Source organism: Bubalus bubalis, chromosome 3, assembly GCF_019923935.1.
Source record: "Bubalus bubalis isolate 160015118507 breed Murrah chromosome 3, NDDB_SH_1, whole genome shotgun sequence".
Classification (NCBI taxonomy): domain Eukaryota; kingdom Metazoa; phylum Chordata; class Mammalia; order Artiodactyla; family Bovidae; genus Bubalus; species Bubalus bubalis.
Window position 1 is genome coordinate 30,849,096 of NC_059159.1, and position 71,409 is coordinate 30,920,504.

General features: G+C 49.0%; 1 protein-coding gene and 1 long non-coding RNA gene across 3 annotated transcripts; one reads left to right on the top strand and one right to left on the bottom strand.

The window, feature by feature from the left end:
* Nucleotides 1-6,143: 6,143 nt before the first annotated feature.
* Nucleotides 6,144-49,251, bottom strand: HS3ST3B1 (heparan sulfate-glucosamine 3-sulfotransferase 3B1). Its single transcript, XM_006068249.3, has 2 exons — nucleotides 48,704-49,251; nucleotides 6,144-9,970 (listed from the first exon to the last, which is right to left on the bottom strand). The coding sequence occupies exons 1-2, from the start codon at nucleotides 49,249-49,251 to the stop codon at nucleotides 9,352-9,354; spliced, it is 1,167 nt and encodes a 388-aa protein (XP_006068311.2). The 3' UTR covers nucleotides 6,144-9,351.
* Nucleotides 46,970-48,435, top strand: LOC123332637. Of its 2 annotated transcripts, XR_006549558.1 has the most exons (3): nucleotides 46,970-47,299; nucleotides 47,636-47,835; nucleotides 47,995-48,435. It is a non-coding gene; the product is annotated as an uncharacterized LOC123332637 (long non-coding RNA). The 2 variants fall into 2 exon arrangements; XR_006549557.2 differs by lacking the exon at nucleotides 46,970-47,299 and having other exon boundaries at nucleotides 47,469-47,835.
* Nucleotides 49,252-71,409: the final 22,158 nt, after the last annotated feature.

Consider the following 71,409-nt stretch of genomic DNA (forward strand, 5'->3'; position numbering starts at 1 on the left):
TTTGGCTGAGAGACATGTGGGATCTTAGTTCCCTGACCAGGGATCCAACCTGCACCCCCTGAATGCGAAGTTCAGAATGGCAACCCACTCCTGTATTCTTGCCTAGGAAATCCCACAGAGAGAGGACCCTGGTAGGCTACAGTCCATGGGGTCTTGAAAGAGTCAGACATGACTTAGCAAATAAACAAAAAACTTTAATGATATATTGCATTAAACCAAGTCATCAATCAGCAATTTGAAACACTTGATGCCTCATGCAATAGATTGTTTATGTATGTGTATGTGTGTGCTGAGTCGTGGCCAACTCTTTGCAACCCCATGGACTGTAACCCACCAGGCTCCTCTTGTCTATGGAATTTCCCAGGCAAGAAGACCGGAGTGGGTTGCCATTTCCTGCTCCAGGGGATCTTCCCGACCCAGGGATCAAATCTGCATCTCTTGCATCTACTGCATTGGCAGGCAGATTCTTTCACACTAGCACCACCTGGAAAGCCCCAATAGATTGTATGATGCTATGCAAATGCCTGGATCCCCAAGAGGCCAAGAAGCCTTGAAGAACAAACATTCAAGATGAGACTATTCCACAGCTATTGACCAAGTTATTATTGGACATTTGGTTCCATTCATGGATCATTGAGGAAAAAGAGTTCAATAGTATCAGAACAAAACCCTTTAAAAAAGAAACAATTATTATTTTAAAACTCAGTGGAATAATACCATTTTTCCCCAGAGTCCCCAGTCTGACTAAGATCTTCTCTGATTTCCAACAGTTCAACCTGTCCTTCCAGGCTCTCAGATACTTAAAGAGCTCATTCGAACTGGTGGTGCCCATAATGTAACATCTGGGGAAGCAGGTCCCCTGGAAAGGCAGGGGTTGGTCAGCAAGCCAGAATCTGCCACAGCCACCACCCCAACCAGGCCCTGATTCTGATGCCCCCCTATCACTATGGCAACAGGTGCGGCCTTCTTCTCTTCCCATCTGCACCCGGGTTTCGTTCTATTGGTTAAAGCAGTCACATCAGCAAGTCAGCATGATACCCAAGTATGTGAGTGTCAGGAGGTGTGGCTCACAGGGGTCACCATCCACCACAGGCCGTTAGAAGAGACCCTCCCTGAGGAATTCAAGCAGATGGGGGCTGAGATCTGAAAGGTGAGTGTCTGGTTAACAGGGCAAGGAGTTAGGAGAATAGTATCCACAGAGAGAAAGAAAACTACTGCAGCTGGAGCGCGGGGACCAAGAAGGGATGTCCAAGACAAATGAGGGAGCCCGGGTTTAACTGAAAAGTAATGGGAGGCTGTTTAAGTGCTTTTAGCCAGAGGAGTGCACTGTCCAATCTGAGTTGTGTTAAAAGATGCTGCCAACTTCTGTGAGCAGAAGAGCTTGCAGGGAGCAACAGGAAACTCGTGGGCGGCCAGGTGCAGGGCGACTGCAGGAGTGCACGGATGCAATGGCAGCTTGTACCAGGTGTCAGAGGAGAGGAAGGAGTGGATGGATATGGGAGACTTCTGGAAGTCGTCTTGACAGGACTCGTGATGGATTGGACGCGAGGAATGTGCAGGAAAGAGATGCCAAGAAAGCCTCCAAGTTTTCTAGTTTGAGTGCTACAAGCAGGCGAGACAAGGGGAGAAGATTTAGGAAGGAGAACCTATTGAATGGATTTCAACTGGGGGCATGCTTTTATTGGAGATGCTCAGGGAGACGTCCAAATAGGTGGGGGGTGGGGGGGGCGCAACTGGCTGGAGGAGTTTGCAGCTCAAAAATAGTTGGACTGCAGTGAGCTTGCTTGCTTGAACTTGCCTGTGATACCATCTTCTGTTGGCCCCTTTAGAACCCTCTTGCCCCTCCCCCAAGGGGCACGTCCCCATGGATCCGCCTACAGTTTCCAATTGGCTGGATTCCTGCACATCTACATTCTTGCAAGGATTGATTCTCTTCCTCTGCCTCCTGACCACCGTCCAGCCAATCACCTGGTGGCATCCTACCAGTCCGGAGGGTTTGGCCCTTCCCTTCCCCCAGCCCACATCTGGCTGGACCCCCGCTGTCCTGGCTTCCCACAGTACCTCCTCACGGCCCCTTATCACACTGAGTTGCATCTTTGCTTCCCCCAAGAATTCCTCGAGGCAGGAAATATGTCTTGTTTAGGTTGTGTCTGGAGCAGCCATAAGCACTCAGTAAATATTTACTGAATGAATGAACTCATCTCTGGCCCCAGCCTCTTCCTGCTCCAAGTCATAGGGAACAGCGCACCCCAAACAGGCATCTCTGAACTTCCCTCCCATTAGACGACTCCCCTTCCTGAGGACTTCCGGAGCCTTCTGTCGTTGACGCTTCCGATGGAGATGTGGTGGCTTCTGGTGCTCCTTCTGCTAAAGATATCGAAAGAGAAAGCATGCAAGTTTTGAGGTCAAGATCTGTGGAGAATGGTTACAGCTTCATCTTTATAAAGATGAAAAAGAGCCTCTGACACCTGCACAGATATGTAGGCAGGAGGGACAAGCATCAGTGTGTTCTACTTACCTTTCTCAGGACTCTATACCCTGGGGTCCTTAAGCCCCTTTTAGTTCCCATAAGACAGATGATCCCAGGCACTCAACTGGAGAAGAGGCAGGCTTGAGCCCACAGATGTATGACTACAGCAAGTCTTGGGCAGTATCATGAGCACTTGATCAACTTTAACCCCCAGTATAATAAACATGAGTGGGAATGAAAAAAATAAAAACTAGATGCTAGTGATGGGCACTGTCTGTTCAGATAAGCTTCTTATAATTGAGAAGGTGACCCTGAGGGAATCTTCCACTTTTAATGGCCCATCCCTGAGGAAGTCCACTGTGTATTCAGTTGTGAAGGATAAGGAGAAATAACAGTAGATTCCATACAAAGTGCCAGAAATATATTGGTGAAGACTGAATCGAGACAGGAAGATGACATTAGGGATTTCAAGGATTTGAGCTCTCGTTTTAAAATCCCTGATGATAAATCTGTCATCCCACTTTTGCGCAGTTTCAGGGACAGGTCAGTCTTTCCGGATGGCACTAGTAATAAAGAATCCACCTGCCAATGCAGGAGACCTAAGAGACCAGGGTTCCATCCCTGGGTCGGGAAGATCCCCTGGAGGATGGCACAGCAACCACACTGGTATTCTTACCTGGAGAATCCCGTGGACTGAGGAGCCTGGAGGGCTACAGTGCATGGGGTCACAAAGTTGGACACAACTGAGCGCTTGTTAGCAGCAGCAGGAACAGGTTAGTGATGATAGCTTGAGGGCTGCCACATCAAAGAGGACCCAGTGGAGTGAGGGACACCAGGTGGTGATGACCACTCTTTGAAATGCTGCCAGATGGACTTTCCCTTTGAGAAGACCCGGAGTCCCAAGGGGTGACTGCTTAGTGCTGTTCTCGGTAAAGAACACGGGGCAGAGGAAAAGGTACCTGAAGAAGAATCCAAGCTCTCCAGTGTTAAACTGAAGTGAAGTCTAGGCTCTCACACGCTGGTTTTCAGACTTTAGCAGGAATCAGAATCATCTGGAAAGCTCGTGAAACCTAGAGCTTCTGACTCAGTAGGTCTGATACCAGGCCCGAGGATTTGTGTGTCTATCAAGTTCCCAGGGAATGCTGATGTGGTCCAAGAAACACACACAGAGAACCAAGGCTCTCAGCCTCGGATCCATATTAGAGAGTCAGTTGGGGAGATTTTCATATTATAAAAATTTTTTCAGGTTTACTGAGATATAACTGACACATAACATTGTGTAAGTTGAAAGGGTATGTCTTGATTGAATATGTTTATAATTGCAACTTAGGGAATTCCCTGGTGGTTCAGTGATTAGGACTCTGCGCTTTCACTGCAGGGGCATGGGTTTGATCCCTGGTCAGGGAACTAAGATCCCACCTGCTAGGTTATGCAGTGTGGCCAAATCAATAAATTAATTAATTAAATTGCAATTTGATGACCACCACTGTATCAGCTGGGCTTCCTTAGTGGCTCAGAAGGTAAAGAATCCGCCTGCCATGTAGGAGACCTGGGTTAGGTCCCTGGGTAGGGAAGATGCCCTGGAGGAGGAAATGGCAACCCACTCCAGTATTCTTGCCTGGAAAACCCCATGGACAGAGGAGCCTGACTGGCTACAGTCTACGACCTCCTCTGTTCTGTCCCATAACTGCCATTTCTTTTTTTGTTTTGTGGAAAGAACCTTTAAGATCTGCTTTCTTAGCAACTTTCAGGTACAGAATACCGTATTATAAGCTATAATCACCATGCTATATGTTAAATACTCACGCTTTTATAACTGGAATGTTGTACCCTTTGACCAATATCTCCCCATTTCCTCCAGTCCCAGCCCCTGGTAACCACCATTCTGCTCTGTTTCCCCAAGTTTGCTGTTTTTAGATTCCATACATAAGTGAGATGACACAGTATTTGTCTTTCTCTGTCTGACTTTTTTCACTAAGCATAATGCCCTCCAAGTCCAAGCTCGGGGAGCTTTTAAAATGTACCAGTGTCGGGGCCTTGTCCCCTAGAGAGTCTAACGTAATTGTTCTGAGGTGTGTTAGAGCGTCAGTAATTTTTAAGACCTCTCTAGGTCATCCGAGTATTTGCCCAAGCTTGAGAAATACTGCTCTAAACTGTGCCATCAGGTTAATGAGTAGATTTTAGGTCCCTTTTATTACCTTTCTGTAGAAAAAGCAAGAAATTGATGGGCTGGGGTGCAAGGTCAGGTCAGCACTCAAGACCCACAAATATATCAACCAGTGGCATACTCCTGGGTTTGAAGGAGCGAGCTCTATAAAATGCAGGCTTTTCAACACCAAATGTTAACCGGAGACCTGTTTCTTAGCTGAGCAGCAGGCATCCCCCCATTTGGAGGGGTGCTCTTCTCACTGCCTTTCCAAAATGGTAAGCTGGACTCAACCCCAAAAAGCAAATTGTTCCCTCTTCAATTCTCTTCCCTCCTTCATGGCAAGAATGCACATCTCAGGTTAAGTGCGAGCCTTCAACAGGAGTGGCCTTTGCCAGGAGCAGAGGTTAACTTATGGCAAACATGGTTCGAGTTATACATAACTAGGAATTATTAGCATCAATTAGTTTTTGTTCTATTAATATTTATGCTTTTAATTACGATCGCTTCTTTATGGCAAGAGAGAATGGCTATTCACCTGAAACTGTTAAGGTGTTTCCTTTTTAAATTGAATAAAATTTCAGTTACACAAAATGAATTAAATCCAAGACACCTAATATACACCATAGTGCCTACAGTTAACAATACTATACTGAATTCTTAAGAGTTTGCTAAGAGGGCGGGTCTTGTGTAAAATGTTCTTACCACAAAAATATAAATAAAAATAGTGGGTGGGGGGCACTTTGGAGGTGATGGCTATGTTTATGGCGTTGGTTTCACGGGTGTGTACTTACAAGAAACTCATCCAGTGGTATACGTTAAACATGCACACTTTTTGTATACCAATCTCGCCTCAATAAAGAGGCTTATAAAACAAACAAAAGAAAAAGAGGTGAGGATTCTTGAGGCTTAATTTATTAACTTAGTGTTGGCTACTTTAAAATGCAACCAGAGGGACTTCCCTGGTGGTTCAGTGGCTAAGACTCCATCTCCCAATGTAGGGGGCCAGGTTTGATACTTGGTCAGGAAACCAGATCCCACATGCTAAAACTAAAGATCCCACATGCTGCAACTAAGACCAAATAAGACCACAGCCAAAGAAATAAATATTTTTAGAAAATAACAATAAAATAAAATGCCACCAGAAAGTAAATCTCAATTGAAAATTTTAAAATATCAAGTAGAATGAATCGAATGTTTAAAGTAGTAAATAATAATCCATATAACCATGGAGATGGTATGCTTTGTTAAAAGAAAACAGGTTGTTTGCTAAAGATATGGACCCTGATGCTGGGAAAGACTGAAGGAAAAAGGAAGAAGGTGCCAGAGGGTGAGATGGTTAGAAAGCATCGTGGACTCAACAGATGTGAATTTGAGCAAACTCCAGGAGAAAGTGGAGGACAGGGGAGCCTGGTGGGCAACAGTCTATGGGGTCACAAAGATCTGGACACAACTTAGTGACTGAACAACCACCACCACCTCCCTGCCCATCCACAACACATAATAAAACACAGAAGTACACACGAGTTGGTAAAATATATTTTATTTGTTCATACAAAGAAATAGTATGAATTACCAGAATTTCATTTTCCTAGAAACATCTTTCTCTGTGTAAAATTAATTTGTGTTATACATAGGACAAAATACTTGATTTAATTTTTTTTTCCTTTTTGTACATATTGGCTATTCTAACATCCAGGTTATAGAGGAAACAGCTAGGATTTGCACAGTATTTCATATTATTGGGTTGAATGAAACTCAGCCATAAATTAATGTTATGAAAGTGAAAAAAAAAATCTAACCACACCTTGAAGTTTTATTGACCATCTTTCTTGATCAACTGAAAAGAAAAAGACATCGACTTCCACCTTGGCCTTTTCGACACTGAGTGTTTCTAGTTGAATGGACTCTTACATTTTTCCTTTCTTATGAAAATATCCTGGCAGGATCTGACACTCTGTTTCTCCAATGTCTATAATGTACCTGTCACTCAGAGTGACTTCCTAGGAGGAAGGAGACAATTTCTCCTCCTTCATCTTCCAACTAGATGTTCATCATGCAGTCTGTGTACTTAAACACCTTTCTAGGTCCCACGTACCAAGTTCACGGACTCTTGGACAAACACCTCAAAGACAGCGTGGGCTAGATAGGAACAACAGAAACCTCCAATTTTTTTCTCAGCATTTTTGTTTGTTTTTAAACATACTGAGTGGAGTAAAGAGTACCTCATGAATATCAGAGCTTTTCCTATAACCTGGAAGAAACCCAAAACGTGCGTTAGGACAAAATTTGCCAAGAGGTGATATGGTGTTTGCCTTCTAGCAGCAAAAAAGTTAAGTTGGTGGTCTTGCAGATGGCTGGAACAGGAAGAAAGTTAAGGCCTGATTTTATGTGTTGCCTGACTTCTCCAGGAGGAAGGCATGTGGGCCCTGTAATAAGTATCACGCGATGGAGTGTAACCTTGGGAGCCGTCGGGAGCAGTCAGAAACCGCAAGCCCTCAGACCCCTCGGAAGAGATGCACAGGAAATCTGATTTATTTGTCTTCCACGGAAAAACTCATTCTAGTCCTTCAATGCTAATTATCAACATCTGTTTGGATTCAAGGATTTGACCTAGAATGGAACCTTGACTCACTTCAGTGTTCATGACTAAATGACCCTCCTTCAAGCTGAGGATTTCCTGTTTCAGTTTTAAGGCAGAGAATAAACAACTTAATCAAAAATGGTCCAGCTTGAAAAGACAAGCAGGGACCCGGAGGGGAAGGAGAAGCTTGTGTGCATTTCCCCCCCGGCTTTGTGGCAAGCCCTTCTCTGAACTACTCTGCAACTGGGCATCACGTGCCACAGCAGGGCACCAGAGCAGCCAGAAAGCCGACGGTGCAGGGGCAGGTGGTGGCTGTGGACTGACTCGGACTTGAAGCCATGTTCTACTGTAACGGAAAAGAGGGGGTGTTCCGGTTTTATTTCTAATTAGCTGACTGGAGAAATGCATGATCAATCAGCACCCTTATGAGGATGTCTTTGACACCCAAGCAGCAAGAAGGGAGAACCACCCCGTGATTATGGGCGTTCCCCTAAGTGCAGGTTCGCCTCCGCTGGGTAGAGGCAGTAACAAAGCTATGGAATGATTATAGCATCTCAGGAATGCACAGCTCCCTGCCCCCTCCCCACGTCCATCCTCCTATACCCAGCCTACATGATGACAGTTTTGCTGCTAAGCACAGACTAGCTACGTGGGCAAAAACAAACCAGCTTATCTGCAAGACATCCCTTAAAGACCAGTGTTTTGTTTCTCTAGCGAGCGAGTTATCGCATAGAACAGACAAATGTGTCCTTTGTAACTATTGCAACCCAACCAGGTTGACAACATCTTCCCATATATTCCTTGATGAAAGTATAATGCAAATGACAATTCTTTGACGGTAGAACCATTCTGGGTTAGAAAACTGAGGATCAAGTGAAGAGATTATTATTATTATGTCATATTGCTATACGGTTACCCAAGAGCCACTAGCTGGTCAGCATCAAATGACTCCCCCAGCCTTCCCACCCCACCCCTCCCTCCAGGGAGAAGCAGAGGAGAGCATTCCACATCAGCAGCTACAAGGCTGGTACTTCTCCTGCCGGGGCCTGGCTAGAACAAGAGACAGCCCAGGCTCGAGTGTCGCAGGCAACACGGGGCCAGCGTTCCCAGTCTCTTTTTATAAGAGCCTCTCCTGGTTCTGTCTGGCTGTTGGCTACAGACTATGTTGTCTGAGATGAGCTAGAAATTCCAAGGAGAGGAATTTCAGACCCCAAACGGGGGCTGGTCCTGGCATCTTGGTGGAGTCAGGAGGGAAGGCACCTGACCCCTTCAGGTCTTGCCACCCAGCACCCCTGGTTCATGCTGGTTGTTCTGCTAGCTGGGGGGATTCTTTGGTGTGTCAAGGCAGAGACTGTCTGCCCGAGAACAGAGCATGATGCACTCGCATGCAAATTAGAAAGGAGCATCTTTATTTCTAAAGCAGCAGCCAAGCACAGGACCTGGGAAAGGTGCTGTGGGGTGGGGAGGGCGGAGGGGGGGCTGACATTTGCATACACTTCAAGCCAGTTGATGAACTGGGGATGGGGCAGAAGAGGAGGCAAGGGGGCAGCCTTCAAAATCAAAAGCTAAAGTCCATGAACTTGACCCCTCACCAGCAGGCTCTAAGAGGACATGGATGTCCCTGCCAAAGTAGCGATTCTCCCCAGTGCTGAGTGGACTTGAGGGGGTGTGGGGGCGGGGTGGTGGACCTAGCACTGTGGTCTGGAGTCTGCGCCCTTGGACGTGTCAGAAAGTGGCCGAGGAAGCTGCCTCGTGGCAGTCTGTCACCTCAGATCTCCCAGAGGTGGCCAGGCAGCCAGGGAAACTGGAGTTTCAGAACAAGGAGATGACAAATGAATCCAGACAGCGATCGAAGGCTGCATACCCGTAACAACAAAAATCTCAAGTTGTGCTTTTCTTTAAATACAATGGGTAGAAAGGAAACTCAAAGGAGGGAAAAAAAAAATGGAAGCACCATCCATTGCAAGGACAAGAAAATATCAGAAAACACTTTGGAATGTTAACAGATTACGTGACTCTAAAAGAGTGTGGCTAGGCAGCTTAGTGAATTAATTGCTTATGAATTAAAAATAAATTATTATAAAATAGATTTCTGTACATTTTACATACATATACTCTCTCTCAATATTTCCTAAGCCCAAGAGGGTGCCATCAGTCCCAGCCGAAGTCGTGGCCCGTCATCTGGTAGAACTTGCGGTTGAAGGGCCGGTAGAAATCCCGCAGCTGCCGCAGCACCTGCGCGTCGATCTCGGGGTGGGGTCTGCCCTTGGTCTTGCCCAGGCAGTGGGGGCGGCCGCTGCCCTCCGCCTTCTTGAGGCAGGGGAAGCCCTTGGTCTGGTTGAAGTAGAAGTGCTTGTCTGAGATGATGCGCTTGAGGCCCAGGAAGTCCTGCACGCGGCCCAGCTCGCCGGCCGGGTCGCGCACCAGGCGCTCGCCGCTCACGAAGAGCATCTGGCGGGCGGGGAAGTGGCGCAGCCAGCGCTCCAGGTGCTCGGCGTACAGGCCGATCTGGATGGCGCTCCATGAGCGGTCCACCAGGCCCGCCGAGCGGTTCCGGAAGGCCAGGCTCTCGAAGCTGGGGATGTCGGGCCGCTTGGAGAGCGTCTGCGTGTAGTCCGACACGGCCCGGGTCACCGGGTCCCGCACCACCACCAGGAGCTTGGTGTCCTTGGACATGGCCGAGATGCGCGCGGGTGCCTCGCGCGTCACGAAGTAGCTGGGCGTCTTCTCCATGGTGATCTGGCCGTCCAGGGTCCTCGGCATCAGGTCCCTGCGCAGAGCAAACAGACCAGGGCGGGTCAGAGGTCACAGCTCTTTGGTCATACGTCTCAATAGCAATACTTTTTTTTTTTTTTTTTGCTATTCTTGCTTTTTTTTCTGATTTAGTTTTTAATTGGAGGGTAACTGCTTTAAATATGTTAATTTCTGCTGTACAACACCCATGAACCAGCTATATGTATCCATATATCCCCTCCCTCTTGAGACTCCTTCCCACCCATCCCGCCATCCCACCCCTCTAGGTCATCACAGAGCACCGAGTGGCAATGTCAGCACTTTTAATCGTGGCCCCATCTAATTTCAGTTTGTAGAAACATAAAGAAAATGCAAGTCGAATTTCAGAGCTGAGAGATATAGGTACGTCTCATCTGAAGGTTGGAGGACAGATGCTCTCCACCTAGGATGGGAAGGCACTTTAATTTAGGATAGAAGGAGTAAGATTCGACCTTCTCTGAGATCTTCCCCCCAGTGTCACCTCTCCCTTATTTTGGGGGGTATCCAGCTTTTAGATGGCCCTGAATGTCTGACTTCAGAACAGAGACCTCTGGCCTCTGGATACGTGCCTTTCAAAATAATATCACCTGGAGCGCCTAGAGATTTGGGTGTCCACGTGTCCTTGCTTTCCTGCCTTGCTGTGCTTATCATGTTGGGACAAAAGCCCTGTGGACATGGGAAGGAAAATGTCCCCAGGGCCAGTCAGGGTGTACTAGCATCGCCACAGTGACCACTGACCAAACGCCTTCACTGTGAAAGATATCCCTGAAGGCCTCGAGGCACACAGCTGCCAAAAAATCAGGAGGATTCAGATGAAATATAAACTGATGCGAAGAGAGAATTTGCTGAGACACAACTCTAGAAGCCTCCAAAACTACTTCAGATTCCATTTTTTATAGCTAGCTGGTGGAAATCTATTTTTTATAGATCCCTGGTGTATGATGCAGGGAGCTCAAATTCAGTGCTCTGTGACAACCTAGAGGGGTGGGATGGGGTGGAAGGTGGAAGGGAGGTTCAAGAGGGAAGGGACATGTGAATGCCTATAGCTGATTCATGTTGATACATGGCAGAAACCAACACAATATTATAAAGCAATTATCCTCCAATTAAAAATAAATAATTAAAAAAGAGACAGGGACTTCTCTGGTGGTCCAGTGGCTAAGACTCATTCCTTGCTGCCAATGCAGGGGTCCTAGGCTTGATTCCTGGTGAGGAAATGAAGGGTCCACATGCCACAACTAAGACCTGGTACAGCCAAAATAAATAAGTTAATAAATAAATATTTTTAAAGGGAGAGAGAGACTTGTATGGTATTTATTTATTGCTGCATAATTTAAATGTAACTACATAGGCAGAACTTGAGCAAATTCCAGGAGATAGTGGAGGACAGGAAAGTCTGGCAGGCTGCAGTCCATGGGATTGCAAAGAGTCAGACATGACTGAGCACCTAACACTCAGGATGTTCTAAACGTCCAGCTTCAAGCCATCCCTAATCTACTGAGACCAAAATTGCTTTACGGACATGTTTATAGAAATGATGATATAAACTCACATGAGCCAGAAAGGGCAACAGACTCCTCCTTCACAGCGAATTAGAGGAAGCGGGCTTCTCCCTGATGGGGGGTGGCCCCACAACCCTGCCACCAGCCCCAGCTTAAGCTAAAGCTGGATTAACCCACTTTGCCCATTTACCACTTAGATGAAGGTAGCTCTGTCATCAGGCTAATTCGATGGAGGATTAAAGAGGGCCTAGCTCTCAACTTATTCTGCATTTCCCTCAAAAGCAGGTCGAGTCTGATTAAGTCCGAATTTTTTCCCTGTGTTCAGCCACCTACATCTAGACCAAGTCTACAAGAAAGGGTTCAATAGTCAAAATCCAAGTGCCATCCCTATGACTGAAGAAAACCCCACCCGCCACGTTCTCCAGGGCCATGCACGTGGGGCAGGTTTGGAGTCTGTCTGCAGAGGGTCTGAGTGACGGAGCACAGGCGCTGAAGTCCAGCCCCTGGTCTGACTCTCAGCACCCCGTGGATTGAGGTGTGTGCCCCTCACCTGTCCACGCCTCCATTTTCTCAATTGGTCTGTGAGAAAAAGGATGATGCCCACCACCCAGGGTTCTCCTTGGGACCGAGCGTGGGAGCGAATCGGTGCCAAAGAAAGGTGGTCAGTTCCCTACTGTTGACAGCATCAGGGAAAGGGTGCAAGGAGGCAAGGGTCACACGCAGGGACTGCTCACTCCCTTGGTTCACCTGGAGAGGAGCCATAGGGATGCCCCTGGGACAAGCAAAGCTTCAGGAAGAGTGGACGTGGCTCTCTGCCCACCTAGGCTCCAGAACCACCTCTGAACCTTTGCTGCATGCATCCCCTCGACGTCCCTAAACAAGGGCCTGGCGATCATGGAACAAAATGGCCAAGTGAGAGAGCCCATATCAGGATGCGCAGAAAAGGAACAGGAAATGGTCACCATCTTATAGTCCAAAGGCACAGCCTACTCAGCCATAATGCATCTCTGGACCAGGGTCAGCTTCTTGGGTGACCCCCTGCCACGCTGCAGTATGAGCTCCAAAGGACCCCGTCTCCCCAGGACAGTCCAGAGGTTGCACACAGATGTCAGCAAGCACTCAGGGTCTTAAGACTTTCTCTGTTTATCAATAACAGCTGGGGAACTGCTGACACGGAGTCTCAGTCCCTGTCCACTGCTGGCTCCACAGACACCTTTCCCTAAGTGTGTGTGGTGTGGACACAGAGCAGCTGATGGGCGAATGTGCTACGGGGTTCTCCATCATTTCAGCAGGTGCTCCCTGAGTCCTCTCCATGGGTTTCCAGGTGCATTTCTGTGGCAGGGGGAGGGGAGTAGAATAAGCCACACGAAATATGTCTCTTTGGGTTAAGGATTATTTTAGGCTGATTATTTTTAAGAAACAATGGACGTTGAAAGGCTCTGAAAACCAGTTAATGCTAACTTTTAGTAAGAGACATTTATATTTATAAGGGAAATGCTGGGAAAGATTGAAGGCAGGAGGAGAAGAGGGTAACAGAGGATAAGATGGTCGCATGGCATCATAGACTCAGTGGACATGAGTCTGAGAGATGGTGAAGGACAGGGAAGCCTGGCGTGCTGCAGTCCACGGGGTCACAGAGTCGGACACGACTGAATAACAAGAATGTCTTCCTGTCTGTACCAGGAGGAGAAGACTGGCTATATCTCTAGAATCTCGTATCCATGGAGTTAAGTCTGCCCAACAGCTGTGCCCTTATCTACTGGGCTTTTCCCCTCCACCTCCCAGAACTGGCCTCCCCCTTCCGAAAATCTTTTGTCTCCAGCTGGAGATGGCATTTAAGATGGAGGCTTGGGCTGTTTCCAAGACTTGCTCAGGTTTCCTGGGCATCTCCCTTGTACACAGGAGGGACACATGTTATTAAACTTGTTTGTTTTTCTTCTGTTGACTGTCTTTTATTATAGGGAGCTGGGTTGGGGTGGGGGTATCTCAGCTAAGAACCTAGAAAGGAGGAGGGAAAATTATTTTTCCTCCTCTCTCCTGGTCCCGAGGCCTGGGCTCAGACAGAGTGGGGCATCTCCCCAGCATGGCCCAAGAAGTGTGCTGTTGACCCTTCTGGGCAGTTAGAGGCAAGACCCTGTTCTTGCCTCTGTCAAACAACTCTTCTGTCACCCTCCACCCTCCCTGCCTCCCAGCACCCCTGGTCCTGGAGCGAAGCCCTTTTCCATTCACTTCCTGGGCCCAGCTTCTTCCCACCCGCATCCTTCACAGGCCAGGCTCTCCTGTCCGGACACTCAGAACCTCTCCGGGCAGAGCAGTGGTTCCGAGAAGAAAGGATGGAGACATGGCCGAGGGTGACCCTGCTTACGTGGGCCCTGCAGCTCACCCCAGTGACCCCTCCAGTGGTGGCTCCAGGCGCGGGCGGGCCTCCCAAGCCAGCAGATGGGTTGCAGTTAAATTGAGCAGCTCATTAGGACAGCCAGTTTCTCAAACTGATAGCCACAGCTAATAATCTAGGCGGCGCTTTGGGACTCTGAGAGAAATTTTCACATACTGCGCCTCACCTAATCCCTTCAAGAGAGCACTGCCAGCCCCAACCTACTGAGGAGGGAGCTGCCAGTAGGCCGAGAGCTGAGACCCGGAGTCGGGCCCTCTGATACCATCACCACACCTCTTCCACCCAGCCTTCTGCATTTTCCCTACTATGATGAAATATACAAAGAGCTACACACCTGTCCTTTCTTTAAAGAGATACCTGTATTTCTTCCTCTCATTTGGAGATTAGCATCTTAATAATAGGTATTCCAGGGCTAGAATCACATGACTATGATCATAATTGTTCAAAGATGAGTCAGATTTCGAAACAATAGATGTCTTAGGCTCACACACGCTTGCTGCTAATTGCATAGGATGAGGCTGGGGGGTCAGGACAGGATGGAACAGTAGTTCTTCCTGCCAGACGCTGCCCCCCACCCCCACCTCATCCTCCCCTCTCCACCACATGGGCAGGAAGGGACACTCTTCCATACCTGGTACACATTCCCCACGCTGCTTATGAAGCCAGTGGACCTGGAGGTCTCTCTGGGGCAAGTCTCAGGAAGATGCATGCTCCCACCCACCCATCCTCAGGACAAGAAGAAGAGATGCTAAGCAGAGGTTTCAGGTGACACCCACGACATTCAGGCCTGGGGATGACCAGTCTGGGAGCATCAGGGCCCTCAAAGACCTGGACCACAGAGCAGGAACCTGGGAAACTGCAGGATTTGCAGCGGGTATTTCAGGCTTTCAACATGTTTCAGGAAACTCAAAAGAAAGCAATGGGCCCCTTGGCAGTGGCAGGATTCAGCCTTGATGCCGAGGGTGCTGGATGCCCGGGCCCTGCCCTAGACCCACAGAATCAGGCCCCTGTGGGTGGGGTCCTGACAGGGGAATCTCTCTGATGATGCCAACCTGCAGCCAGGCTGGAAGTTGTCACCCTGGGGCATCCATGAGCTGGCAGCTGCCCTGCACTTCAGCCCCTTATTCTGTGGATGCCCTGTGAACCTATGGGTATGGGGCACAGTGCTGGGTGGTGATAGAGGGCCCCCATGGTGGAAAAAAATCAAGAAAACAATATTGTTAACAGAACAAAAGCTGTTCAGCTAATCCAAGGCAGGATTTGAACCAAATTCCTGGAGTGAAGTCCAGAGAACTTGGGGTCGTATCCTCCCTGCCAAAGCAGACCAGGCCCCAAAGGGAGGGTGATGCCCACCTGCCAATGCATGAGACACAGGTTCGATTCCTGGGTCAGGAAGATCCCCTGGACAAGGAAATGGCAACCCACTCCAGTATTCTTGCCTGGGAAATCCCATGGACAGAGGAGCCTGGCAGGCTACAGTCCATGGGGGTCACAAAGAGTCAGACACAACTAAGCAACTCAACAACAACAGAGACATGCATGTGTGCAGATGCATAGAGATGTGCACACACACACACACACACCCACACACACACACACTACACCAAGCTAACTATCAAACACAAATCAGGCTCTCAGTAAAACAAAAGGAGGCAAACTGAAAGAACTAGAAGAAACTTGCGTGATGAGACTAAAAGATGCATCTAACTCTTTTATCATCTAAAGTTAGGTAATATCAACACAAACAGAAGAAAGAGAAAAACAACCAGGTGAAGAAGAGTACAAGCCCTGAATTATCTGATTTATGCTTTTGCCAAATTCATGGCTTAAAATGAAACTAAGGTCTCTTCATTTTTGAAAAGCTCATGACACTAAGATGCATTGAGGTCAAAATGACCACTGGGCCATTTCCTCTTTCACAGGCTTGTGGCAGGTGAACCAGGAGGATGTCTAGAGTCCAGTTTGAGGATATAGAATCTCAGCCCCGGGTCTGGGCGCTCACCTGCACCTGTGCCTTCGCCAGACTCAGGAGTAGCTGGGAGCCCACCTGTGGACTCAGCCTCCCGAGGGGCATGGCCGTCACGGGCTTTGGAGAAGCCCAGTGTTTACAATGAACAGCCCATGTCTCGACGGGGCTCTTATGCGTTACCTCGGAAAGCAGGCTCTTAAAAGCAAACCTTCAAGCCAACAGGCGGAGGAAATTTGAATGAACCAGACAAGTTCTAAAAGCCTTGTAATCCTGATGTTCTTCAGCAGCCAATGTTGCCCTAATTTTCTTTTTCTGCTTCTTTTCTTTCTTTGGATGGCATGTCGGTTCCCAGAGTCCAGCAAGTGAACTTACTGTTGGAACTGGCAAGTTACACAAGAAAAAAGAGGAAGATTATTGAGATGGGTGTAACCCATCGCACTACAGCCAAACAGATGCTGAAACACTGACACAAAACAGATGATGGAAGTGAATGAACTTGAACTTCAGAGAGCAGACAAAGCTGCAAGCCACAATGGGGTTGGGTGGGCCCAGCTCCCTCTGGGACTGAGGAAAACTAGAAAGAGGGGAGGATGGGAGGATGATCTCTTTGTTTGGTTCCAGAAACACCAAATATATATATATATATATACACACACATATATATATACACTAGTATAGATAAAATAGATAAACAAGTACCTGCTAGATAGCACAGGGAATGCTACTCGATATTCTGTAATGATCTATATGAGAAAAGGATCTGAAGATATAGTTAAATAGATGCTAAGTTGCTTCATTCGTGTCCGACTCTGTGCGACCCCATAGATGGCAGCCCACCAGGCTCCCCCATCCCTGGGATTCTCCAGGCAAGAACACTAGAGTGGGTTGCCATTTCCTTCTCTAATGCATGAAAGTGAAAAGTGAAAGTGAAGTCGCTCAGGTTGTCTACTTGAAAGTTACACAGTTGTGTCCGACTCCTAGCGACCCCATGGACTGCAGTCTACCAGGCTCCTCCGTCCATGGGATTTTCCAGGCAGGAATACTGGAATGGGGTGCCATGGCCTTCTCCAATAGTTAAATAGATAGAGACGGGTATATGTATAACTAAATCCCTTTGCTGCACACCCGAAACTAACATAAATTAGTTGCAAATCAACTACTCCAATTAAAAATAAAAGAAATAGTCTCATGTTTCCTGACCTCCAATAAAGATCTTTTTTCTTCCTTTTTAGAACCTACTTTTTAACCTACTTACATAAATCACCATCCTGTCCAGTTCTATGACTTTGGACAAATGCACAGAATTGTCTAACAGCCAGCATCACAGTCGTAATCCAGCTCAATTCCCTCACTCCCCACTCTTTCTCTTGCACTGCTCCTTTCCATCAAAATCTAAAATTGAACTCTGTGCACAAGGCAAATCCCCTTACAAATGGCCCTAGGCTGCCCAAATCCTTGCGTTGATACCAGTGGGATGGAAATATTGATTGAGAAGAGAAAATGGTCAATAGACTTAGACGTTTTGACATCACAAATCTATTTACCATTGCTTTAAAAGAAGAAGCTACAAGTTGTTTCCAGGTCTCTGTCTGTCTTCCAGTTCTGGCTCCTAACTAGCTTGTCCCCCATCCCCCACCCCACCCCCACATCCCTGCGTCCTCGGCTTCCTGGTCTGTAAATCAGTACCACAGAGAAGGTCAAATTCTGATAAACTGCCCTGAGGACAAACTCAGGGTGGGGAGGACAGGCCAGGGAGCAACGATGCCATATCATCTTTAGACTTCCCAAAGCCCACATCCTGGTGGCTCAGATGGTGAAGAACCCACCTGCATTGCAGGGGATGTGGGTTCGATCCCTGAATTGGGAAGATCCCCTGGAGAAGGAAATGGCTACCCACTCCAGTATTTTTGCCTGGAGAATTCATGGACAGAGGAACCTGGCAGGCTACAGTCCATGGGGTCACTGAAGAGTCAGAAATCACTGAGTGACTAACACTTTCGCTTTCAAAGCCCACATCCAGCCTCTGAGAGTTCAAAAGCCCATGGTGCAGCCAGGAGAAACCTTTACAAACAGAATAATCAGCATCTCTAGGAAGGTTACATCTCTCCTCCCACCCTGCAAACAGACAGTAAACAGTCAAACCTCCTCTCACAGTCCCAAATCAGTGTGGGAAATAAGGATATCCCCCCTTAGAAGGGTTAAACAAATAAGGCGCCATTTAAAAAAAATAGCTGTTAAATCCACAAGTATCAGCTGCAAAACTCAAAAGCCCTGGGATCCCAGGGATGCAGGGAGTGGGGTGCTGAACAGAGCAGAGAGGGGTGAAAACACCCTGAATGATACCCTCGTGACGGACACGTGGCAACATGTCACACAGTCAAGCCCACAGAACACAGCTCAGCTAGGGTGGACCCTGCTGTGAACCGTGGACTTGGCGTGATGACGCCTGATGTGTCGGTGTGAGCTCGTTGTGACCAGTGGACGGCTCTGACGGGGGCTATCAGTGGTGGGGGAGGCTGTGCTTGAGGGGGAGCAGGAAGCACATGGGAATGTTCTTGAACCCCAATCTGAATGCCCATGCTTGGTTTCCAGAACTCTGTCCTTTCTGCTTGATTTTGCAATGAACCTAAAACTGCTTAAAAAAAGAAGAAATAGAAAAAGGTTGAGATCCTGTCTGTCCTCTTCCTGTCTGTGGACTATGGCTTCCTCCGTGGGAAGGCCGGGGTCACGCACCCTCGTGTCCTCAGCCCGGGCCACGAGCACTGGTACGCCGTGCTCATGGCAGTCTTTTCCGTACCCTCGCCTTCCCCTGCACTCCGGGCCGAGGGCACCTCCTGGGATGCTGGGGCCACGGCACCTTTGCATTCTCTATGCTGCCTCCTTCACCCCCAACCACTCAGGAAGAAAGAAAACCCTTTCCTCCTGGGGTTTGTCCCTGACATCTTGACCTGTGAACACAGGTAGAACATCTTAACCTGTAAGCAGCATAAGGGACTAAATCTCCAACTTCCTGCCTTGAAAATATATGACAAAAAATAAACTCAGAAAACAAACAAAAAATAACAAGACTTCTTTTACGAAAGGATGCCCTTGGGTTCTTGGGATCTGACTGCTCTCCCTTAGCCTTTCCTCCTGGGCTCAGAGGCCCACTGCCCTGCCTGGTCCGCAGAGGAGGGAGTTAGGCTGAGGTTAGCTGAGTGCCTCAACCTCCCGTCACTGAGGCCAGGGAAGCACTCGAGTGGCCAACTTGAAAAGGGCAGAAAGGGCTGCTGGGGGCGTGGAGGGCTGGGGATGCTGCCTGGAGGAAAAATGCAAAGCTGCTGACCGTCCAGGAGGTGACATATGCTGATAGGTTGAGGGGAGAGGCAGGGGGACGTGTCCCCAGGCTTCAGTGGGTGCTGGGTGCTCTGGAGTTAAATCATTTTCAAAAGAAAAACCGGGGAGAGGGGCTTCCTTGTTTGTCCAGTGATTAGGAATCTGCCTGCCAGTGCAGGGGACGTGGGTTCAATCCCTGGTCTGGAAACTAGGACCCCGTGTGCAACGGAGCAGCTGAGCCTATGAGCCACAACCACTGAAGCCCATGCGCCCTGCAGAGCCCGTGCTCCACAAGAGAAGCCACCGCAAGGAAAAGCCCACGCATCGCAACTAGAGAGCAGCCCCCACTCGCCACAACTAGAGAAAGTCCACACAGCAATGAAGACCCAGCAGAACCAAAAGTAAGTAAAAAAAAAAATTAAAAAAAAAAAAAAAACTAGGGGGAAGAAAAAGAGCAGTCTCCAGGGTCATTACCATCCTAATCGAAGGGGTTTCTGCTGTGACAAGTGTGGGCAGCTGGGGTCCTGTTTCCCGAAGGCCTGTCTACCAGCCCTGAACCTCTATCCCAGGTGAGTACCCCAAACTGTCCCCAGGGCAGCATCCTTCTCCCTTGTGAGTTTGTAAGTTACAGTGGACTTCAGGTGGATGGGGGACAAAGACAAAGGTCTAGGCTTGTGGCTTCTATTCCCTTCCAGGAAGATGAGAGCTGCAGAGATGAGAAAGGAACTCTTCCTGCAACCTCGACTGTGGACGAGGAGACAAGGTTGCTTCTGAGACTTGTAACTCGAGCTGTAAGTGGTAACCCTGGGAAGTTTCATCTTTAAAGCAGTTTTCTTCCCTGGGGAGAAGGGAGGAGGGCTGGGAGGAAGGTGGGGATCAGCTCGGCCCCTTCTTATCTGGAAACGTCTTCCTTTGTAGGAAGTCTCTGAGCCCAAGGATTGGAAAGCTCCCTTTCAAAGGGCCACACATCTCCATAAATAATTATCTCCGTTTGGGCGAGATGTTTGCATATCAAAGAACTCCTTCGGGAGTGTTTAAAATAATTTAAAATGAAATTATAAATAGTCTGTTGTTCTCCTTGTTTCTCTGGTCCCTGGAGTGGTTGGGCTCCCGGAAGTGATGTCATTATTCATTATGAAGTTTACTGGGTCTTTTTACTTACTTTTTTAAAAAAAGGTAATGGGTAGGAAAGAAGAGACATAACAAAGGATGGACTCCCCCAAGCCCCCTCCTCTGCCAGCCCTCGCCCCTTTCGCCCCTCCCACCCCTCAACCCCCACCGAAAGGATTTGGCCTCCATTGTATGAGAATTTCAATACTGCTCAGAAAATGAAAAGCCTTTGAGTGCCATAAGGGGGTGGTGCTCAAAAGAGCATCTCGCAGCTCTGGGTCAATCCAAGATTCCTTTCATTTTGGCAGAATCCTCCACTATAGACCCTGCTTCACAAAGGCCTGAGTTCCTGTTCCTGGAAGGGACTGGGGGGGCTGGGGGGCAGAGGGAGGGTTTCAATTAAAAGCTAATAGCCTTTTGTGTCTGGGCGCTCTGGGGCACTGCTCGTGTTTATTAGACCTCACTGTGTGCGGGCACAAACCATGTGAAATCAGAGTAATCTGTGCCCCCCGTTTCCTGGAAAAAAAATTGTTTTTGATCAATAGAAAGAGAGGAAAAAAAAAGTTTTCTGGGAAGCGCAGTCTTTAGAAAGTAAAATCAGCCTGTCCGTGGGCAGGGGGGTGGGGGCAGAGCTCAGGACCCAGAGGGAGAGGAGACCTCGGCAGCACAGACAGATGTGGGAAGGCTGTCCCTCCCTGGACAGATTCTTCTCTGTGTAGACCCGACCTGCCCTCACTTCTGATCCATGTGGGCTTCCCCTCTGGAATCCGCTTCTTCTCCCCGGGGTGCTGGGAGCCCAGCTCTGCCTGGGTGACTCCCCAGCAACAAAGGGCCAGCCCTCAGGCGGCTGCACTGGCTGGTATGTTTCACAGGCTCCTGAAATCCTCTCCCAGCTCAGGCTTCACCCCAAGAAAGGCTTCCCCCATCCCACCCCACCCCTGTGCTCTTGGCAACCAGGTACAAATGTTAGTAAACAGACCCTCACTCAAGAACCACTCAGCACCGCCAGTCAACACAGAGTGGATGGAAATCACTTCCCCACACAGGGAAGCACCCCTCTCCTCCACCGCCCGCACCCAGGATAAGGGGAGGGGGCTTCCTGACATAGCGAAGTCTACCCAGTGCTAGACGCTTGAAGCCCAGGGCTCTGGTTCCTGCGCAGCCGCTGACAAGACTTGACACTCAAAGCTTCAGGCTCAGTGTAGAAAAATTAATGGGTGACTTCCTTAACTCAGAATGACAACCTCTAGGTCCATCCATGATGCTGCAAATGGCATGATTTCATTCTGTCTGACAGCTGAGTGGTATTCCATTGTAAACAAACGTGATACAAATGAACTTATTTACAAAATAGAAACAGACTCACAGACTTAGAGAACGAACTTATGGTGGCCAGGAAGAAGGACAGGGAGAACGGATAGTTGGGTAGTTTGGGATGGACATGTACACGCTGCTACATTTAAAATGGATAACCAACAAGGACCTACTGTGTAGCACAGGGAACTCTGCTCAGTGTTACCTGGAAGACTGGATGGGAGGGGAGTTTGGGGGAGAATGGATACATGTATATGTATGGCTGAGTCTCTGCTGTCTGAAACTATCTCAACATTGTTGACTGGCTATACTCCAATTCAAAATAAAAAGTTTAACCATAAAAAAAGTTGATTTTGACACTAATAAAAAAAAAGTTAATGGGAATTTTCCTGGTGGTCCAGTGGTTAAGAGTCCATCTTCCAGTGCAGGGGGTGTAGGTTTGATCCCTGGTCAGGGAGCCAAGATCCCACATGTGTTGTGGCCAAAAACCTCAAACATAAAACAGAAGCAATGCTGTAAAAAAAAAAAAGTCAATAAAGACTTAAAATGGTCTACATCAAAAAATCTTTTAAAAAGTGAATGGACTGGTTTAAAAGGGTTGTTGGCTCTAAAATTCTATAAGGGGACCCTTACAATCTCCATCTCTCCCACCACAACCTCATGCCACCTCCTTCCCCAGCCAGTTGTAGGTTGGCACAAGTTGATACAGGAGAATCTATACAAATATTTAATGATGGAATAGGTGCAAAGGGTACTTTAGGCACCTTGAGGATACAGGTCAACCCCACGAATGTAATTCAGACAGAGGTTACTGTCAAGGGCACCCCCAAACTAGGCAAACTGGTGCCTGAGGAAACAGAAAGGGAAGTAGAACTCAATCAAGGTCAGGCTGTGGGTCCTCAGGCAAGTTGTCTAACATCTCTGAGCTGTCTCTCCTCATTTGTGAAATGGAGATACTTTAAAAAAAAAAAAAAACAAGAATGAGACTCAGTCGTAGTTCATACGTGAACAAGCTCCTAACACAGCGAAACCCTACTTAAGGGTAAGGTGGGATGACCTCCACTCATGTCCCCACTTTATCTCCTTTGACTTACGGCTCTAGGTGCTAGGGGGATTTCTAGGGAAATATTGCTAAGGAAAAAGAAATTCCACATTGGTTCTCACATTCAAAGTCTCTTGTAAAACAAGTATTTGAAAGTGTCTCCATTTCCTGGAATTCTCACTTGTGCCAGAAAGGATCCCATGTGTGGACCTTCTTTCTTAGTCCCCTGGTAGGACCCTGGCAACCAAGGAAAACCAAGCTCCCCCTCTTGCATTGACATTACTGAATGGACGTGATGATCCAAGCCAAAAAGGAGCAGGAAATGAGGCAGTCTTTCATATGAACACATCCTGCCTCGGAAGGTTCTTTCTTTCTTTCCTTCCTTCCTTCTTTCTTTCCTCCCTCCCTCCTCTCTCCCACTCTCTCTTTCATCCCTTCTTTCTCTTTCTTTCCTCCTTCTTTCCTCCCTCTTTTCTTTCTTCCTTTCTTGCTCTCCTTCCTCACCTCTTTCTTTCTATGGCAGAGAATGAGGTTTACATGAAGTAAAACAGTCTATTTAGGGGCAGGAGCCATCTGAGGCTGATGAAAAGAAACAACCCAACTGCTGAAACCAGATCCACAGAGTGAAGACTTGACATAATCCGTTACCTTCCTGCCCCCTGACTGCGGGGCCAGCGGGAGTTGGGGATGAGAGAAACCCCAGTCAACTCTTAAGTCCAAGACAATGGCTCCATCCTGCTCCCCGCTCCCCTTCCACTTGACAAACAGAACCCCATTTTATGGTTATCAGCTGAAAACAGTATAAAGTAAATTAGGTCAATAAAAACCCCAGACATAAGTTTGAGTAAAGCTCAACGGATGGGAAATGAGAACAAATAAACTCCCCTTATCACAGGCTCTAAATCGCTAAGAACATTTTAGAGAAGAAAAGAGGTGCTTTCTGCCCACAGAGAACATCCCTGGGAGTGTATTAAGCTGGAGACAAACGCTGCAGACAAAGAAGACCCGCAGTTTCGCAGTTTCTTATCTCACACACCTATCAGCAGCAGCACTTGTTTCTTCCCAGTGGTTCTAGGTGCTTGAAGGTGTCTTGAGACAGGAAGTGGCACGCAAGGCTGATAGAAAGTCTAAAGACACCCATCAAAGTCCACCCTCTCCTATGCTTATGGAGACTCTCAGTTTGGAAAGGATAGAGGCTTCTAAGAGCCAGTTTTCAGGAGGAGAAAGGTAAGTGCAACCTCCTCAGAGTCTCATCCACTTATTGCCAGTCACCATTTTTTATAAAACCTCAATACATCTGTAACAGATTGCTAAGCAGAGTCCAACTTGCCTGTATATTTCATGTCCGAGGGGAGGAGAAATGGAAAGTCTTGGAGGCTTGAAGTTTTGCTTAGTGTTCTGGATTATTTGAGCACATTCCCTCATGACGGTTCATATTCTGTGAGAACCTTTTGGTAGATGGTGAGTCTTACAACTTCCAGCCTTGCTTCTGTTCTTGACACAAAGCATTCCCTCCCCCTACCCCACAACTCCCGCAAGGGAACAAAACTGCGAGCACCAGGGGGATCAAATAACCAAATGGTTAGTGAGAGGGCTGCTAAGAATTACAAGTGAGATTAGCCTTTTACCCTGCATTAGCCCCAGTGAAAAACTAACCCTGTAACTACTTTTAAGCCTAATGATGATTTCTAAGAACAAGATGTTTGGTTCAATCTTATGGCCTGCCATATTTTGTTTTGTATTTCTTTGGATGGTACCTCGTAAGACAGTACATCTTCAAAAGAAATACAAGAAAAAGGGCAAAAAACCTGGGATAGGAAGCACTGGAAAATAATCTGCTGAATGAACAAACACATGAAGGAATGAAAGGAAATTAACTTGCAGTGCTTAAAGCTAATGACTGGGGGTCACAGGGCAAATATGTAAAGAGAATTGGGGGCAACCTGGGATGATAAATTACCATTTGGGGAAGGTTTGAAAATGGTGACCATATCAGGATCTGAATGCCCAAAGTAATTAATCCTAGAGCAACATTTATGTACCACCACGCCCATTACATTAAGTGACACTATTCCATCAGGAGGCCATCCACATAAAGAAGGTCTTGACCTTGCGTGCTAAGCTACAGCAAAGAACAAGTCCCTTATTTCACCTGAGGGACAGACGCCAGCCATGAGCTCTTCTCACTTTTGAACTTTGGATGCCCCCGAGTTTGGGGGCGGGGCGGGGGGGGGTGCAGTAATAAACCACCAATGGATATGAATCTGAGCAAACTCTGGGAGATGGTGAAGGACAGGGGGGCGTGGCATGCTGCAGGCCATGGGGTCGCAAAGAATCATACATGACTTAGCGACTGAACAACAACAATAATAAAAAGACTAGGAATGTGGGCAGGATCTCTCATGGATGGTTAAAGAATCAGGGAATACACTAGAATCAGGGAAGGACTAGGAATGTGGGTGGGATGGCGGGTGGGATGGCTCATGGACAGCTAAGGAATCAGTGACATGGTGTGAAGGTATCATTCACAGGGACGTTTCTTGCCCTCAGGGGGCTCACTGTGTATTTGGAGAGAAATTCCACATCCAGGAAGTTCCCCAATAGATATTGCATTGAAATGTGCAAAACAAGCATCCAAAAGTCATGTCCTTTGGGACATCTGCAGCTTCCTTGAGCTGGTGCCAAGGCCAAGGGGAACAACAATGTCAAGAAGAAAAGATACCCAAGTGTAGGAACATAAGGCAGTGGTTGAGACACTGGGCTTGGACTGAAGTTTGTTTGTTTGAGGAATGGTGAGAATAAGACTACAATGATTAGGAAGTGGCTGGAGTGGCCCCCTTTCCACTCTGCCCAGCCCTCCCCCCACTGCTTCCCCAACATCTTTTCCAGAAGCTAAACCTAGAAAACTTCACAGCTTCTCATGATGTTGAACAAGATGTTCAAGTTTCCTGGCCGGGAATCTCCCTACCTTTCCAAAAGGACATGCTTGTCCCATTCCTCCATTCTTACCCTTCACCCCAGCCACGGGCAAGCAGAGTCCCCCTCCTTCTCGTACGTTCCTACAGCACTCATTCCCACCCTAGGCTGGGTTAGCAATTCTTGCTCCCTTCTTATGATCCTACCCTGCCAACAGCCTCCCTGCAAATATACACATGTGTGTGCGCGCGCGCACACACACACGCACACACACACACACACACACATACATGTTAGCATACCCTTTCTCTAGCTGCTATTATCTACTTCCAGGGGGTTGAAGCCTGGACTTTGCCTTATTTGCACTGTGGCCAAACTCAATGGCATTTAGATGAATGAAGGGTGCATAAATAAACAATTGCTAGAAAGAACTTGGATTTGATCTCAGACAATGAGAAGCCACATCAAACATGGGAGTGAGCGACCTGAAAGTGTATCAGGAGTGGGGGAGACAGATCTGGGCTGTTAGCTGATGATAAACTCCGTGAGGCTACTGAAGCTTGATACAAGAAGGTGTAAAGAACACTGGAATAAGCAGAAAAGATTACTGGGCATCCCCAGTGGAAAACTGAACAATACGTTATCTGGAGATAGCTTTCTTATTGCTTTTGAGATATTTGGCAACTCTGTAAATTATAGGTAACAACACGGCAAGGCAACATGATTCTTGACCACAGGCATGCAAATAAGTGCCTTCTGGTAGAACTTCTGTGGGTTTCCTTCTCCACCACCCACTACATGGGAAAAGTCAATTTCGCCCACTTATAATGTCATCTCAATGTTCCTTTATTCCAAGGAAACTGAGGTTCTTTTGACTTCTTTGGACCAATGGTAACAGCTGCCATGTTCTCTCATTAATAATAAGTAAAATAAAATCCTTAACATGGTCATTAAGGAAATATAATCCTTAACATTGTAAGTGGATGAATCATGATTTTACCTTTTGCCTTTAGAAAATTATCCTTTACCAAAAGCCTGGATTAGCCATGTGCTTTTCATAAGAGTGCTATCCAAATGAGGATGTGGTATGTATGTGTGCATGTGTGTATACACATATGGATTTCCCTGGTGGCTCAGATGGTAAAGAATGCACCTGCAATGCAGGAGACCAAAGTTCAATCCCTGCATCAGGAAGATCTCCTGGAGAAGGGAATGGCTACCCACTCCAGTATTCTTGCCTGGAGAATTCCATGCACAGTGGAGCCTGGCAGGCTACAGTCTACAGGGTTATAAAGAGTCAGACATGAGTGAGTGAATAACACTTTCAGTTTCATACATGTACATACATACAATGGAATACTACTCAGCCATAAAAAAGAATGAAATAATGCCATTTGCAGCAACATGGATGGACCCAGAGATTATCACACTAAGTGAAGTAATTCAGACAGAGAAAGCCAAATGCCACATGATATCAATTATATGTGGAATCTGAAATATGACACAAATGATCTTATCTATGAAACGGAAATAGACTCACAGACATAGAGAACAAACCTGTGGTTGCTAAGGAGGCGGGGAGGGATGGAGTGGGAGGCTGGGGTTAGCAGATGTGAACTATTACATATAGAATGGATAAACAAGGTCTGACTATGTAGCATAGGGAACTATATTCAATATCCTGCAATAAGCCATAATGGAAAGGAAAATGAAAAAGAATATGTATATATATACACACACACACACACACACACACATATATATATATATATATATATATACTTTTCTGTATAGCAGAAATTAACACAGCATTGTAAATCAACTATACTTCAATAAAATAAATATAAAAAGAGTGCTATCCACACCAGTGGCTTTTACCCCATAGCATCCTCTTGATACCAACCACCTTCCCATCTTAGTACCAAGAACAGTCATGCTTTCCGTTGAGCAAACAGTTTGTTTGAATGACTTGTGTAACTGAGGCCTGTCTGTCTGTGAAGGCTGCCATGAAGCTGAAGGTCATGTCCACTATGTGGCCCCCACTATGGATTCTCCTTTCTTACTCTCACATTTTATGTGTTTGTGGCCCTTTAAGTATCCTTCAAAAACCACCTGAAGTACGTGTTCAAGAAGGCGGACACAGAATAAATGCAATTCCGTAGATCTGAATGGAAAGCGGGTGTGGGGGCGAAAACAACAGGACAGCTGATTGGAAAACACACTGAAGGGAGGAAAAAAGGAAAGCAGGTTAGAGATGAGGAAAGACCTTCAGTTTTTTAAGCAAGATGGATCAAGGGTGGGACGCTTATGGGTTCTGAGTTCACCCACAGAAACTGTGGCTTCCAACCCACTTTTCAGGATGGAAGTCAGGACACAATGAAGGTGCTCAGCCCAGAAATGATATAAACACAAGAGGGTTTAGGATTCAGTGTCTATGTAAAAAGCAGAAATGGAGATAAGGTGAACATGACCCCAGATTCTAAGCTAGCTTTGGGTCCAGACAGATTAGCCCAGGTGGGGTGCGAGGCTCCCTGGCAGGCCAGCCTGGAGGCCGGGGTCATGAACAAATACTGCCTCTCCCTGCAATGCTCAGCACTGCCCTCCATTCACTGACAAAGCCAAATAAAGACCTTTAAGATGCTACTTTCCCAAATGAATCCACTTCCAAATCCAGGGCTGGGAACACACAGCACTAAGCCCGTGAGCAAACACTCCTGAAGAGGAGAACAAGAGACTCCTCTCTGCTGCCCCATTAGCACATTTGGGAAGTTAATATACCTCCCTTCCCCCCGATACTCCCCCAAGGACACTGTTTCCCTGGGTTGGCTGAACACACATCAATTAACTTGTCACATGGAGGCAGGCAGGACCGCCAGGTACCAAAACGAGGCATGGAATCAATTGACTGTGTAAGGATCCCAAGAACTGGAGTCCTGACCATCTTTTTTCTCTTCCCTTTTTTTTTTAAATTGAACTATTGGGCTTCCCAGGTGGTGCTAGTGGTAAAGAACTCGCCTGCCAATGCAGGAGACAGAGAAATGGGGATTCGATCCCTGGGTTGGAAGATCCCCTGGAGAAGGTCATAGCAACCCACTCCAGTATTCTTACCTGGAGAATCGTTGGGACAGAGGAGCCTGATGGCCTACAGTCCATGGGGTGGCAATGAATCGGACACGACTGACCTGACTTAGCATGCATAGTTGATATATATCATGTAAGTTATAGTTAAACAATATAGTGATTCTGTATTTTCATACATATACTCCATTTAAAGTTATAATAAACTATTGGCTAGATTTCCTGTGCTGTTTAATATATCCTTGTAGATTATTTATCTTATACATAATAGTTTGTACCTTTCAATCCCCTCATTCTATCTTGCCCCTCCCCCCACCCTCTCCCCAGTGGTAACTTACCACTGGTTTGTTCTCTGTGAGTCTGTTTCTGTTTTATTAATTTCACTTGTTTGTTTTATTTTTTAGATTCCACATAAAAGTGGTATCATACAGTATTTGTCTTTCTCTGATTGACTGATTTCACTCAGCATAACACCCTCCAGGGTCATCCAAGTTGTTGCAAATGGCAGAATTTCATTCTTCTTTATGGCTGAGTAATATTCCATCGTATATGTACATACCACATCTCCTTAAGCTGTCTCCATGAATGTGTAATTCTGAGAGATTTCTTTATGAGATAAATACAGTGTCTATCCAGGAAAGGACCCCTTTTTCTGGGTCCCCTCTTCCTCTGAAGAGAGAGGGTTCTCCTCTCACTCTGGTCAGAAATGGGGCTTATTAATTATCATTACAGAATGTTACCCTTGCTGCCTGCAAAACAGTCATGCGAATCTCAGAGTCATGCCCTCAGAGCAGAGTGCTCCCACTTTTAGGGTTGCAGAGAACCTGGGGAAAGGGCTGTGTTCTCTGGAATCTCTAAGATCTCACATGCTGCACAGTGAGGCCAAGAAAGAAAAAAAATCTCTCAAAATTCCAGCGTTCTGCAGGGGAAAAAACACTTGCCCCAAATCCTAAGACCAACCTCAAAGACCAAAATGGTTCTATACGGCTCACCCAGAAGGCTCTGCTCCCCACTTGGCTGGGGACAAGGAAAGAACCAGGACTGGGGACAAGGAAAGAACCAGGATTGCGCACAAGGTGTTTTCAGGTACCACAGACAGAGGCTGCATCCACTCTGCTCTCCTTCTTCTCTTTAAACAAACCAGGTGCAGAAGGCAAAGCGAGCTGGTTCTAAATGTCCAGAGGCCAGAAGTCATGGCTCAATCCATCTTTAGAAGCGGGGAGATACACAAAGCTGTGCCAGGCTGAACAAGTCTCTCCAACCAAGAAAAACAGGCTGATAAATTAGTTCTGCGAAGCCACAGAGCAGAGCCCCCAAGAATCAACTCAATAGGCTGCCTCCTCTTCTAGCTCATTAACTATTTGAGATTACCATCATGTGGGGAGTCGCTTCTCGGCTGGAAATTAAATTAGCCTGGCTATAAACCAGGAATGTCGAGTGGAAAGTATCTGATGAGCCATCCTGGGGAAAAAACTCCACCACCCAACACCATCCCCCAAGCAGCTTACTCCCACCCTCCAAGCTGGGCCCCTCGGTGCAGCGTCTCTTCTGAACGATGAGGAAAACAACACAGCCAAAGGGGCAAGACTGCTTTCTTGGTTTTGATTTTCAGAGAAAAGCACAGTTCACCAGGGCCGCTCCTAGTGAAATAACCAAAGAGGTGGCTTCATGAGACGAAATGGTCAGGAGTGTGGCATTCAGAAAGAGACAGAGTAACAAGTGTTCAGATTAGAAAGATTAGAAAGAAAGGGGAGGGTGAGGAGGGAGAGGATAAACACACAGCACACAACTAGCATCCTTGGGGATGCTCCAAGCACAGTCGTCTGCCCAGTGAGGGGGCAGCAGGTCCTGCCTGCACCTTCACGACAGGTGTGTGCTTGCAAAGCCACCTCATAATTACCAGGTTTGGCATTTTGGCGCTGGCAGCCGGGTCCGCGCAGATCCTAAGATTTCAGGAACCAGCCTCTGCAGGGCTGTTCCTGCCGCAGGTCCGTGAGCCGAGAAGTAGAATTTCTAATTACACGGCTTTGGGCTTTACCCTAATGACAGGCTCCATCCAGGCAGGCAAAAAGCACGCAGCTAAGAGGATATAGGTCTTCGAGCTCATCCTGAGAGGCTCCTAACGCTTGTCTTTTTTTTTTTCTGGATGGCATCTTCTCTGATCACCAGCAAAACATTTCCTGTTTCATACTATTCAGCAGCACCTTGTAAATACCTCTTCCAAGCTGAAATACTTGACAGAGAGGAAAAGAAAGATGCATGATAAACTGTATTAGTTGCCCCCTGATTGTTAAAGGCTCGGTCACCAAAGACCTCAGTCCCCTTGATGCTGTTTTCCTCGCCTTCCTTTCTTTTCTGTTAGTCCTTCCCTCATCCACGACACTTTTTCACACAAACCTCATTGCCTTTTCATGTGTGTTCCTTCTGCCAAGACCTCCTTCCTTACTTGGTCTGCACACGAACTCCTATTCATCCATCAAACCCCCCACCAAAACCCTCCTCTCTGAAGCCTTTCCAGGGATGCTCCTTCCCCACTTAGATTTAATCACTCCTTCTTCTGCAATATTTCTTTGCCTTGAGCATCCCTCTCTTTTTGCCTGCATTACACATGACTGTATTTAGCCACCTCACCCCCTGCCTTTGCTCGCACACTCTATACTCAATATCCACATCATAGGCTAAGCCCTGTCCCCACCCTCATTTACAGAGACCCCAACGGGCATCGCTTCACACTAAGAACAAGGCTAAGAACACAGAGAGCTTCCTCTCTGCCCCTAACCTGCCCTCCTTCTTTGATCTCTGATCACAGTCGCTGTTCACAGGGACCTGCTGTTGTGGGCAGGGACCTTAGATATCCTTTCTCTTCCTTCAGGTCTCTGCCCAACATCACTCCTTTAAAAAGGCCTAAAATAGCCCTTTCCTCCCATCATCCTCTCCCCCACAACTCTCCATCCCCTCTCTCTGTTTTATGTCTCTTCATGGCTCCTATCACCGCAGGGGATCTTCTATTTCTGGTAGTTTGCTTGCGTATTGGTCTCTCGCCCTAGTAGAATGTAAGTGACAGGAGGTCAGGATCAGTGCTGACAAAATAGGCAGTCAATAATATTTGTGAGATCAATAAGTGGCTGCATCCACAGAGCCTGGCACAGAATAGCTGCTCAGTAAATTAATAAAATCAATATGCAACTATAAGGAAAAAAGCTGACATCTGTGGCCATTCTAACCCAGGGACACCACAAGCTAAGTGAAACCAACTGGACTTGTCCGCAATTCTCCGTCCCCATAGCTGGTTTTCAAACGACACAGGCCACAGGGTTGGTGCTGTTGTTCTTCAGTCGCCAAGTCATGTCTGACTCCCTGCAACCGCGTCGACTGCAGCACTCCTGGCTGCCCTGTCCTTCACTATCTCCCAAAGCTTGCTCAAATTCATGTCCATCGAGTCAGTGATGCCATCCAACCATCTCATCCTCTGTTGCCCCCTTCTCTTCCTGTCCTCAATCTTCCCCAGCATCAGGGTCTTTTCCAGTGAGTCAGTTCTTCGCATCAAGGGGACAAAGTATTGGAGCTTCAGCTTCAGCATCAGGTTTGTGGGGATACCCCTAATGCCTACCACCCCCAGGTGGTCCTCTCGAGAGATTTCACTGAGGAGAAAGAAGCCAAAGGATTTTAGAGTAGAGACAGAACAGCCCCAAATCTAAATTAGAATGTAATCGACAAGCAACCAGCAGCCAGCAACTTCTTCAGGGAGGTGACGTGCTATAGATGAGTGGGCTGAACCTGAATGGTGCTGTCACCCGAGAGTTACCTTTACCTGCTGCCCAGACCACAGCTGCCCACTAGCACCAGGTACACAGCTCCAGCATTTGGGACCTGCCTCCCATCTGCCACAGCTAGGGGGTGAGCAACCACGGAGGATACACGCCCCTAGGTGCCAAGCCCTGGCACTTCCCATCCCCTAGTGAAGAGTCCCCTAAAGACACCATCTGGGGTAGGTCCTCAAAACAAATGCAAGCTTGAGTCTCAAGGAAACTGGGACTCATTCTCCCTCCCGCACAAATGCTCCTTTAACAGAACACACACACACAAAAGCCACAGGCCTGTTCCTTACTTCTGTTTCCAGCTGGGACTGTAAGAAAACAACCCTAAAAATAACCACGAGTGACAGAACATCCCGCTGGAGGGGACGGATGGAGAGAGACGGGGCCGGTGCACAGGGTCCGACACTGGTCACATTGGCAGCCCCCTTACCCAGAGCCCCTGGCCAGACTCTCCTGGATCCACCCCTTGACCTCTGGCTCTGGTTCTTCTACACTGAAATAGTCTTTGGATCAGGGAAATGCAATTCTAAGCCAGGCTTGATCAATAACTCCCATCACTTTTATAAGCCAACATGGGCCACTCCCAAGCTTAACTGAGTTCCTTCATGGTAAGTGGTGGGAATAGTGCTCCTCTCAGACCTGCCCAGGTTCTGAGGCAATGGCCAGGGTTAGCCCTACCTGGCAGGGCCAGGGAGCAGGGGCGACGTGGCATCCTCTCCTGGCTTTCTCTGCTTGCTCAGAACCTCACCCCAGAGGGATGACGGGGCTGCCCCCGCTGCAGAACCGGGGACCAGAGGAGGGGGCGGGCAGTCCTGCCTGTGGGCTACAGCCATCTGTTCCTTCCCCACATCTGCAGCCCAGTTGGGACTTGGGAAGAAGGGCTGTCTTTCCCCCAAAGCCCTTTGGGACAGTCATCCAAGTCCCCAGAGACGAATGCTGGGTTCTGTCCCTCCTCCTGAGTACCACAGAGACACAGACTCATCCTGGAATTCCAAGAGCCTCGCACAAACCATCCAGTGGGGTTGCGTGTTGTCCACCCCAGAAAACCAGCCATATACATTTCTTGCTTTCTCTGCCTTGGAAAGACCAAATCATTTCATTTTCCTTAAAAATACATTCATATGATTCATGCATAATTTGTAAAAAAAGTCTGAATTTCTTCAGTATGGTAGGCTCTGCTCACCCCAAAATCTCCCAGTGAGTTGAAGGCCCAGCTTCAAGATAACATTCTGCCTCTGAGCCGGCTTCCTGCACCCTCTCCCCATCCCCAACATGGCCATAGCACTCAACCAGGCCTTGCTCTGGGCCTCTGGGCCTTTTCCACAGAGCGGCTCTACCCTGAATGCTTTCTGGGATAATCAGCCAGCAAACTCCTATGCATACATCAAAGCCCAATTCAACGGTGACCTCTCCTTTGGGCCCTCTTCTCTCTGCTCCTTTGGCATTTCTCATTTTGTGCTACATTATCTATCACTATGGCCCACTGCATAAGAATGTGAGCTCCCTGAAGTGACTGACAACAGTTTAACATCTAATTTTTCTAAGTACTTTCACACCACTTGGCCCATCGTTGTTCCAAACTGTCTGGCAGATGCAATCAAATCACGAGGGAAGTCCCATTAGGATGGCCACCCAGACACTCCGATCATGACTTGGCAGGAAGGCTGTGTCGTTACTGCCTGATGCTCACAGTCCCATGGAGAGAGCAGGTGGGTATTAAGTGTCCCGGTAAAAGATACGTAACTTTATAGGAAAGGAAGTGTGATAAGAGTGAAAAGCTAGTCAAGAATACACCATTGAGGACCCCACTATGGTGTGAAACTGTTCACCTCCAGACCATGGGAAATGCCCTAGCCAGACTCCTCCCCCACCTCCAGGCGGGGTGAAGGGGCCATGTACACAGGCACTCGGATTTCACCCAAGACGAGGAGGGGTCCTTGCTAAGTGCATCAGGAGATAACAAGGTCGTTGGAGCAAGCAGAGCACACGGAGGGAAATGCAGATCCACCCTCCTGTAACTCAAGGTTTGCACCAACAGGGAAACTAATCCCCATCTCACTCCGTAAAAGGTCCCACTCATCTCCCTTGCCAGCGACACCCAATCTGAAAGTTTCCTTCGTTTCCAGCGCTGGGGCACCAAAGAAGACTTCTCAGTGTCCCCACCTTGGCCCTGACACAAAGAAGGGAAAATGCATGTTAAGAAAAAAAGGCTAATGGCTTTGTTTGCGGCTCAAGGCTGCCAGTGTTTCCACATGGCCCTGCAGTTACTTCTCAGACTTCTGTGCGGGGAGAGCAGTCAGCCTGGGGTGATGATAACACAGATGGAGACTATGGGGGCAACCCTGGACCAGGCAGGGTGCAAAACAGCCTCGCCTCTTTGTGCAGCATCATCAGACATCCTGCTCTGTATAAATAGCACAGAGACGAGCCCTTACCTTTGAAAACAGACATCATAAGCTTCTTGGAAAGCTGAGCCGGCAATTAGCCTGCCGAGGGCACAGCGATGGAAGCCGGCGAAAGAAGCTGGTGGCCAGATCCGACTGTGAGACAATAAGGAACAGTGTGGACTGTGTTCAAGGGAGAGACAGATGCATGCCCCATCCCAGTTCACAGACCAAGCTGTTCTCCAGCTCCAGCCAGCTGCTGCCGTGAGGAAGGCAAGCCCAAAACTGTCAGATCCCTCATCAAAAACAGAAAACTGGGGGTGGGAGGATAGACTGGGAGTTTGGAATTGATATGTACACACTGCTATATTTATTTTTCTAAAGGGAAGGGGTTTTGGGGGGGCATTGTTTTGGCTGTGCTGGGTCTTCATTGCTGTGCATGGGCTTTCTCTAGTTGTGGCAGGCAGGGGCTACTCTCTAGTTGGGGTGCGTGGGCTTCTCACTGCAGTGCCTTCTCTTGTTGCAGAGAATCAGTTCTAAGCACATGGGCTTAACCACCCTGCAGCATGTGGGATCTTCCTGGACCAGGGATTGAACCCATGTTCCCTGCATTAGCAGGTGGATTCTTAACCACTGGACCACCAGGGAAGTCCCACATTGCTATATTTAAAATAGATAACCAAAAGACCTAGTGTATATCACAGGGAACTCTGTTCAATACTGTGTAATAACCTAAATGGGAAAAGAATTTGAAAAAGAATAGATACATGTATAACTGAATCACTGTGTATACCTGAAACTAACACAGCATTGTTAATCAACTATGCTCCAATATAAAGTAAAAATTAAAAGAACAGAAAATCTGCATTTGTATGTGCAATCTCCAAATCTGTCAACATCAGCAATAAATTTGCATGTTTTTAAAACATTATAAATACTGCTGACAAAGGTCTGTATAGTCAAAGTTACGCTTTTTCCAGTAGTCATGTATGGATGTGAGAGTTGGACTATAAAGAAGGCTGAGTGCTGAAGAATTGATGCTTTTGAACTGCGGTGTTAGAGAAAACTCTTGAGAGTTCCTTGGACAGCAAGGAGATCAAACCAGCCAATCCTAAAGGAAATCAGTCCTGAATATTCATTGGAAGGACTGATGCTGAAGCTGAAACTCCAATACTTTGGCCACCTGATGTGAAGAACTGACTCAATGGAAAAGACCTGATGCTGTGAAAGATTGAAGACAAGAGGAGAAGGTTGACAGAGGATGAGATGGTTGGATGGCATCACCGACTCAACAGGCATGAGTTTGAATAAGTTCCAGGAGTTCGTGATGGACAGGGAAGCCCGGCGTACTGTAGTCCTTGGGGTCAGAAAGAGCTGGACATGACTGAGCAACTGAACTGAACTGATAAATATTCATTCAAGCATTTCATTTATTTTAAGTCCATCAACAGGTGAACCAATCAGTAGAGGTAAGAGGTAGGACAGTGGTCATCCCTGGTACAGGAACAGTGTCCAGAAGGGAGTATGGGTATGGCCCTGGGGACTCTGGAACCACTATTACACAGGGATGTGGCTTGTGAAAATTCATCAGGGTGCACACTTAACAATCGGTACACTTTTTTGTAGGCATATGAATAAAAGTTACCAAAGAAATACATATATATGTATATATGCGTGTGCTAAGTTGCTTCAGTCATGTCCAACTCTTTGAGACCCCAGAGACTATAGCCCCCAGCCTCCTTTGTCCATGGGGATTCTCCAGACAAGAATACTTGAGTGGGTTGTCATGCCCTCCTCCAGGGGATCTTCCCGACCCGGGGATCGATCCCACATCTTCTGTGGCTCCTGCATTGGCAGGTGGGTTCTTTACTACTAAAGCCACCTGGCAAGCCCAAGTGTATATATATGTATATATACACATATATATAGGTCAGATATACAGATAAAATTTATTTTCTTTAGCTATTATTTTCTTCAAATAATACGGAAAAGAGTACACTTCCTGGAAACAATGGAGGGCTGTTTTGGATAAAGTATACAGGAATCAAGGCCATGCAGAGAGGTAGCTGAAACAGCAGAATTCCTTCAGGTGCTTCAATTTCTCTACAGTTTCTCCCAGTGTTGGGATCGGGGTGAGATGTGCTGACAGGTGCTCGCAGGCAGAAGATGTCATTCAGAAGGATCGATGCACGTGGTGGTTCTGGCATGGGTCAGGGGTGGCGACAGCAGGGCTAAGGCCCGAGTTCTTGGTGGAGGGTAGGAACTCCACGGGCCAGGGCTGCTCAGGGGGAAGACCTTCTCCTGCCAGCTACTGGGGATGATACACAACAGGGAGTGTACAGAGCGGGGGCAAGGCCGGCTAGGTGTCAGCTGATGCGGTAGCAGAAGATCGCAGAGGGTTTCAGTGTCATGAAAACTAAGAACCTGAGTGTCCTGCTCGTGGTGGGCAGCTTCCAGGAACAGGTGAGACAAAGAGATGGGCTGGCAAATGGGGATATGGAGAGGGGCTGAAGTCAGAAAAGGAGCATCAGAGATACAGATCTTATCTCGGAAGGGCATGGGGGATGACGCCAGAGGCTGGGGTCAGTGCGGGGTGACATGCATGAAAACCACCAGCACCCATGCAAATGTCTTTGCAACAGAGACAAGGCTGAGACTGAGCATAAATTGGGGCAGAAAAAGAGGAAAAAAATATAATCTTGGGGACACTTTAATATAGAAAAGCCTGTGTTTGGGGTGGGGTGGGTAGAAAGAAATAACAAAGGACAGGGCTTAATCTGCTCCAGAAGGAATGTCCTGTTGCATTTCAGCCCGGGAGAGAAGCTCCTAGTCGTGGAGTTTGAAGGGCCCTCAGGAAGGCCTTGAGTTCAAGGAGCTGAGCCACCTACAGACACAGGTGGATGACAGTGGTCATCTCTGTGAGTGCCCCTTTCCTCCTCTGCAGACTAGGGGAACTCACACAAGAAACAGGCTGCTAAGACGAAACAGGCTCCAGCCGCTGGCTGGCACACAGCATGCCTGGCTCGCTAAAGAGGGGCTGTTTTCTCTCCCTACTGCGTCACCTAGTAACTGACATCCCCTTTCCTTCCTTCTTCTCAGCTTTCTCTGGAACATCCCCAGAAAAGTGAAATACAAAATCACATTTCTTAATTTTCACTATTTTATTGCACACTCCTTTGTCTCCTTCCAATGGTTTTTAGATGTATTAGTGGTTTTTGTCCTGAACCTGCTCTGACACCTCTTTGAATCTGTAGATTTTAGTTCACCGATGAACACAGGCCCCTCAAGGACAAGCTCATGTCTCTTGATCTTTCCTGGGACCTCAAGTGCTGCCTAGGAGAACCCTCGATAAAAGGAAGTGCTCAAACAGGGCATTTTAAGGGCACTGATACAGTTCTGCTGTTGTTGAGTCACTAAGTCCTGTCCGACTCTTTGCGACCCCATGGATTGCACCATGCCAGGGCTTCCCTGTCCTTCACTATCTCCTGGAGTTTGCTCAAACTCATGTCCATTGATGCTGTTGTGTATGACACACTAAAGATGGATATGCGTCGTTATATACTTGTCAAAACCCATAAAATGTGTAACATCAGACGTGAATCCTGATGCAAACTAAGGATTTTGGACGATGGTGGTTCATCAGTGGGAAAAAAAGTGCAACTCTGGGGCTGCAGGTCGATGGTGGGTGGAGTGTGTGGTACTTGTGAGAGGCAGGGTGTATACAGTGTTTTCACTCAATTTCGCTGTGAATATAAAACTGCTCTAAAAAATAAAGAGTATGTATATGTTTTTAAAAGGAAATACTCAACCAGAACTTCCCTGGTGGTCCAGCAGTTAAGTCCACACTTTCACAGCAGGGGGCATGGGTTCAATCCCTAGTCAGGGAACTAAGATCTCACATGCCATACAGTGTGGCAAATAAACAAACAAATAAATAAATGCAAGGTCTCTTTCTATATATAAAGTAAGCACAGTGGCTCAGTGGTAAAGAATCCGTCTGCTTTTGCAGGAAATGAGGCTGGAGCCACAGGTTCGATCTGGAATAGGAAATTGCAACCCACTCCAGGATTCTTGCCTAAGAAATGCCTTGGCCAGAGGAGCCTAGTTGGCTACAGTCTATGGGGTCGAAAAGAGTCAGACACAAGTTAGCAACTAAACAACAACAACGAAGTAAGTGTTTGCTGGGTAAGCTTTTTTTTAAGGTACACATAATTTATAAGAATGTATTATTCATTGACTAGCAGTGTAGTGCATGCTCATTCATGTCCGACTCTTTTCGACCCTGTGGACTGTAAGCCCACCTGGCTCCTCTGTCCATGTAATTTTCCAGGCAAGAAGACTGGAGTGGATTGCCATTTCCTTTTCCAGGGAAATGAGTATCTCTAGTGGCTCAGGGGGTAAAGCGTCTGCCTGCAGTGCAGGTAGACCTGGGTTCGATCCCTGGGTCAGGAAGACCCTTGGGAGGAGGAAATGGCAGCCCACTCCAGTACCTTTGCCCAGAAAATCCCATGGACGCAAGAGCCCGGTAGGCTATAGTCCATGGGGTTGCAAAGAGTCGGACACGACTGAGTGACTTCACTTTACTTTCCCTTTCCAGGGGATCTTTCCAACTCAGGGATCGAACCTGCATCTCTTGTGTCTCCTGCACTGGCAGGCAGATTCTTTACCACAAGTTCCACCTGGGAAGCCCTCATTGACGATAGAAAAAGACTTAAAATGGTCACCTTTCCCTTCTTCCAATAAGCATTTCAAGTCCATGACAATGTGAGGAGAGCGCCTTACCTTGCTCTCCTACCCCAGATCGCACACACATACTTGGGCATCTATAAATGCTCTTTGCTGGGACAGGATGTTTATTTCTTTGTGGATCTGTGTTAACTGCAGCACCAGCACACGCAAAGTGCCTGGAGAATGAAACAGTCAGAGGAAGGACCAGCATTTGAGTGGAATGGCTGGGCATGCTGAGCCAGGGTGCGTTTCCAGTCAGAAGGGGAGGGTTTCCAGCCAGAAGGAGGAGGACTAGTAGGGAGAGACCTTTTAGCTGGGGATGAGGGAGACGCACCAGGAGTGATCTGGAGGTTACCTTTCTCTGTCAGCTGGGTGTGTGGTCTCCCTCAGGGAGATTACTTTAATGGACATGTGGGCCAAGTCCTGTGTTTCTTCAGCATCTCCTGTGGCAGTAAGCAATGTCCTAAATGAGTCCCTGCACTTTTAGGACAGGTCATCTCCTGCACCTCTGAATAAACTTTCAGGACAAAGCTGTGTGTGCTCAGTGTCTGTGTCTGACTCTTTGCGACCTCATGGGGTGTAGCCCACTAGCTCCTCTGTCCATGAAATCTTCCAGGCAAGAACACTGGAGTAGGTTGTCATTTCCTTTTCCAAGGGACCTTCCTGACCCATATCTCTTACATCTCCTGCATTGGCAGACGGATTCTTTACCAATTGCACGCCACCTGAGAAAGCCAAGGCTGCCCTCATCCAAACCCACAGCAGAATTCTCAGCGCCACCGTGTAAAGCTCATCCCGAGAGAAGCTCGGATTCTGCCTGAAAAAGGTCAGCTTATTAGTGCGGGCCCCCCCTGCCCCCGCTCTCCAGATGCCCGCCGGTGTGGCTGGAGGAGCAGAAAGGCGGCTTCCAGGCTGCCGGTGAAGACATTCCTTCCCCTTAGAGGCAGAGGCAGCTGCAGGCTGCGGGCAAGGGGCAAAGAGACCAAGGGCGCCCAGGACAGCGTGTCCCCGAGGACCCCAAGAGCGCCGTGGGGATGGGCTGGGGAGGACGGGCCCTGACCTCAGTCCAGCAGAGACCCAGGATTGGTAAGGGGGCTGAGAATTACTGGGTTTTCCTTGCCCTCCTCTCCTGTCCTTTGGTGTCTTCTCCATCTCTTCATCCTGTCACTTAAAGGGTCACATTATAGTAATGAACCTATTTTTGGTTTTCTACTTGCTGAACTGCATTTTAAATATCCCTTATAGAAGTCAATGAACTGAGAATTACATATTTCATCCCCAGTCCACCCCATCCCACCCCCAAAAGAGAAAGGTGAGGAGTGGTGGTGAGGAGAAGAAAGCAAAGAACCATGCAGGTTGAAAATGGTCCCACTCTCTTCCCCACCCACAATAAGGCCCTAAAAAGACAAAGCTTCCACACACAGGTCTACAGAATTCATTCATTCAGACGCACGTCCGACACCGCGGACAATGGAAAGGCAGACTCAGACTCCAGCGTCCTCACTGCTCCACCCAACAGAGGCAAACGTTCAAAGAGACACAGATCAGCAGAAAAGCCCAGTTTGAAAAGCGGCTCACAGCATCCGCGAAGCTCGCGGGAAGGATGCGCAGCAGCTAGAAGCCCGGCTCGGCCGCGGGCGGGCCCGCCCCACTCTGGGCGGGTCCACCCCTAAGACGGGCTACCATTGGCCTCCCGGCTCCTGCTCGGGCCAATCAGCGTGGGGCCATGCCCGCCGGCACCACCCACTGCGAGCGCGGGATGCTTGACCCAGCTGCGCCCAACAGGTGAAGCCCGAGCGCGGCGTCTCCGCTGTCACGTGGCCCTGGCCGGCGACCCGCTGGGCCGAGGGGCAGCCGGGCCGCGGGCCCCGCCCCCGACACGAGGCGGCGCCGCCATCTGCTTCCTCCGACCAGATGCGGGGGTCTCACGCGACCCAGGGGCCGTGCGCTCTAGTACCCGAGGCCAGCCGGCCAAGAAGCCGCGTCTCGCGCTCTTGACTGCGCCTCGCCCACCCCCTCTAGATCCGGGGGCTCCGCGCAAACACCCCTATGGCTGCCAGAGAGCAGACACGTGGCCTGTCGGGCCTGCTGGGACTTGTTGGCCACTTCTGTCACCAGACCCTCCCTCCCGCCCCCATTCATTAAGTCGAGTGTGCGTGAAAAATCTTATCTTCCCAGTGTATATGTACCTTTTTTCCTTCCACTCTCCATTTGTTGCCCCAAGCTTCATGTTGCCCAAAACTATCTTTCCAAGTTTTGTGAGTTTCTAAGCGACTATAATCTTGTTAAGTATTGTGTGGCAAAGACCTGGGGGAAAAAAACAACAGGAATTCTGGATCATGTGCCCCCAAGTTGCTTGATGAACGCATATGGCATCATTCACATCTACTCAAAGGGTAGTTTAAAAGAAGTGACCCCTTGGCAATAAATAGTCTAGCTTGGGCTGAAATGCAGTGTACAAAAACGAGAGCCTTAACACATTTGCCATAGTTAGGACAAAAATATTTTTGTGCCAAGAGTTTATCTGTTCTGTAACAAATGTATCAACTTAAAGTCACAGCAAATTCTTGTCTACACACACACACACACACACACACACACTTTTAAAATGCAACAGAAAATATAAATGCCTTGCTGGCAGTACTCTTTATGCCAGTTCTCTCTCTTCAGACCCGGACTCATAATTTTTAAAAGCAGCTCTCTTTGGGAGGCAACAAAGTGCACTTCAGCTTTGTAATTTAAATATGCTTCATACTTGACACAGTGAAGCACAATTTTTTAATACCCCAGTAAACTTAGGCTACTTTTAGTATTTTTCAAGTCACAAAACGGGTATTTAAGGGAAGAATTTCAGATATAAAGGAAACCAATGTCACTCTTATCTCCATACTGAGAAAATTAATAGGGGATTTTATTAGCATTAGATGTATTTTCACAGTCTTTTGGCTGGAATGAAAATTATTTATTAACATATCAGTAAGCTGGTAATTGCTCCTCACATCCTAAACTTTTCCCCAAATCTAAAATCCGAAAGAAAAAGCAACATACGCTAATATCAGTTTTATTTGATGTTAGTTTTATTTTGGTATAGTTTGAGGAGAATAGAGAATAGGCGAGTTCTAACAAGGTCATCTTTAAAAAAAAAAAATATATATATATATATATATTTTAAAGTTTTAAGTTCTATTCCCAAAGAGTTTTCAAAGATATCAGTATCTTATTTCTTTTTGGTCATGGTAAATGTTTTCATTTGAGGTAGGCAGCATATTGTATTCATTACCATTGAAAATATGCCACATACTTGGGGAATTCATTTTGCTGGGATGCCTGACTATCCCAACAGCTTAGCACTGAAATTTCCCTTACTCTCTGGAATCACTGACTGTTAAAAGAGAGAAGTAAGTAGCACCCTATTTGGGAACTAAGTCTATTCACAGCAAAAGAAGTGCTCATTATGCTGTGCCTTGAGACTGGACATTTTGTGTTTCTGTCAATCAACTTAATTTCCATGTTCATAGAATTGAGAGCATAAAGTATTCAAAAACTACTGACATAGAAAGCCATGGGCAGGCAGCCCTGGTCATGTATTTCAGTCCTGAAGCTTCAAATAAATGCTTTTTTTTTTTTTTTTTTTTTAATTCTTGGCGTGCTTTTAATTCTAAATAATTTTGGTGATTCAAAGAGTCATCTCATATAATCAGAAAACCTTATGTCCTACAACATTTTCAACAAAACAGTATATCAGCATATATATCTGGAGTGAGGTTTTTGTGACATATTGATTTTTCAAACTATCAGAAGTTTTTCTTCAGACAAAAAATAATAACAGCAAAGCAGGAAAAAAAAAACCAGAAGCTTGTGATGGGTTACTTTAAAAACTATCTAGCAATAAATACAACTTTAGCTAGGAAAAATATCTTTTATAATATAAAATATATTTATATTTATAAAAGATAAATATTTATAAATATTAGTCTACATTAAGTTGAAAATTTTCAATAATCTGGCTCCATTAAAAAAGCAAAATCTAGTTTAGTAGCTTAGTCAAGTTACAGTATTCTATTTTGATACATATTTTTAATAACGTGGGTTGCAACCTGATTTTTTAGAGACGAGTTCAATAATAGCATATCATTTGGAAAATAATAAGTGTAATTTAATTCATGAACTTCAGCATTTTATTTACCTAAAACAAATAGGTTGCTATTTAATATTGACTATTTTATTAACTCAGAGCATCTGGGAAAACACTTATGATTAGGTTAATTTATGTTATATTTTCCCCTCAACTTGTAAAAGATTAATCAACCATTTTATGGTCTAATTTAGGTGCCTAATTGAAAACAGAATCCAACACATGCTACACTGTCTTGCTAATAAATCTTGACAGCTTTGTAACAAGATGGTTTGTATTTCAAATTGTTGCATATAAATGTAGATTTTTGATCTTCACTCAGCAGCTTGAAGCGAGCTGCATATTTGATTTAAACTGGAATGAAAAAATGCAATTACTTCAAAAAAGATTATCCCCAATCAGGTCTTATCTTAAAGTTCGCTTAGGGAAGACAGAAACAGTCTTTGCCACCAAGTTTCTGAAAACAGACTAGACAAAGAGGGGAGAAATTAGTTTTCTCAGCATTTGTTAAATTTAAAATGTAGGGAAAGTTGCTATTTTCAGGTATAAGCTTTCCAGACAGAGATTTCTGAAGTTACTGGGTTTTAGATTCTAATACTAAAGCACTCTACTCAAAATGGTAATGGTCTTCTGGCTAAGAAGTCCACATTTTCAGTCTTGATTTGAAGCACTGCACATTTTTAAATGAATAAATTCATTCCAGGAGTTTCTGGAATATCTCCTTTAACCCTGTGTTCTCCCACGTCTCCCAGCCTTAAAAGAGGACAAATATAGGAGAATAAACTTCCTCTCAGTGGGGACACTTGCCGTGTTTTCTCTGTCTTTATGCTTGGGGATATTTGTGTCATGTTAGTGACTCCACTGATTCTCCCTGTCTGGTGCAGGCAGAGAAAGCAAACTGCCCAGGTGATGTAATTACCCTCACTTGGTTATAAACTAACTTTGGATGTCCTTACTGTTACTATCCTGTTCTGGAGCTGGTCTTCTTTTACGCTAAATGACAAAGTGAGCAACCCTCGTTGAGGTCACTGGAGGTACAACAGAAAACTCAAACACTTAAAAAAAAAAAAACAACTCAGCAACTCAGTTATGAATTCATCATATATGACCAATATCACGTGTTGTCACTTAAGCAAGGGAGAATGGCACAGTGACCTCTGGAGCAGGACTCCCTGGGTTGGTGTTATCAGCTTTGCCACTTTCTAGCTGTGAGACCTCAGGCCAGTGTCTTAACCTCTCTGTGCCTGTGTTTCCTCATCTGCAAAAGTACAGGCTTCCCAAGATCATGATGAGGATTAAATTTGCTAATCCTGTAAAACCTGAAACAGTTCCTGGCACATAGGGAAAACATTCAGTAAGTGTTAGCTGCCAACCTTACTTAACTACACACACTGCACTTTTTTTTTTAGTGTGGCCACAGCATTAAAATGTCAGTTTAGTTTTTATAGCCAAACATGGAAAGAAGAGTCAAGGTGGAAAGTCTAAGGAATATTTCCATATATTAAAAAAAAAAATAGTTACACCATATTTGGCTAACTTAAATCCCAAACTGAGGTCATTCAAATTTGTGACAATCTATGAAACCTAAACCAAATCAAAAAGAGAAACTTATTAAAGAATATATACTTAATTTTGGGCTTCCCTGGTGGCTCAGATGATAAAGAATCTGCCTGCAATACAGGAGACCTGGGTTCCATCTCTGGATGAGGAAGATTCCCTGGAGAAGGAACTGGCTACCGACTCCAGTATTCTTGCCTGGGAAAACCCATGGACAGAGGAGCCTGGAGGGTTACAGTCCATGGGGTTGCCAAGAGCCAGACAGGACTGACTGACTGGCACAGTTTAAATCAATGTTGAAAGCCTAAATGTACTGGGTGGGTGTTTCTCCATCTTGGCAAGTGTGAGGTTCTCTTGAACCACCTGTCTCTGTATTTCAAACACTATCACCCCCTGCAACAGAAGGTAAGGGCCAGTTTCAAGAGAAGTCCTAAGTCCCTCCCGTGGGATCCTCATAAGTACCTGCTAAATTTGGGAGGCCAGATTCAAGAGTAAGCTGAGTGATGAACTGGAAAAGTAAACCCAGAAGAGTTTGCATCCCCGACTAAAACAGACTCTTAGGTTGAAGGGCAGCAGTGAAGAAAGCAGTGACTGAGCACGCAGGCAGGAAAGACGTGGCAAACTCCCCGACTTCTGGCTGATGGCAGGTCAGCACCGCATCGCCACCATTGTGGGCTCCATCCCACCAGGATCCCGCCCAATGGTGTCTCGTTTTGCCACGTCAAAGCAACTACTATCAACTTGGGAGCCTTCAAGCAAATCTGCCCAGGCCTTGGGTTGCCGGTTAGGCCCGCACCCGGGCTGTGTATCAGTCCCTGAAACTTACTAACCCGCTCCCTCAGACACAGGCAGAATCTCCTTCTCCAACCCATGACCGATGCTGACCCTTGGATTCAACCATCCATCCTTGCCTTTGGAATGTCTCCCCTGTTTCCTATTTTCCAGCTTTGAGGATTTGTTTTAACTACTTGCTTCTGAACTGCAACGCCGGCTAATTATTATTTATACTCTTCTCCAATCCAGTTTCTGATGGCACAGACGGAGCCGAGCAGTGCTCCTCTAGCGAGCAGCAGACTGGGGCCCGCGGACAGAACTCCGCGGGGCGGGGGAAGAAGGGAGCTTGCTCCCTGGACACAGGATTTTAGGAAAAGCCTTCTGGGTTAGGCTTCTTCTCCCGGTGTGGTCTGTTTTTCAAGTTAAAACGGCCGCCTTCAAAATAATTAAGTCCACACATTTGCCCAGACATTCAGAATATTCCAAGTTAATTTAAAAGTTGTAAGTAAGCAGATGGCATTGAAAAGATTCCTTAATCCACTAACCCTGCGGCCACGCACCGCGTGGATCGAGGCAGCCCCGGAACCCAGCTTTGGGGGTGAGCTGCGACGTTTACAGTTCGCTCCTCCCGCCGCGCTCCGCTGGGTCATCGCCGCGGGCGCTGGGCCTCCGGGCCGGACAGTCCGACCCATCAGTGTAGCCAAGTGACTGTGGGGGATAAGGCACTTCCCGCCTGCCCCCTCGACCCGCTCCCGCCCCGAGGCCCGGCCAAGCCCCCGCGCCCCCCAAGTCCAGCCGCCCCGGGGGCCACGATGCGAGCGGCTGCAGGCGCGCGGCCAGCCTTTCCAGGGCGACTTCGTTCTTTATTCAGCATTTTGAGTCAATCAAAAGGAACGTGGCAGGTGGAGGGCGGCCGCCCAGGAGCCTGCGCGAGTCTTCCTGTGGGGATTTCCACTGCCTGCCCAGGTGCTGCTGGAACCGCCCGACATTAAGGATTCAGTTCTTTTCCTGTCAGTTCCTCCCAGCCCGGCCCCCCGGCGCGTCTGATCTCTGAAAACGCCGGACTGCCTCCGGCCTACGAAGGGTTCTACCTGGAGGGCGCTAGTAACAAGCCTGCCTGTCCCAGCCCCCGGAATCGTTATCCCCCGAGGAGGAGGGGCGGTGGTGGCTGGAATAATTACAACAATACAGTCGATAACAATAGCCGGCAATTAGCGCGGCCCCCATCTGCCAGCCAGGCACCCGCACGCGCCGGCGCAGTCGCTCCTTCGCGCGCCGCCCGGAGCGCAGGTGAGGGCGCCGAGGACTCCCGCTAGCTGCCGGGGTCGGGACGAGCATCCAGGCGCCGGGCTCCAGAGCCACCATTCTCAACAACCGGTGTCCAGGGCCTGGGGACGGTGGGAAGGGTGACTGTCACGGCTGGCTAAACCTCGAGACTTGGGCAACTCCTGACAATAATAAACGTTAGGACAAAAGGGAGGGGAGGGCGAGGCTGGGGAGAGAGCGGTTTTAATCCGCTCGGCCAGCCCCCTTTTATCTTTCGAGCTCTCCCGGTCCCCAAAGAGGGGATGGGGGCAGGGATGGGGTTTGGTTCGACTCTCTTCTTTTGTTTTCCGAAATCCCCAGCCTCTTGCAGGCTGATTGGACCTGGAGGGGTGCTGGCGAGTCGAGGGAGTTATGTTTGTGGGGGTCGGAGGCAGTGACCGGGGAGAAGGGCCGGACCCCTGGTTGGCGTGAGACCGGAATCTGGACCCCTAGCTCACCCCCGTCTCACCGGAAACTCAACCAACCCAACATCTCACCCTCAAAGACTGCGGGAGGCCTTGGTAAGAGGTCGCGATTATGACCCCCGGGGGGTGGGTGGCAATGTCCCTTTGGAGCCGCACCCATAACCCGACCCGAGAACCGAGTTTACGGAAGCCCACGCAACCCGCATTTCTCAAATCCATGCACCCATAATATTCTTTGCACCCCGGCGCTTCAAGGGCCAGCGGAGACACGCGTCCCTGCCCCGGGTCTCTCAGCGTCCGGGCCGGGGAGGCGGAAACCGGTGGGCCGTGCCCCGGGCGCCTGGAAGCCTTCAAAGCTGCGCGCCTCCCGCCGGCTGCAGTGCGCGCCTTTGCCCGACAGGGACCAGCACCGCTCCACGCGCCGCGCGCCTGCCCGCTCGCCCTCCGGAGCCCAGGCTGCCGGGCCGCGAGCGGTCTGACCCCCTTCGGAAAGTGAACGGACTGCCTGCGGCCTCCGCAGCACGGTGTAGCTCCCACCCTATCCCCATCCGGACAGCAGAAGCTGCTCTAGAAGTTGGTCTGGGGCGGAGACCGTCCCGGATCCGAGAGGAAAAATAAAACACTAGATTCGTTTGAGAGGTGGCCTCAGTTAGAGGGTTGCGCGCTTTTCTGAGCACCTTCCCAGTCGCTGGCCTCCCTCCTTGAGGAAAGATCGCAGGACTAATCCCTAGGCACCGTGGGCCGCTGAGCCTGGAGAAGTGTCTCCAGACTGGGGCGAGAGCGGAGCCCAGCGCACCCCGTAAGGCGCTGCGGGCCAGCACCGCGCGGTCGTCGCTCGGTTCCCCTTCCCGCCCGGGTGGTCCGAAGTTGTACCCCTGTCAGCTCCCCGGTGTACATGCCACGCCTGCGTCCTCTCCCAGTCAGGATCGCGGCTGGAGCCCCTGGCCCTGCCCGGGACACTCACCGGTACCAGGCGAGGCCCTTGTCGTAGCTGCGGTCGAAGAAGTGGGGCTCTGCGCCCACGGCGCGCACGTCGGGGTGCACGCGCAGGAACTCCAGCAGCGCCCGCGTGCCGCCCTTCTTCACGCCGATGATGATGGCCTGCGGCAGCTGCTTGCTCCCGGACCCGCTGAAGAAGCTAGAGATGGGGCTGGGGGAGTCCGGCGTCTCGGGGCTCTGCTCCTCCTGGCTCGCGGCGCCTGCGGCCATCTCTTCGCCCGCAGCCGACTGGGTGGCTGGCGAAGCCGGGAACGGCAGCCTCGGGGGAGGCCCGTCGGGACCCAGGGCCGGCGGGGCGTGGGCGGCGCGGGACCCGGAGCCCAGCAGCAGCAGCCCGGGCGCGGCGGCGCAGGAGCCGGCGCACGAGTAGACGAGCAAGTAGAGCCAGACGCAGAGCATGGCGAACAGCAGCGCGAGCCTCCTCCTCACCGGCGGCGGGGGCGGCGGCGGCTGCGGCAGGAGCCGGCCGGGGACATCGAGGCAGGACCGGCCGCCGCTCAGGCGCTGCCCCATGCGCTGCCCGCGCGCGCGGCGAGGGACATGGCTCAGCACATGGCGCAGGGCCCGCCGGAGCAGGGAGCGCGGCGAGAGTTCCCTGGACGCCGGGCGGTTCGGCTTATTGGCCCCGCGCGCCCGCGGTCGCCGCTGTTGCTCTGCCCCAGGTGGCGGCGGCAGCTGCACTGCCGGCGGCTTTTGACATGTTGCCGGGAGGAGCCACAACTGGAACGAAGGTCGGGTGGTGGCAACTGCCGGCCTGGGACTGCGACGCCGCGCTCGGGGCCGGCAGAGCTCCGCACTCCGGCGTTCCGACCCCTCTGGACTGTGCGCGCCGCACAGCCGCTCGCCGGGGCTGCCTCCTCACGGTCCTGTGAACCGAGCTCTGAGAGCAGCCCCGGCGCTTCCCCTGCGGAGGCTGCGAAGGAGGACTGCGCAGGAAGAGCGCCAGAGACCGAAGCAGAGTGGGCGGGTCCGGCCACCGGGAGTGATGGGTCACTCCACCTACCAGAAACCCGGAGCGGCATGCAAATCCCGCCGCTTCGCTGAGGGTTCGGCAGCCAACCAGCTCCCGGAACATGGGGGTGTGGAAAGGCTCTGGGAGCGGTGGAGAGCAATCGGGGGCTGCTGTTGGCTGAGAGACAAGGGGCGGGCCTGGAGGGGCGGAACCAGGGGCTGGTGACAGACGCAGCTGGGAGTAAGGATGCTGGAGAGACCGCGCGAGCAGGGAAAGCGCCGACTTACCGATCGCTGCACCCCGGCGCCCGCACGCACTTCCGCACTCGTTCCCCAGGAGCCGGGCTCGGCTGCATTTGCTCCTGTGTGCGGACACGCGTCCCCATACAGATGGTTCGCGGGCGGGATGGTGGTGTGTGCGCGCGTTAGAAGTAGGGAAGGGGTGGAAGCGCAAGAGTCTGGCCGGAGATGCCCGCCCACCCTACTCCGGGACTCGGAGGGGGGCCCTTCCGGAACTGGCACGGGTTTAGGAAGTTTAAGTGGAAATCGCTGTCGAACTTTTTTCTTTTTTAAAGTCTCCTTCTTACTGTTTGCTGGGAGTTGATCTCTCTCGGGCAGCAGGTTAACGCAATCGATGGATGGTTAGATAGTTCCTGAGAAACTATCCTTAGGAAAAATTCTTCCCTTGCTTCCCAAAGGGCTGGAGAAAGGTCGGGAGAAACTAACAGGGAGTTAAAGGCTGTGGGAATTTTTCCCGGCGCCGAAAAGTGTGTGTGAAAGTTTTGTCCGGATATGAGTTGTTGGGTATGTTGGAAAACGTTCTCTTCCCTTCCCATGAATAAATATCAAAGCCAACATTCCCCTGCATCAGGAGTCGGTTTGATTTGCTGACCTGTTACACGAAGTATTAGGTGTTTTTTCTGTGTCAAAAGTCAACTCGGAGCAAATCGATCCCGGAGTTGCACTTAAAGTCAACTCCAAGTCTCTTGCCTAGAGTTTCCTCCGTAGAGTGACCCGTCCCGGCCTGGCGGCGGCCTCGCTGCTGCATTGATGCGCCGCGTTCCGGTTGGAAGCTTCTGTTCACCCCGGCGGCACTCAGGAAGTTCTGGATGAGAAAACTCGGCCCCAGAGGGGTCAGCGGGCTTCCCACGCTTGGCCCCGCGTGGTTCCGGGACAGAACCTTCCTTCCGATCCCGACCTCCACGCGGCCCCAGGCTGAGCGCGGCCCCCGCTGTCTTCCCAGTGCGCGCGGGCGGGCGGCGGAACCGCCGAGCCCAGGTCCCTCTGCCGCGCTGTCCCCTCCCGAGGAAGTTCCCCGAGTCCCTCAGTCTCGCCGCGAGTCCTGTTCCCCTCCGCCGGGAACACACCGAGGACGCCCCTCGATCATGAGCTTCTGAAGTTGGAAAGTGCGGGAGAGCGGGAGCGGCGACCCTGGAGGGTTCGGGTGACCTTGCGGCCCCCACGCCCAGCTGTGCTTCGGACGACCTCCTGGTAACTCTGGAGCCCAAGACATTTTCTTATAGAGTGGCTGCGGGGGAAGTAATTTAGGAAGAGAATTCATCCCCCTTTTATATTCGCAGGGAAATTTTATTCCCAGAGCTCTTTCCCCCTCTCCTTCGGAAGTGACTTATCTCCCCTTAGTTTTTAATTACATTAATTTATTACTAATTTATTTTAAAGTTCTGAAGCATGAGAATGTATTTCTGAGCATTAGCTTAGGCCAACTTTTTCTTTTTCTCTTTTTTTAAGCGAGGGAAAATGTTAGTGTCTCCGAAGCGTTTGCTCAAATTCATATAATTTCGGGGAATGAAGTCACTGCCTGCTATCTCTAGGCGGCTTTGAGTTTGTGGACGTCTGTGGATTTGGGGGTGGGTGATAGTGGTTTATGATTTGTGCGTGTTCACACGAATTGTAGCTACCACATGGCTAACTTTGGGCGTGGCTGGGTGTGAATGTTATAGTTTGGTTTTGGTTTTCTAAATCGATAATTCTGATTAAAAATGATCCCTGTCCTGAGGGTTAGCAAAGTCCAGTGTAAAAGAAGAAAAAAAAAAGTCAGTTCGCCAGATATATTTAGGATATTTTTTTTCCAGGGGCGAAGGGAAAGAGGGGGTGGAAGCAAAGACTTGGGCATCGGAAACCGTCAGGAGAGCGCCGCAGAGCCCAGCGACCCCGAGCCAAGTCGCCGCCGAGGCCAGCCGAGCGCGTTCGATCCCCACCGCTGAGCGACGGGCGGCGCGCTGAGTTGATGTCCGCGGTGATCCTGGCCTGAGCAGCGCCCCGCGGGCAGTTCAACAGGGCGGAGCAATCCTGCCCCGCGACCCTGCGCTTTGACCCTTCTTCCCACTCGGCTGGTCAGCCCCAAAGAGCTCCGCGAAATCCCCGGGCGCGGCGGCCGCTGCTGGCTCTGCCCTCGGTCAAAGCCGTCTCCCCCCATCGTCCCAATCAGCTGATGGGTAACCCGAGGTCAGCCTGCAAGGATCTGTCGGCGCGGCCGACCGTGAACCCAATTGGAGATTCTGCCCTTAACCTGTGCTCAGCAGTGCTGGGTCCCCACGTCACGTGACCACCCAGATGCGAGAAAGGCAGCCCTTGGATACATTTATGCATAAGTTTCGCCAGCCCCGGGAAACCGAGAGAGGAGCGAGTGGGATTTCAGCACACGTGGAAGGGCTGTTTTCTCTGGGTTGGTTTTTTGCGCTTACCTAATATGGGGTGCTCACCTAGGACCACGGACGGTCTAACTTGGCAGGCAGCCCCTTCCCCTTAGAAACGCACAGGCCGCCCCAGGGGCCACCTCCTGTCCCTCTTCACCTCCTGCTGCCTACCACGCTGTCGGCTCACTATCTGGAGCTAAAATCCCCCATCTGTAAAGCAGGGGACTTGCGCCAAGGTTTTCCGCCTGAAGATTCTCTGGTTCTGGGCTCCAGCCCCTGACGCTCATCCCGCCCACCCTCCGGCTCCCCCGGCCGGCCCCCAGCTGCTCGCCACAAAGGTCGCACTTCCTGGGCTGCCTGAGCTGGTGGCCCGGAGCCCGGTTCCTGTCACCGGAACCCGTGTCCTCTCCCTGCCCCCCAGCCAGGCGACCCCGGAGTTGGCAGCTGCAAGCTCCCTCCACCCTGTGCCCCGCTGCGCCCAGATGCCCGCCCGCAGGGGGGCGCTCCGACAGCTGCGGGGTGAGGGCGGGGGGTGGGTCTTGGCTCCCCAACTCCCAGGGGGCTGTCCCTGGCGCACCTCAGAGCCCCTGTCCTCGCGGAGAGCGCCGGTCAGAGCTGAGGGCTAGAGGCAGGCCAGCAGACGGGCCATCAGAAACCCATTGAAAGAGTGGCCAGAAGGAAACGGCCAAGAGGAAAGGGCTTCCCAGGCTGCGCTCCAGCTGCACTTGAGGGACAGTGTGTCTAGCGACCTCAGTTGGATCCATCACCCTGGCGCCGGGGCTCTGGCAGTTTCAGGTCCCAGGAGGACCCTCAGCACATCACAGAAGAGAGATGACTGCTCCTGTCCTAAGGATAAAAGAACTCTGGTGCTCAAAAACAACAGAAACGAGCTCTGGTGGTTGATGTCCTGAGGAGTCAAGGTTTTGTGCTGATTCCAGCTCCCTCACAGTGGCCTCTGTGCTCTGGGTTTGGAGCTTCCCTTGTCCTTAGGCTTCCCTTATCCGAAGGCTCCCTCTGGGCTGGGTCATCAAAGGCTGGAAGTTTCCCTCTTCTGCAAAACACAGCCCCTGGCGGGAAGTCCTTCTACACTGACTTGCTGTCACCAGGTTCTGGAATGGCTGTCTGCTCGCCTCTGCAGATCTAGGGCGGTGATGACACCTCCCCTTTCCAGCGCCAAATACGTGCCCTCCCCAGGTTCTCCTTCCCCTCCAGCATCTTTGTAAGTGGTCCTTCTGTTACACAACCTGTGCGTTACTCAGGTGATGTCCCACAGCTGTCCTGCCAGGACCCTGACTTTGTCACTGTTAGTGTTAGTTGCAACCCCATGGACTGTAGCCCACTGGGCTCCTCTGTCCATGGCATTCTCCAGGCAAGAACTCTGGAGTGGATTGCCCTGCCCTCCTCCAGGGGATCTTCCCAACGCAGGAATCAAACCCTGGTCTCCTGCACTGCAGGCAGATTCTTTTCCGTCTGAGCCACCAGGGAAGTTTCTCACTAGGGTTGCATTACTTTGCCTAATCTGGTTCCCAGCCACTTACCAGCTGTGTAACTTTGAATAAGTCACACACCCCTTCTGAGCCCCAGTACCGCTGGCTGTCATTGCGCTCCTCTGCTCCAGATGCCGTCAGCCCCCTCTTTCTCCTCTTTCTCCGTCAAGGTCTCCTGGCCGTGGAAATCCTCCAAGGCCGGTCCTGCCTTCAGTCTTTCGGGCCCGCGCTGGAGGAGGTCACGTCTTAGAGATGATGGGTCCAGCTTTAACTTTTCCTCCACAAACTTCCACAGACATGTAAGGCTGCGACTCTCCTAAGTGTCTCCAGGAGGCCCACTTCCCCAGCCCCTGAGACAGTATTTCTTATGATCCCTCTGGCATTTCTCAAAACCTCTTTGAGAACACAGATGTCCACACCTTTACACCACCAGATGAGCACCCGCCTGACTCCTCCCAACTCCTCCTTCCTCCCTCTTGTCACAGTGGAGGCAGCTGTGGGCTAGCCTGACACAGAGTGAGCCCCAGGCTACTCTGAACCTGCTCCCTTCTCACCTCCCATCTCCTCACCCATGAATCACAGCCCTTCTGTGTGGACACAGACAGGCCACCCAGTCCCGGTCAGTGAAGGACGAGCTGTCTCACACAGCCTCCAGCTGTCAGGCCCTCCAGATTGCAGAGGGTTCCTGCGGAGGCCGGAGGTCATGCCCTTTCCCAAGCATGGGTTGGGGGTGGGGACATCCAGTGACCCCGCAGGAGGAGAAGGCCCGGTCATCCTAGTCAGCTCCAGGCATCACTGAGAGCCTCCTGCTGGGTGGGCAGAGGATGTGGGGCTCGAGTTGCAGCTGGAGTCTCCCTCTGCCCAAGCCTGCCTCGCCTCCTCCTCCTCCAGGTGTTGGTCTCAGGGCAACCTGCATGCTTGTCCAGGAGCCCGAACCTGACGTATTTCCCTCCCTTTCTAGCTCTTCTCCAATGGCTCAAGTGGTAAAGAACCCACCTGCCAATGCAGGAGACATAAGAGATACGGGTTTGATCTCTGGGTCAGGAAGATTTCCTAGAGGAGGAAATGGCAGCCCCACTCCAATATTCTTGCCTGGAGAATCCCATGGACAGAAGGAGCCTGGCGGGCTTTAGTCCATGGGATCACAAAGAATAGGACATGACTGAGCACACAAGCAAGCAAGCCTCCCTCTCTCTGTTGTGCCATGTGTCAGAATGCCCTTCCTTTTTGAGAATGGATAATTTTCTATCCTTAAACCATGGATGGCATCATGGACTCAAGGGACATGAATTTGAGCAATCTCCGGGAGACAGTGAAGCAAAAGGAAGCCTGGCATGCTGCAGTCCAAGGGATTGCAAAGGGTTAGACACGACTTAGGGATGGAACAATAGTCCATCGTATAAGCCACACTTTGTTTACCCATTTATCCATCAGTGGACAGTGGAATTGCTTCCACTTTTGGCTATTATGAATGATGTTGCTATAACCAAGAGTATAACCATATTTCTTCAAGATCTTCCTTTCAATTATTCTGGATATCTACCCAGGAGTGGAAGTGCTAGATCCTGTGGTAATTCTGTTTCACTTTTTGAGCAACAGCCACACTGTTTTCCGGGGCATCTGCCCTGTTTTACATTCCTACCAACAGGGCAGGAATGTTTCACTTTCACCAAAGTGAAAACAAAGGTTTCACTGTCTCCACACCCTCACCAACAATTGTTATCTTATTTTTTCTCATAGCAGCCATCCTAATGGGTGAGACTTCACTGTGTTTTTAATTTACGTTTCTTTAATAATTAGCGCACCTTGCAGTATTTTTACACATTCATAGAATAAACTTTTTATAGTTTATAAGCCCCACTTACAGAATGGATGGGGACATCTGATGTAATACAGAAGGGGAATTTTCAATCACATCAGCATTTAATTTTAAAAATAGAACAGGAATCCAGATTCCTTACCAATACCCTTAAATTCCTGACCTATTTGTATTTTTCAGCCATCACAATGGGACCTTTTCCAGATACCTATCTGGTCTGTACCGAAACCCACCTTCGGAGACAGTTTCTTGCTGCACACAGAGAGAGGACACCTAGAAAATGGTGGTTTCTACCACACCCAGGAGTGTGAATGCCCTACAGTCATCCGCTCAGGGAATTTAAAGAGCTTTGCAAGTAGCAGGTGGCCACCTGAAAACCTTTGAGCAGATTCTCCTTGCTTATTGGCTAAAGAGGAACCCTGAGAATCCTCAGCAGTGTCTGGGGGCACCAGTGCTTCCTATAACTTATCTCCCAAAGGTCTGTATATGGTTCTAGATATTTCCTGCTGATTCCTCTTAAAGTGACAGGAAGTCACTGGACACAGTGTCTTGTGGACCAACAGCCACAGACTTGCTGTATCACACACAGATTTTTCTCAGACCAAAGCCGCTGAAATATAACTTGCGATCCCTTCTAAATCCTGAGACATGTTCAGCCTGGAACTGTCCCCAGAGCCAGGTGTCTGTGACCCTGTTTTTGCATATCATCACCAGTTTCTCTGGTGTGCCTTTAATAAATGCAGACACACACTACCTCTTGTTCTCTTTTGCATCCAGAAGGCTGCTGATTCCACAGGTTTCCAGCTCTGCTTCACAGTCCCTTTAGTCTCATTCCAATGTCATACCCACTTCACGATGGACGCTCTGTCCTCTTTCGATTCTGACTGTTCTTCTCTGCTTTCCACTTCTCCCTCTGGAAATCACCTTCGCAACCTATTCCTCATTTCCAATTCCCAACAGTCACCAAACAGACAGATGTAACAGATAAGTGAGTTGCCCGTCATCATAAACGCCACTCCCTGCCCCACCCCGTCTCCCTGGTTTTGCTAAGTGCATTATGGAAAAAACTGGCTGTACAACCAACAAAGATGGATTTCCTGTTGACTTCCATTAGCGCTTGATGAATTTTGAACTTTTGGGAAACCCGCTTGAAATAGGAACGCCTGGTACTTTTTGTGAAGTAAGAGTGTGAATATAAAATAGTGATGTTGACTTCCATCATCCACGCATGACAATTAGTTCTGAGCCTGAAAGGTGGGCTTTGTCCCCATAGTGGTCTGCCTACCTCTTCAACTCCCAGCATCAGACTTTCAACCCCATTTCCATCTGGAAGGTACAAAAGTGAGTCTACTTAAGAACCAGCTTAGTTAATTAAACCCAGAGCAGCTTCTTACTTGGTTTCCCTAATTCTGTGTCCTGAGGAAGTTACTGGTGTGTTGAAAGTAACACACTGTCCTGGAGAAAAATTCTCTCTGAGGAAATCGCTTTTAGCATTAATTCAGTGGGCGTTTAGCCCACAGGCTCTGCTGTGCTCATCTTAACTGTACTCATCATCACTCATTTCTGCCTGTCCCGCTCCTGCTCAAAGCGTGGTTCTTGGTTGTGCGCACTTGTGGCTCTCAATTCCGATTTCATCTGGACAAGACTATCTGGTTCTGTCACCTGCTTTCCCACAACTCTTTGGAAAGTTAGTAATCTCTCTTTGCCTCAATTTCCTTCTGTAAAGTGGGTGGTAATGCCATCAGGGCTTAGAGCAGTCCCAGCCCCATGCTGGCATCTAGAATATGCTGGCTCTCCGCATCAGAAGTAAATGACCGTCACCTCACTCTCCCTTGCCACAATGCCCTCCTCTGTTCTGTAACTCACGATGGCCCATGATTCTCAGATGAGCAATTAGAGAGGGGGTGCCTTCAGAACCTCTGGAGCTGAAAACATACTCAGATGTTCTGATCTAAGCCCCTAGGGAGCACCCTCCCGCCTTCCACCCCCACGGACATTCCCCCACGAGCATCACTTGAATGCCTCCTGTTCAGATACGTGTCCTGAAACATGGTGTAGACCATGCCTGGCCGGGTGAGAGGGGAAGGTTGAGGAGGGGAGTCTGAGGAGGCAGAAAAGCCGCAGGCGCACTCTGGACTGGTAGGTCGGTGTTACCAGATCTTCTAATTTTTCCAGCAAAGCTAAAATACAAAACTGGGTTTTTATGTGAAATTGCCTGCATTTTATATGGGAGGGGATTTAAAAAGTTATATGTTTGAAATAAAATTTTAAAAGAGCCTTGGGGGTCATTAAGGCAAACACAAATAGATCAGACTGAGAAATTCCAACTGGTAACCTCTGGCCTTTACAAACCTCTGTTTCTTCCAGAGAGTTCCTGAGCCCAAGCAGAAATGACAATGTTTGAGTCAAAAAGACTTCTGACTCTTGTTAACAGAAGCGAACACTGATTTCCAACAAAGTGAAGGTCATCTAAGCTGCAGCAAAAGGGGCCAGACAGAGCTTCATCCCCCATGGTCCCCACTCCACCACGCAAGAGACTCCCAGTCCAGCCTCCCTCAGAGAGAAGCCTGGGCCATTGCCGATGGTTCACTTTCTCCTGTTGGTACATTTCATCATTATCCACAGACCAACTCTCCCACTTTGTGAAAACCCTCCTCCACCCCTGCCCTGGCGCCTGGCACCATCCTAGACTGACAGTCAGTGGCCAACAAATTATTGTTACTCAAAGTAATTAAAGTAATTAAGCACATTGGGTTATTGCATGAGAGTAATAACTTACTTAATGGCCCACTTAAATACTGTTTAATGTCAGTCTGTGGTCTGCTTTAGAGCGCCTGCATTTTAAAGTGAGTGAGATTCTGGATCTTCCACTAGCTCCAAGTCTTGATTCATTCGTTTATTCATTCATGTATTTGTATTTTCTTGAGCTACCTCTTTGGCTAGTCCCTGTGTTAGTAACAGACATGCAGTCCACTGGACTTCTCTGGTGGCCTGTGGTTAAGACTCCATGCTCCCAATGCAGAGGGCATGGTTTCGATCCCTGATCAAGGAACTAAGATCCCCCATCATGTGGCCAAAAAAAATTTTAAATAAAAATTTGTCATTAGTTGATAAGTCGTGTCAGACTGCTTGTGACCCCGTGGACTGCAGCACACCAGGCTCACCTGGCCTCTCCACTATCTCCCAAGGTTTGCTCAGATTCAACTCCATTGAATCAGTGATGCCATCCAACCATCTCATCCTCTGTTGTCCCCTTCTCCTCCTGCCTTCAATCTTTCCCAGAAGCAGGGTCTTTTCCAAAGATAAATAAATAAATCTTTTCCAAAAAGAAATACATAGAAATCCAGTACATGCCTTCACACAACTCACAATCTGCAGAACCATCTTGACAGCTTTAAATACAGATATAATAAAGGTATCTATTCATTGCATTGGAGAAGGAAATGGCAACCCACTCCAGTGTTCTTGCCTGGAGAGTCCCAGGGACGGGGGAGCCTGGTGGGCTTCCATCTATGGGGTTGCACAGAGTCGGACACGACGGTAGTGACTTAGCAGCAGCATTCATTATACAAATGAAGAAGACAGATTAGTTTAATACATGGACACTAAGGGTGAATTCCATTGGAAACAGATAGCCATAGACATGGAATCTCTCCCCACTTCCTGGCCCTCCTAACTGGTGGCTCAGAGACAAACAGTTATTCCCTAAAGGAACTGAGGAAGGCTGAATGATTCCTGCACTGCAAGCTGGCATTGTAGGAACACAGATCTGGAAGAGGCTTTGGTGGGCCCTTGGCTCCATCCAGGAAGGAATTAATGACCTTTGAAAGCAGCATTTCATGACCTTCCATCTGTCTTTGGCCTCAAGGACTCCTGAGTATAAACACAGATACTACCTAGCAATGATTCAAGCAATTAGATCCCATTGGGGAAGTCCAGAGAAAGTTTGTTTTGGTGAATTCAGGCTGGCTCTATAAGAAATGATAAAGGGAGTCCCTCATGCTGAAATGAAAGGATGCTGGAGAGCCACTTAAAGTTGGATAAATAAAGATCCTCGATAAAAGTAAATACATGGGCCAGTAGAAAAGCCAGTATAATTTTTATTTTATATATGTTTTAAAAGACAGACACATAAAAATCAAATCATATGATGCTGGACACAGTGTACAGATGTAATCTTTTGTAACAATATAACATTAAAGAGGTGGATAAGGAATTGTATGAGAGCAGAGAACATGCTGCTGAAGTTAAGTTGATAGCAATTGCAATTAGATTGTTATAACTTTAAGACTTTAAATGTGTCGTAGTAACCATCAAGAAAAGATCTATGGTACATGGAACTCTGCTCAATGCTATGTGGCAGCCTGGATGGGAGGGGAGTTTGGGGGAGAATGGATACATGTATATGTATGCCTGAGTCCTTTTGCTGTTCACCTGAAACTATAACAGCATTGTTAATAGGCTATACCCCATACAAAATAAAAAGTTTTCTTTTTTAAAAAGGAAAAGATCTATAGAAGATACACAAACGGAAGTGAGAAGGAAATCGAAGTGTGTCACTACAAAAAAATCAACTAAGCATAAAAGATGGTAACAATGGAGGAAATGAGGGACCAAAAAAATCTATAAGATGTACAGAATCCAAATAGCAAATGCAGATGTCCTTCTTATAAGTGGCCACTTATAAGATGTGGGATGTGAGACCAAGGAGAGGAGAGCTCCTTGTGGGCTTTTTTGTGGGCGTACTTTGTGGGCGGTGACTTAGAGAAGAGCTGAAAGAGATGGGCAGACTGACTCATTAGACTTCTTTATTTTTATTTCCCACTAGCCATCTTCAGAAGAGTGGAGAGAGGTTCCCGGGATGGGATGGAGGTTTATCTACCACTGGAGGGGGGTTTCTCTTTCTCTTGTCCCACACTGGTCAAGGCTCATCAGTTGGGAGTGACTCCCGCAGCCTTCCAGCCTGCATTACCTGGCCCTTCGTTGGCTGCAGCACTGCTGTGTGCTGTGTTTTTCAGATTTGAAGTTGGACAGGCGCAGAGGTCTGCACGGAAGTCTCCCTGAAGGAATGCCCACCCACAACTTGAGAAGGCAGCTCTGTTTGGATAAAGGGTCTCTACGGATGTCATGAAGGTAAGGATCCTGAGTTGAGATCATTCTGGATCGGGGTGAACCCTACATTTGATGACAAGTGTCCTCAGAGGGAAGAGGAGGACAGAGAAAAGTCCACATGAAGATGGAGGCAGAGCCTGGAGTTTGCAGCCAGGAGCCGAGGGGCCCCCAGAAGCTAGAGGAGCCGGGGACCCGTCCTCCTCCAGAGGCTCCGGAACCAGTGAGGCCATCCACGTCACTAGTGTCAGGATGCGAGTGAGTAAATTTCACGGCTTTAAGCCACCAACCGTGTGGTCATTTGTGACAGAGGCTCTAAGAACTGCATATGAACGAATACTCCCATGGGGCTGTCCACACAAGACCGGGACAGGAAGAGGCAGCTGAGACACAGGTAAGCAAGTGTGTGTCCCCGCTCCTCCTGTAGACCTGCGTGGAGGGGGCATGACACCGAAGGAGCAGGTCTGCGTGCAAGCGCCAGGTGGAAAGTGAGGCTGGAAGAAAAGTGGGTGGAGGCTGGGGGCTGTGAGATCAAAGGGAGTCACTGGCTCTTTAAAAGTGGAGGCTGTTGTCCATGCAGATGGTGGCAGGATGCGGAGAGAAAAGAGACATAAACACAGGGTTGAGATGACCCAAGGAGGATGGGAAGGGACTGTTGACGGGGATTATCTGGCAAGAACTGAGCCGATGAATGAATGGCTACAGCTTTACGTGCTGATGATGAGATTGAAAAACGTGCCCCAAAGATATCAGGCCCCAACTCCCAGAAACTATGACTAATATCTTAGACAGCAAAAGATGCGATTAAGGTAAGGGTGTTGAGATGGGGAGGCTGACCTGGGTTGTCTGGGTGGGTTCTGGCTTAGGATGTACATGTCCTTCTATACGAGAGGTTGGCGGTGGGGGAGATTCACACACACACACACACACACACACACATACACACACACACACACACACACACACACACACACGGGAGACGGCAATGTGTCAGAGGAGGAAGAGACTGGAGTGTGATGGTCATAAGCCATAAACCAAGGAGAGGTAGAGGCTGGAGGAGGTGAGGACGGAGCCTCCCCTGGAGGCTGCGGAGGGTGGTTACTCCTGTCAACATCTCTGTTTCAGCTCAGTGACTTCAGACTTTGGGCCTTCAGAACTGTGAGAGAACACATTTCTGTCATTTTTAAGCCCCTCCGTTTGTGGTCATTGGTTACAGTAGCCCTAGGACCCTCACACTCATGGGGTAAGGGTTGGTTCCCCAGGTGGCGCTGGTGGTAAAGAATCTGCCTGCAATGCAGGATATGCAGCTTCAATCCCTGGGTCGGGAAGATCCCCAGAAGGAGGGCACGGCAACTCAGTCCATCTTTCCAGGAAAATCCCATGGACAGAAGAGCCTGGTGGGCTATGGCCATAGGGTCACAAGGAGTTGGGCACGACCGAAGTGACTGAGCACACAAGGACTGGTTTGGCCCTAAGTCATGGCTCCTGCAGGAGGACTTGGGGGCTCGTGTAGAGGAAAGGGAAGTGGGGGGTGGAGGGATGAGGATTCCACCCCATAAACATGTTCTGTAGCAGATGCCGTTGGAGACTGTGAACTGCACGTGCTCAGCCTTGAAAGACAAGAACAGAAATACGAAGTGCTAAACGCGTAGTAGAGTTTAGAGGAGGAGGTGGGGTGCATGGAAGACTGAGGTCCCTTTAGGAGGCACTGTTGTGTGAAGGCGAACTCAGCACCAAAACAGAAACAGAAAGGACCAGACGCCTGCGAGGAGGGGGCGGTGGGGACAAGGAGGAGACTCAGGTAGATGCCCTGCAGGGCAGACACGCGCCCACACTTGCAGGGAGGCTTTGCGGCTCTGTTTCCAATCTCACTCTACTTCAGAGCCTCTGGCAGTGTCTGCCCGAGGCCAGAACAATTGGACAATTTAGGGAAATCATTCGTCAAACAGTTCCCTGGGGCAGCCCAGTACAGAGCAAAGCATACAAATTCTTTACTCCGGTTCTCCCTCCCGCAACTTCTGAAATGGCAAGAATTGTGCCCACTTTACAGATGGGAGCCCAGAGAGGTGGGAACACACCCCTGCCATCACAGCGCCCAGGGTCAGACACACCCAGATTCACGTTCAGATCTGTCTGCCTCCTAATTGCGTGGTTTCACCATCAGTGTGTGGACAGAATGGATATATATGGTCCTGGAAATCTCTGAGGCAGTCAGCCCGAGATGAAACATGTCAGCGTAAGTAAGACACTTAGAAAGAGTGAAGGAAAATCTCTTAAGAGCCACCTCCACATATTAGGGGGCTTCCCAGGTGGTTTAGTGAGAAAATATCCACTTGCCAATGCAAGAGGCACAAGAGATGCAGGTTCCGTCCCTGGGTTGGGAAGACCCCCTGGAGAAGGAAATGGCAATCCATGTTAATATTCTTGTCAGGAGACTTTCATGGGCAGAGGAGCCCGGTGGGCTACAGTCCATAGGTTTGCAAAGAGTTGGACACGAGTGGGCACAAACTCATGCAGGCCCTATATTAGAGACTGGGGGGGTGCGGTGCATGGACCCTCTGAAATTGCAGAATTGTAGCAGCATGGGTTCATTTTCTAGGTGGCAATGGTGTTACCTCTTATGGGAGCCTCAAAATATGTTAGTCTTACTGCTCTAGACATAAGACACTGTGCCAAGTGTTATGAGTAGCCATCAGTCTTCCTAAATCTAGCTGGCTGCCCATAGCCCACAAATAAAGACGGTGCTTCGGGAAGAGTCTATAAAGTTGACATATAAATATTTTTGTTTTATTTTTCAGCCTTGGCAGCCTCCGTCCGGGCAGTTCTGGACACATGTAGGTGTGATATAAAGATATAAAAGCTGCCCACTGAGAGGAAACCCAGAAGTTGCCAAGACCTTGACAATTACATAAAGACTCAATTAAAACTCTTTACAGCCTTGTGTCTACAGTCCTGCTCATCTCACTGAAACTTCCTAAACTGCTAGGCTCCCTTCTTAGCGAGGGGACAAAGGTTAATAAACAGGGTGGGGACTTCTCCGGTGGTCCAGAGGCTGAGACTCCGCATTCCCAGTACTGTGGGCCAGGGTTCGATCCCTGGTCGGGAAACTGGATTCCACACACCACAACCAAGACCCAGCATAACCAAATAAATAAATATTATTTAAAAAATAAAATAAACTGTCAGCCTCCTCTGTATCAGAGAAGTGCAGCTGAGTGAAGGAGAGAAGCTTGAGTCAGCATCAGGCAAGGATATCCTCCTTACACATTTGTCCTGCTAAAACCCACCTGGACTAGCCTAAGTTGGAGGAGCAGAGCCAACAGGACTGATGGATTGGCTGGTTGGTAAGGAACTGGCTCCCACAGTTATGGAGAATAAGTCCCAGGACCTGCAGAAGTGGCCAACGCAGGAGAGCCGACGACAGGGTCTAAAGTCAGGGGATGCTCCAGGTGAAGGACAGGGTGCAGAGGGCCACTCTCCCTCCCTCACCTCTGTGTTCTATTCCCGCCTTCCACGGACAGGACTGGACCACCCGCACTGGGGAGGGTAAGCTGCGGAACTCAGTCCACTGATCCAAATGTCCATCTCAACTCAGTCCACTGATCCAAATGTCCATCTCAACTCAGTCCACTGATCCAAATGTCCATCTCTTCCAGAAACATCTGTACAGATACCCGCAGAATGACATCTAAGCAGATAGATATCTGGCCCCCTGCGGCCCAGTCAAGTTGACACATAAAATTAACCACCGCATGGGGCAGGGGTCTCATGGGGTGGGGGGATAAAATAGGAGTTTGGGATTAACAGACATACATTACTACATATATCACAGGTAAACAACAAGCACCTCTTTTGTAGCACAGGGAGCTATGTGCAATATCTTATATAATCTTTAAGGGAAAAGAATCTGAAAAAGAATATATGTGTATAACGGAATCACTTTGCGGTACACCTGAAACCAAGACAACATTGTAAATCAGCTGTGTTTCAATTAAACACACACACACACACACCAAGCTCACACACCATCTGCTTCTTTACCCACTGGTTCACCCCCTCCAGACCCAGAGGAAGAGGGTCCCACTTCCTCTACAGTGAATTCCCCTTCCAGTCCTCCTCATCCTAGCCCTTCAAGCCTTAAACATCCTCAAGAATTGCCTAAAGGTGGAGAAACCAGAAACCTGGAGCTTTCCACATGGTGCTGGTGGTAAAAAAAAAAAAAAAAAAAAAAAAAAAAAAATCACCTGGGTTCAATCCCTGGCTCTGGAAGATCCCTGAGGGAAGGAAATGGCAACCCACTCTAGTATTCTTGCCTGAAGAATCCCATGGACAAAGGAGCCTGGCAGGCTACAGTCTATGGGGTCGAAAAGAGTGGGACATGACTGGGTGACTTAGCACACACACGTCAGTCGAGCTAAGGACGAAAAGCTCCATTCTAAGACTAGAATGCATCCATGGGACCTGTCATCTGTGTCCTGCAAAGGAAGAAGATTTCTGTCCACGTCTGCTGAGCCTGCTCACAATCTAGCAGCTTAGGAACACCTGCGGGCACGTCAAGGCCGGCAAGAGGCCACAGGTCCCTCCTGCTTCCGTAAACTCTCCTGGAGCCGAAGCCAAGCTTCCAGCCCATTCATCTGTGAATAGAGGATTATAATCATCGAAGGGACCATTTTAGGTCCCAAGTAATGAGGTGGGAATATCCTAGTGGCCAGCTTCTAAATCTAGATCTCGGGTGATAGTTGATATACCAGATGGTGGGCACAAGCCTGTGGGTCTTGGTGAAGCAAAGTGGCTTCTTGGTGAAGCAAAGAAGCACTTATGAGCCAAGTGGCTCAGCTGCTGCTGCTGCTGCTGCTGCTGCTAAGTTGCTTCAGTTGTGTCCGACTCTGTGCGACCCCATAGATGGCAGCCCACCAGGCTCCCCCGTCCCTGGGATTCTCCAGGCAAGAATACTGGAGTGGATTGCCATTTCCTTCTCCAATGCACAAAAGTGAAAATTGAAAGTGAAGTCGCTCAGTCATGTTGGAGTCTTAGTGACCCCATGGACTGAAGCCCGCCAGGCTCCTCAGTCCATGGGATTTTCCAGGCAAAAGAGTACTGGAGTGGGGTGCCATTGCCTTCTCTGAAGTGGCTCAGAATCTCCCATCAATTCTAAGCTGCAGTGTTTGGAGGAAGTTATCCACCCATCTGTACTTACTGTCCCTTTGTCCACATGGGCACCAGGGTCAGAGCTTCTGGAGTTCATTCATTCTGTGGGGCTCCCAATAGTACCTTCGTGTCAAATAGAAGCTGGAGGGAATCAAAGGGGATGCAAGAGTAAGAAAAGGGACCAGGCTGTGGGCGAGGCGCTAAACCGGAGGGGGTGGGGGCCCGGGGTAGGCTGGGGCGAGTGTAGCCTGAGACCCAGGGGGCCCGGGCTAGATGGGACCCTCATTAGAGGGGGCTGGCCACCTGGCCTCCTGCTGTGCCCAGCAGCCAATATGTTTTCGCCTTGTCGATGCTGGCGGCTGTGGGTCTATCCCTGGTCTCATTTATCTCGCAGTGTAGTGGGCTCAGGGAGCAGAGGGACCATGGTTCCAACTGAGAGTCTGAAGGGGGAGGCCTTCTTCCTTTCCTGAGTCCCGGCTGATCACAGAACAGAACCGGCTAAGCCCTCCCTCCCCAGCTGCCCAGCCTCCGTTTTGGAGCTGCTGCCGGAGCTCCGGGTGCGCAAGTGCAGACGTCAGTGCCTTTGATCTCTGAGCACGATGACATAGATTTATCAAATGTTTGCCTCTTTCTGCCTGTTTGAAAGGCTGATTTATGGGATGCAGCCTTAGCCTCCCTTCCTTTCTTGAAATATGAAGTGCTTGTGAATAGCCAGGGTAATATTTAATATCCTGCCAAGGAGCCTCTCACACTGCCTAACAAACGCACTACATCCCGCCCAGTGGACCACGTCTGTTGGGCTCCTCTTTTTGGACTCAATAAATTAGCATTAAAATGCCTCACAGAGAATGCCCAGTTTCCCTTTCTAGCTGAGGGAGCCGGGACAATTCCAAGGGAGGGGACCACAGCCCAGGGTCGGGGAACCAGGCTCTCGGCAGATGCTTTCGTGTTCCAAGTGTCCGGGCAGGAGCTGAACAGAGGGGAACCTGATGCTCACGGACGCTCAGGGTCAGAGCGGCTGGAAGACGGACCCGCCTGGCTAGTTCCTGATTCTTCCATCCAAAGTGTTCCCTAAACAATTTCCTGAGAATGTGGAAGTGTCTTCCAAGAAGCACTTTACTTGAAGAAGAAAGCAGCTGAAGTTGACAGGTGCTGATGCAAACAGTCTTGATGGGAACTGACTTAGCTTTAGGGACATCTCTGCATCTCTGAAGAGGGTGCAGGCCTGGGAAGTCCCGTGGGTGTGGCTGACTTGCTGTAAAGAACAGGTAGTGAGACGCCCTGGGTTTTCACCTTGTTAATGGCCTTGGAATAAATGGACCTTCACCCATGCCTGTATATAACGAGGTTATTCCTTACAATGAGTTGGGGACCACAGGTGGTATATGATCAGACTTGCCCTCGTGGTGCTGGGCATCTGAGGATCTGCATTCGCTGGGCACTGCCTTTGCTGGGCCTCTCCTGGGGTCCATTTCCTCACCATCGGGACTCCAAGGCCTCTCTGAGGACCAGACTGCAAAGCAATTCCCCTTTGCCCAGCCCCTTCTTAGCAGGTTCCTCAAAACTTCATGATGGGCAGGGACAGTTGTGTCCTATACATGGGCTGATGGACGTGAACCAGGCTGATCGGATCAGGAATAAGCCCAAATCCTAAGTCAGGCTAATCGGAGCCAGCATCTCAATATCAAGACATCCTTTCTCTCTAGTCTTGAACAAGAAGCTGTCGCTAGTCACCCAGCTGCCCACCACAGAGGGGAGCACAGTTACCAGGTCTTCTTGTTTCTTCTCAAGGTGTGGCAGGCAAAAGGCAGGGAGGTTTGCTTTATTCACCGTGGCACCCCCAGCACCTGGCCCAAGGCACTTAGTATTTGTGAATAAAGGAATGAATGAGTGTCCAGGGGGTGTCTGCTTCTTAAGGGGAGAGAGACTTCTATGAGTGGGGCCAACGACAAGAGGGGAGAACATTCTGTCGCCTGGATCGAGCCATGCCTGAAGTCAGCTGTTTCTGGATCTTTCAACTACAGGAACCAATACATTACTTCTTGTAAGCCAGTTTCAGTCGAGTTTCCTGTCACTGGTAATTATGAATGTAAATTGGTACAGGAAGGTAGGTTAAAGGTTAACTAATGAGCACACACTCTGCTGTGACATTAGCTGTAAATTCTTCTCCCAGTTCCCAGATTATCTACATCTGGATGTGAACAAATGCCAAATTCAGTCTGAGAGGCCTGAATGAGTCTCTGCCATGATTTAGGTAGGTTTTAGGGCAAACAGCTCCATCCTTATTTGCAAAGTGAGCTCAGGTCCTCTGGATGGATGGGTCACTGGATCATTCAGATTGGAGGGACTCAGCAGGTGGGGAGAGGGATGGAAGTGAGGAGTATGGGGAAGTAGTTCCTGCTCTGGAAACTTTTGGGCAGAGGCTTAGGACCCTAGGCCATCCTATCACGCTTGGGGGATCAGTGAAAAGTGAGTGTTCGTTGCTAAGTGGTGTCCAACTCTTTGCAACTCCATTGACTGTAGCCCGCCAGGCCCCTCTGTCCATGGAATTCTCCAGGCAAGAATACTGGAGTGGGCTTCTGTGCCCTCCTCCAGGGCGTCTTCCTGACCCAGGGGTCAAACTAAGGTCTCCTGCATTGCAGGCAGGTTCTTTTCCATCTGAGCCACCAGGGAAGGACTGTTTCAGGGAGGCTGATTTAGGTGTGGATGTGGGCTGGATGACAGAGTGAGGTGGGGGGGTGTTTCCCACAGAAGGTAGGCCCAGCAGTCTGAGTCAACAGTGACTACAGACAGGAAGAGGACATGAGCTGGGGAAGGGGGCCCCCTCTTGGGGAGTGGCGCCACCCTGCCTTCCTGGCCTGGGAACAGCCAGGGATCTTCACTCTGCAGTCACCTCTCCCCCTACCAAGGTGTGGACCTCTTTCTGCGCCCTGCACTCTTCCGCCCACACCCCCTTGAGGTCTCTCCCCTCCTCCATCCTCCCAACTAGCTGTCACTCCAAGGTCTGAGTCTTTTTTCTAAAGCACAAAGCATCACAGTGCTTTGTCCTGAGTTGGCTTCTTATCTTGAAACTCGCTGCACTGAAGGGGAGAGAGGCCAAGGGTCTTGAAGGTGCGGAGCCGGACCCTGGTTTCCTGTGGGACTTGGAACGTCTGTACAGAGGCCACCTGACCCCGTGTCCAGGGCACCGAGCAGGAGAGGGGCTCACAGCATGAGATGGAGCTTGGTGCAAACTCGGGTCTGGAAACTGACATGTTTCTTACTGCAAGGAGAAATTTTAGGGAAAAATAAGCAGCATGATGCCAAATGAAGAGATGAATCCACAAACAATATAAGAAAAAAAAAAAAAGGCTAAGACTATGAATGAAAGACTTGGAAGATCAGCACTGAGGTCCAGTCCACAAAGGACATTAAGTTACTTGCACAGTATTGCCATGAATCTATGTATCTTTTACTTTTTTTAATTTTAAAATTTTTATTTATTTTTAAAAATTTTAGCCATGCCACACAGATTTTGGGATCTTAGTTCCCCAACCAGGGATTGAACCCAGGCCCCTGGGCTGTGAAAATACTGAGAACTAACCACTGGGCTGTCAGGGAATTCCCTATACATTTTTTAAATGTATTCAGGTATTTTGATTTTGCAATAGTCTAATTTTGTTACTCATCTCATTGTGTCCTTTTCAAAGTCCCTCTTTTATTTTTCTAGCAGAGTTTCCTTATGGCCAATTAGTTATTTGGCCAAAGAATCTAGAACCTGAGGACTCTAGGGCAGAAGCAGGAATGGCCCGTTTGTCTACTTCCCACTTCTGCCCAAAATCACCAACCCCTCTTGCCCCAGAACTCTCCAGATGGTAAGCTCCTGGGGTTGGGGCTGAGGCTGGGTTTGCCCCTTTGTCCCACACCAGGCCCAGGTCATGGCACCTGGACGGTCACTTGCTCAGTGGACGAGAGGGGCAGGCTTCTTCCCTCAAGGATGCCTTGTTTGATTTGTGTTTGTCTGTTTGTTGAAGCTGGGGTGAGGGGCTTGTTTGTGTTCGCCTGGCTAATGCTCTGGGGATTGTTTATCTTGTTACCTGGCCCCTCTTTAGATGTTTGGGATGGAGTTACTCTGCCAGGCACTCCTCTCTGCCCCTTTCAGAGTTTCCTGTCTCAACCCCTGCTTCCCCCACCCCAGACCTGAACAGCCTCGGTGGCTCTGTTCTGGACTTCACTTTAGAGAGAGGAGCTGTGGGTAGAGCCGGCCGTCTGCTGAGGACAGGCTTCTACCGAGACCCCAACGTGCCATCTTCACCCCCCAGTCTAGCCGACCTGCTGTCTTGCACTTGGGGTCCTCCTTCTTTCGGTTTCCACTTCCCAGGCAGCACCTCCAACTCACGAGCCGGGTTGGGGGTCCCATTTCTTTAAGCTGACCTGGATGCACTTGTTGGCAGTCACCTGCCGGAAGTGGGTGATGCTTAAGGGAGAAGATGGAACCAGACACTAGATTCTCTGTGAATGTGTTTGAAAAAGCAAAGTGAGAGAGAACGAGAGAGAGAAATTGTGGCCAAGAAGCCAACTGACTAAGAACACCTTGCTGCTAAGTTGTTGGGTGTTGGGCCAAGACAGCCCTGAAGATACAGGAAAGAGTGAACATATACTGCACTTTGGAAAACAAAGGCTGAGTAACTTAAGGAAGGAATGATAGTAACTCATCTTGGCTGGGCTCTGGCCATTTTCGTCCCAAAACAGTGAGAGCTGTATCTGCCCTGGACTTAGTCCCACAGGGCCTGTACCCCACACCCCCACCTTGTGTTGGTCCTAGTGGAGCAGAGACAAGTATTCCTCCAGCTCCGGCCCCTTCCCTAAAGCCACCCACTGGCTCCTTTGCTCACCGAAGAGGCGCCACCATGCGGTCACTACTGAGTCCCTTCCATTCCAGGTGCTGGTGGACCCAGCAATGAGAAGCTGGCGTGTTTTCCTCACTGAGCTTGGGATCTGATGGTCGTGGGGAGGGGAGGCGGGGACACTGTGAACGGAGGGGTGAGTGACACGTGCCGGCTGCACACTGACAGGCGCTCCAGGAGACGCTGTAGGAATGGCGGTGGGTGGGGGGTGGTCTGCAGTTAGACAAGGCAGACCCCAGAAACGAGAGAAGCTGTGGGTGGTGGCCTGGAAGCGGGGGGAGGGCCTCTGGTTAGTGCAGTCCCAGACTGTTCCGTGCGGGGTGGGGGTGGGAACAGGGACTGCCCCAGCAGTGGGGTGAGGGCAGTTTACAAGCTATCTGCTCTTACCTGTTATAAACGGCTTTCCAAGTTGGTTCTGTCTTGATCCTGGGCTAACAGACTGACTACAGGGGCCTCTTGTAGCCAAGAAGAGGTTATTAACTCAAAAAGCACTTCCTTGAATAAAGAAGATGTGTTCATAGACATAATGGAATATTACTCAGCCATTAAAGAGAATGAAATAATGCCATTTGCAGCAACATGGATGAACCTAGAGATTATCATACTGAGGGAAA

Bases quoted from the DNA above. Each gene is read 5' to 3' on its own strand.
- HS3ST3B1 (XM_006068249.3), bottom strand. From the start codon at position 49,251: ATGGGGCAGCGCCTGAGCGGCGGCCGGTCCTGCCTCGATGTCCCCGGC. The intron at 9,971-48,703 runs GTGAGTGTCCCG...TGCTCTGCGCAG, and splicing joins AAGGGCCTCGCCTGGTACCG to GGACCTGATGCCGAGGACCC.